Source organism: Lotus japonicus, chromosome 3, assembly GCF_012489685.1.
Source record: "Lotus japonicus ecotype B-129 chromosome 3, LjGifu_v1.2".
Classification (NCBI taxonomy): Eukaryota; Viridiplantae; Streptophyta; class Magnoliopsida; order Fabales; family Fabaceae; genus Lotus; species Lotus japonicus.
Window position 1 is genome coordinate 51,777,069 of NC_080043.1, and position 72,089 is coordinate 51,849,157.

Genomic DNA, 72,089 nt, shown 5'->3' on the forward strand with positions numbered 1-72,089 from the left:
TGGCGCTCAGCCCACCACTGCTGCTGCGCCTAAAGGCAAAAATGTCACTGAAGCCTCCATCGCCGCGGCTATCGAGCCAACCACCGTACCAGCTTCTACTCCTGCCACCGCCGGTGCGACCGCTGCTGTTGCCGCTGAGTCCTCTGCTGGCGCCACAGCCGCCTCCGTCGGTGCCACAACCACCAACATTTCTCAATCCTCAGCTGCCGAGAAACTCGCCGGCGTCAACGCCACAAAAGCTACTGCGTCTTCCGACACTCCTGTTGGAGAGAAGGAAAAAGAAAATGAAACCCCGAAGTCTCCCTCTCGCCAAGATGCGCCTCCTAGCCCGCCCTCAACACATGATGCGGGCTCCATGCCTTCCCCGCCTCATCAAGGGGAAAAATCCTGTCCTGGTGCTGCCACTACCTCTGAAGCGGCTCAAATTGAACAAGCCCCTGCTCCCGAGGTCGGTTCTTCAAGCTATTATAATATGCTCCCCAACGCCATTGAACCCTCAGAATTCTTACTTGCTGGTCTTAACCGTGACGCCATAGAAAAAGAAGTTTTGAGTCGGGGCCTTAATGACACCAAGGAGGAGACTCTTGCTTGCCTCCTACGCGCTGGGTGCATCTTTGCCCACGCGTTTGAGAAGTTCAATGCCGCCACCGTTGAAGCTGAGCGGTTGAAGGCCGAAAGTGCTAAGCATCAAGAAGCCGCCGCTGCTTGGGAAAAACGTTTCGACAAACTGGCGACGCAGGCAGGAAAAGACAAAGTCTATGCCGACAAGATGATTGGCACGGCGGGGATTAAAATCGGCGAGCTGGAGGATCAGCTGGCGCTGATGAAGGAAGAAGCAGATGAGCTTGATGCAAGCCTTCAAGCTTGCAAAAAGGAAAAAGAGCAAGCTGAGAAGGACTTGATCGCCCGAGGCGAGGCGCTGATTGCTAAGGAGTCAGAGCTTGCCATACTGCGCGCTGAGCTGGAGTTAGTGAAGAAGGCGTTGGCGGAGCAAGAGAAAAAGTCTGCGGAGTCCTTGGCCTTGGCGAAGTCTGACATGGAGGCGGTGATGCAGGCTACGTCCGAGGAGATCAAGAAAGCGACCGAAACTCATGCCGAGGCCCTCGCCACGAAAGATGCTGAGATTGCTTCCCAACTGGCAAAGATCAAAAGACTAGAGGACGAGCTTGCGATGGAGAAGGCCAAAGCCACTGAGGCGAGGGAACAAGCCGCTGACATCGCCCTTGACAACCGCGAGCGCGGTTTCTACCTCGCCAAAGATCAGGCCCAACATTTGTACCCGAACTTTGACTTTAGCGCCATGGGAGTAATGAAAGAGATAACCGCCGCAGGACTGGTTGGTCCCGACGATCCTCCCCTGATTGACCAACACCTATGGACAGCGACTGAAGAAGAAGAGGAAGAAGAAGAACAGGAGAAAGAAAACAATGAATAATGTAATTTTAACATTACTTTAGCTTTTACTGTCACCTTGTAGTGTACTTTTCCGCCATTCGTCTATGTTTAAGCAACCCTTCGCCATAGCTTTTTATATCGCCGTTGGATATTTTGTAAATCATGTTGGAATGCTTCCGCCGTACACTTTTTAGTCGCCGCCTTCTTATGGCTTAAAAAATTTAAGAATAAGTTTCATAGTTTAACCCCTCAACACGCCAGAGTAGTAAAATATTCAACATCCTGAGTGACCAAGCACTCGCCTTCCACCTTATTCATTCGCCGACCTTATATCTTGCGCTATTTTTCACGCGTCATATGATTGAATTACGCCTAACGATTTCGTGCCTTAATTTTAACTAGGACTTGTTGCTTGGTATTCCACCACCAAGACTTTAGACGTTTTCCCCAATAGGAAGAAACGGCCTCTATTCTCGAGGACTTCGCCCGGAGCTTTGCCCGCTCGGGGCTTACAATGCTTGGATCCCAATGGCCATTTGGGGGTCCCAAGACTTTTGCCTAGCTAACGGCGCTCGTCGTATTCTGGCGAGACTTACCCAGCACATCGTTTACGGGACCGGCGATCACGTCAGACTTTCCGGAGGGTGATTCCCAGGCGTCAAAGGCCATTTGTGGAATCGCCACAACCTTCAGGGTTCCAGCAAGCCCCTTTGGGGATCAAGCTTGTCCCACTTAGTGATCGCCGTAATTCTTTATGTCGATCGGCAATTCCGATCGTCAGGGAATCCCTGGAATTTTTGGACACGAATTTCGTGAATTTTCGTTTTATTTTATTGATGGAGCGCCTCATTAAAAAACTCCTTTCGGAGAAAAAGAGCACGCCTTGTTATTGCAATACATTGGAGAATTTGAAAACACTTCGGAAAATCTTAAAGATATCTGGCTCCGGCGATTCCGCCTTGTTCACTTTCTCGCCTGCGATCAACTATAAAAGTAGCGCAAGCTCAAACCATTGAACGATCGAGGTAACCGCCTTCCATCAAGCTCTTCTAAGTGATAGGCCCCATTACCAAGAACTTTAATAATGCGGTAGGGCCCTTCCCAGTTGGGAGTAAGCTTATTCCCCGGGGCTCCCGATCGCCACTTGAGGACCAGGTCGCCGACCTGCAAATCTCGGACGCGAACCCTGCTGTTGAACTTTGCCGCCACGCGCTGCTTCATCGCTGTTTCCCGAATGTGCGCCTCGTCGCGCGTTTCCGACAAAAGGTCCAGCTCCATCGCCATGTTGGCCTGATTTTCCCCTTCAAAACCTGGTTGAGTCCGCCATGTAAAGTTGTCAATCTCCACCGGCAACATGGCATCTACCCCATAGGTCATTCTAAAGGGGGTTTCCCTTGTAGTAGATTGCTCGGTGGTGTTGTACGACCACAGAACCGCCGGAAGTTCATCCAACCAAGCTCCCTTAGCCTCCGCAAGCCGTCGTCTTAGTCCTCGCAGGATTACCCTGTTTGCAGATTCCACCTGCCCGTTCGTCTGCGGATGCTCAACAGAGGCGAACCTCATCTGTATGCCCATTTCCCTGCAGAACTCCCTTGTTTGGCTGCTTGAAAACTGGGTCCCGTTGTCAGATACGATCGCCCTTGGGATCCCGAACCTGCAAACAATACGCTTCCAGTAGAAATTGACTATCTTTGCAGAGGTAATCTTGGCCAGGGGTTCAGCCTCAATCCACTTAGTGAAGTAGTCCACCGCCACTAATATAAACTTTATTTGTGCCCTGGCGGTCGGAAAAGGTCCGACTAAGTCCACACCCCACATGGCAAAAGGCCACGGGGCGCTCATCGTTACCAACTCTTTTGGCGGTGCCTTAGACAAATCCGCGAACACTTGACATTTCTTGCACTGCTTCACGAAGTCCATACAATCTTTCCTGAGGGTGGGCCAGTAAAAACCCGCCCTCAACACCTTGCAAGCCAAAGACCTTCCCCCGATGTGGCTCGCGCACACTCCTTCATGTACCTCAGACATTATCGCTTCGTACTTCTCTGGCGGTACGCATTTCAACAATGGCGTTGAGAAACCACGGCGATACAAGTGTCCGTCAATGAGAGTATAGTGACTCGCCTCCCGCCGTTGTTCCTTCGTGCATTGCTCCACTTCTGCCGGGTCCCCCGCCAAGATAGATATTATGGGACCCATCCATGTTCCCCCTCTGTTCACGCAGGCCATGAGCTCGCCTTCGATGCTTGGGTACGCAAGCGTTTCCTGAATCACACTTTTGTTATTGCCGGGCTTCCGCGTGCTCGCCAATTTGGCCAGCGCGTCCGCCCGCTGATTTTCTGCCCGAGGAACGTACTCCACCACGACCTCTTGAAAAAGTGTCATCAAATACCGTACCCGCTCAAGGTACTTGATCAGATTAGGATCTTTGACCTGGAAAGTTCCCTTCACTTGATTCTCCACCAATTGTGAGTCTGTTCTTATCAACAAACTCCCGATCTTCACTTCCCGCGCCAACTTCAATCCGGCGATGAGAGCTTCATATTCTGCTTGGTTGTTCGTTGCTTTGAACTCGAATTTCAGGGATTGCTCCAACACTAGTTCCCCCGGCCCTTCTAACGTTACTCCCGCGCCGCTGCCACTACTATTGGAGGATCCATCCACGAAGAGAGTCCACTGAGTGTCCACTCTTTCAAACCGATCTGGAGTCAACTCGACCACAAAGTCAGCTAGTGACTGCGCACCAACCGCGCCCCGCTTATCATATTGCAAACCATACTCTGACAATTCAACCGACCAGGCGACCAATCTACCTAATAAATCCGGTTTTTGTAATACTTGTCTCAAGGGCAAATCCGTCCGCACCTTCACGGGAAAACTCTGAAAATAAGGTCTCAACCGCCGGGCGGTGACGAGGACCGCCAGCGCCGCCTTCTCAATTTTCTGATATCTGACCTCCGCGCCCTGGAGTGTGTGACTAACAAAATAAACAATTCGATGCTCGCCATCTATCTCCTGCAACATCACAGAACTCAGAGCACTATCGCTCATAGCAAAATACAAATGCAGCGGGTGTCCCTGTATTGGTTTCGACAAGATTGGCGGTGACGATAGGAGTTCCTTGAGGCGAACAAAAGCTTCCTCACACTCCGCCGTCCACTCAAATGCGACATTCTTGCGAAGACACTTGAAAAAAGGGAAAGATCTGTCACCAGACTTGGGAAGAAACCGAGATAATGCTGCTATTCGCCCCGTTAAACGTTGGACCTCTTTCACATTAGAAGGGCTTTTCATCTGCTGAATCGCCTTGCATTTTTCTGGGTTTATCTCGATTCCTCTGGATGTGATCATGAATCCCAAAAACTTGCCACCCTGAACACCAAAAGAGCATTTCTCCGGGTTGAGGCGCATATTATGCTTCCTTATTTCGCCAAATGCTTCCTCCAGATCTTGATGATGGTCTAAACCACGTACTGATTTAACAATCATGTCATCAACGTAAACCTCCATGTTTCTTCCCACCTGCCCAGCAAAAACCCTATCCATCAATCTTTGGTAGGTCGCCCCAGCGTTCTTTAGTCCAAACGGCATGGTGCGATAGCAATAATTGACTCTGGCGGTCATAAAAGCCGTTTTGTCCTCGTTTGCCGGGTGCATGCGGATTTGATGATAGCCAGAATAAGCATCCATCAAGCTAAGCAGTTCGTTGCCCGAGGCACCATCAACAAGGCTATCGATGCTGGGAAGGGGATACGAATCTTTTGGACATGCTTTGTTTAAGTCTGTGTAATCTACACACATTCGCCATTTCCCGTTCGCCTTCTTCACCATTACGACGTTCGCCAACCACGTCGGATACTTCACTTCCCTGATGAACTCCGCCGCCAGCAACTTATCGACTTCCTGTTGCACCGCCTTCCCTTTGTCGCCACCCAAGCGCCTCCTGAGTTGTGAAACTGGCTTGACACTTGGATTCAATGCTAACCGATGGCATATGAAGTTTGGATCAATTCCAGGCATGTCTTTGCAGCTCCAAGCAAACAAGTCTAAGTTCTCCCCAAGCAGTTTTGTCAGGCGCGTCTCCTGCTCTTCCGTCAGTCTGGTCCCAATCTTCAAAGTGCGATCGCCAAACTTTAGCGCCTTCGTTTCCTCAATTGGCGTGGGCCTATTTACTCGCCCCTCGCCCCGGGGATCAAGATTTTCATCCGAAGCTTCGATTTCATAACATCTATGACCAACCAACGCACTCTTCTTGCCATACAAGTTAAGGCAATTATTGTAACACTCCCTCGCCATCTTCTGGTCCACCTTCAGCTTTCCCACCTTTCCACTGCTTAGCGGATACTTGACCGCCAAGTGGGCTGTTGAAATTACAGCACAAAGGCGATTCAATGTATTTCGCCCAATGATGACATTGTAAGATGCCACCACCTGGAGAACCAGATACCTTACCTTCAAAACCCTGGCACACTCATCTTCCCCAAATATTGTGTCTAGATCAATGTATCCCCGCACCATTACTTGCTCCCCCGCGAAACCTAGCAAGGTTCCCGCATATGGAGTCAGATCATTGTCAGTTAGTCCCAACTTGTCAAATGCATCACCATAGATAATATCAGCCGAACTACCCTGATCCAGGAGTACCCTTCTAACGTTGAAACTGTTCATCCTTAATTGCACCACAATCGGGTCGTCCTTATGAGGCTTTATCCCCTCAAAGTCCGCCATCGAGATTGTTATGTCAGGGTGTACGAATCCAAAAGCGACCTCATGAACGGAATTAACGGCATGAACATGGCGCTTACGCGCCGCATGAGTGTCGCCACCGCCGCCAAATCCCCCGGCGATGGTGTTGATGGTCCCGACGGGCGGTCCTGAGTGTTGAGCGAACGTGTCATCAGCCCCTTTTGTGGCGATAGCCGCTGATTCTTGCTTTTTCTTGCCCTTAGTGTCCGCTCGCTCCTCCTCCCGCTTGTGCGCTTTGTTTTGATCGCCACCGTTGCGCCACAGACCTTGACGATTTCCTTGATATCCCGCCCGAATCAACTTATCAATCTCCCGCTGCAAAGTCCAACAGTCATCCGTATCATGCCCGGCGGACCGGTGGAACTCACACCACTTCTTGGGATTGGCGTCCCGTGGCTGATACTTTGGGGCCTCCGGTTCATCCACTAGATTTGCGTCCCTCGCCCCTCGGAGCATATCCGATAAATCTGTGTTCATCACCATATCAGTTTCCTCCCGCTGGCGATGAGACTTAGATTGCCAAGGCCGACGTTGTTCATAATCATCGCGCCGTGGATACAACTGTTCCTTGGTCGGTTTGAATACCGACTTCCCCTTACCTGGTCTCTGCTGCTTGCCATCCCCCTTATCTTCGCCGCTCCTATCTTTTTTCGCGCGCTTGGGCGACGTGTCACCCTTTTCCAACTTCGCGCGCTTTCTTTTGAAAGCGTCGTCCTCCTCGTCGAGAATATAAGTGCTGGCACGAGCACGCATCTCTTCCATCGAGCGCGCCGGCTTACGTGTCAATTTGCTGTTCAACCCTCCCGGCAGCAAACCGTTTTTAAATGCTAAAGCACAAGCTCGAGGCTCCTCGTCCTCTACCTTTACCGACGCCGCGCTGTACCTTGCCATGTACTCTTTCAGTGACTCCCCTTCTTGCTGGCGAATATTGTATAGGTCATTGATCGTCACCGGCTGATTCTTATTTGCCGAGAATTGCACTAGAAACTTGGATGAGAAGTCTCTGAAATTTGAAATCGATCCTCGCGGCAAAGTTGTGAACCACGCCATCGCCGTCGATTTGAACGTCGATGGAAACATCCTGCACTTCACCGCATCTGACGCTGCAATTATCACCATCTTCGTATTAAAATACAGAAGATGATCTTTCGGATCGGAATCTCCGCTGTAAGAATCCAGAACTAACGTTTTCATGTTATCCGGAATCGCCACACTCTCAACATCTTCCGAGAACGGACGGAACTCAGCCACGGAATCTGCTTCTCTGCTTCCATCATCTCGCTGCTCGCGACGGTAGAAATCTAACTGAGCCTGTAGATGCTCATTCCGCTGCTGGATGTTGCTAATGCTGTGCGTCAAATGGCGCCATTGCTCCTGTGTCACCGCCGGTTGTTGTTCCGGAGCAGGTGAATTCTCTGGTGAGCGCTCCAGAGATCCCACCTGTGAAGGCGATGGAGGAGGTGGTGGTGATGGAGGAGGAGAAGGCGACTGTACTCCTGCCGTTCGTACCGGAGAATCCAAGACCACACGATGAGGCCGCCGAGGCGGCGAAATCCGCTGTCGCATTGGTGAATGATGTTGCCTCCTGCGTCGAGTCTCCATCCAAACCAGAAATGATGCAAACTCGATCGGAAAACCAACACTAGTCACAGAATCAAAATCAGAAAACCAGAGAATTGCCTAATCACAATCAGAGGTAACTTCATGCACAATCAATCCACGTGAATGGGAGTAGAAAGTTTACAGTTTCCACAGACGGCGCCAAATGTTCTTGGAATGAACATTGAAGAGAGGTATAGTACCTAGAGGTAGAGGATTGTGCTAAGAGAGAATGAGAATGAGAGAGAGAGTGCTGAATTTCATGCGTCAGTTTCTCAAATGAGCCAAAAAGTCCCCTACACTTGATAACTACCTCCTATTTATAGAGCTTGGGTACTACCTATTGGGCCAATTGGGCCTCCGAGGTCAAGGCCCATCTGAAGGCCAGGGCCCCGCCTCAGGACGGGATACATGCTGGGCGTTGCCCCTCTAGGGGCTCGCCCAGTCCATATCAGATGGTTGCGGGAAATCACGAGGACTCTCGGTCCAGTAGAAAGGGAACAGAGCGGTCCCGTCCCTGCGGGTGAAAGCTTTAGGGTAGGTAGGATGTACGAGTATGGGGAAGAACCGGCGCCTGGGTCCCTTCTTGATGTTGCTCTTGTAAGGTTAGAGGCGTTGCCGGCCCGTACGAGATTTCAGAGAGACCCACCCAGGAGTCGGGGTCTTCAAGGATTTTGGCTCCACGTCGTAGAAGTAGAAAAAATGGGAGGTTTTTGCTTCAAGACCGACGGCGTCGCAGAGAAACTTAAAGCACCGAATGAAGGCCCAAGCGTTCAAATGAAGTTGGCTTGGGGCTACATTGATTTCCCTCATAACCTGGCAGAGGAAAAGGGAGAAGGGTAGTTTGATCCCCAGGTCGAGGAAGAGGTACTCGTAGACATAAAAGAAGTGGGGTTGCTTCACGCCTTGTTCGATTGTGCGGTGCTGCCAGGGGCAGCGGATTTCCAAGCCCCGACCGGTGATGAGGACATCTTCGAGGGACTTCTCGTGGCAAAGTCCGCCGGCCTGGCGGACTGTCTCGGTAATAGACTTGCAAGTGGACTGCTCAAAAGGTTGGCAGATGGCCTCTTGAGTGGGGTCTTGAGTTATGGACTGGGGTAAGGTGGCGAAAATTTGGTGCCAGAAAGCGTTCTTTTCATCTTCAGTAAGGGGAAATCTCCCAGAGGGGGGAGGGTTAACCGGAGAAGGAGATGCGGGAGCGGCGCTGCGGGATCGAGAGGATCCTTTGGTTCGGCGTGGTGGGGGTCATTTTTGCTAGGAAGAGGGTGCTAGTTTGTCAATTTCAACAGATTGTGGGAATTTCAGAAGTGGTGAATGAGTGAGGGAAGGAGATTTTAAAAGTTAAGATAAGCAGCGGTTGGGGAATCGTGCCTCATCATGGCAAAGGTGGAATGATTCACTCAAGGGAGTGTGGCGCGGATTTTGGGACACGAAAGCAGCGCATTGAATGAAAAGTTACAATGATTGAAGCTTATTGGTGTGAATTCAAATTGCCAGGCTTTACTATGATTCGAATGGACGTTTCAAAGGTAGTGGTTGAGATTCCATGGATTTGCTGACCTTTGCGTCACTTTAGGGCGCAACGCGTGGCGAAGGCCCGACACATGTCAGAAAATCACGATTCAGGGCACGTGCGTAACTATGGTGGGGCGAGCAGATCCAGCATCATTTCCACAAGCTTGTTGTGGACTCGAGCCGCCAAGGGAGCATGACAGGGCGTTCAACATTTTAGATTTTTAAGCTTTAAATTACCAAGCTATGTTGGCAATTGCTCTTCATTTCCATACCTTATGTTTGGCATTAGTTAGCTTTTTATGGCCATCGCCTTGTTTTCTTCTGTTTAAAAGACACACTTAGCTCTCATGCTTCGAGCTCGGTGTCTTGTGGACTTGTGGACTGGGCGAGACCCTAGGGTCCCTCGCCCAAGAGCGCTGGCCTGGGGCGATGAGCAGGCTGTGGACTTGGGCCTTCCACCCGGAGGCCCAACTGGCCCATTATGAACATTTTAGAGGCGCTAAGCCCAACTCCCCCAACTATAAATAGGGGAGAGATACCAAGTGTAAGGAACTCATAGCTCATTTGAGAAATAACAAACTTGAAATTCAGTTACACACTCTCTCTCTAAGCGGTTACGCTCATGAAGGAACACTGTGTTATTCACGTTCCTTGCACCTTAGGTAGTATACCTCATCTCGATGTTCATGAAGGAACACTGTGTTATTCATTTTACTCTGATTTAAGCTATAATATTTACGCGGTGTTTAGAGGGTGTTACATCCCATCAAACATTCTCTCAAAATCTCGTCACTAGTATGACATAACTTCCCGTTTTCCCATACTCCGAAATCACATAATATTGTACTATCTCAAATCATTGCAATTCAATAAAGCATATGCAAAACATCATAAACTCAGCAGAAATAATGACATATAGCTCGTTCAATATTCGAACATAACAATAGTCAAATCATAAACACATATATCAACGCATCCTATGATTAACCACTTAGCACGTATAGCATGTGAATCAATCAACAATCATAACAATGATCAAGCATAACACCAATGTCGGCCGAAGCCCCAGAAAGCGGAGACACGCGTCTCAATCAGTTCACTCGGCCGAAGCCTCCATAAAACATTTTATAGATCACATAATCAAGTAGAAGCATAAACAATAATCAAGTAGAATTTATTGACGCCTAAATCATTATCTAGCAAGGTAAGTTGGCCTCACCTCGAGTTCTTCCAGCCTCACAGTTAGTGTCTTCCTCACTCGCTTGCTCAGCTAATCCCAAAGTTTCCACAAACGAACCTTTGAGCAAACAAAGCAAAAATCAATCAAAACAAGTCAATTTGGTCGCAACAATACTAACTAACGATAGACAAAGCTTAAGAAGCTTCAGAGTACAACATTTAGGCACAAATAGACGACAAAACCTTTGTTCGCTAAAATGCGCATAACTCGAGCTACAGAACTCGGAATGACACGAAACCAAAGCCAAAATTTCGATGACTCGAAGGGCTACAGTTATCTTAAGGCCAACCCTGCCCAGATTTGAGTTTCCTCACAATCCTATTTTCAACAAGTTTCGGCCACTACTAGAAACAGAGTTTCTCGAACTTTTCCTTTGATCTAATTTTATTCCTAGGCAATCTTCAGGCATAACTAGGGTAAAAAAAAGCTCGGGAAAATTATCGGGCCGAAAAATGAAATAGGGGTAATTTGGTCAAGGTTTTTAACTCAGAAATTCAAAGTCGGAATTTTGAAAAATAAATTGGATGAGGTTGTTACTAACGACGTTTATGAAGAGTAATCCTACTGACGCTAAGCTCAGTCGAGAGTTTTTGATCCAAAAAGCGAAGGTTCAGTGCAAAAATGGGTATTTCCACAATTTTGAATTCCTACGACAATCCAGTGAGAATCGGCGAATAATGGCAGGATATTCATGATGCATGAATGGTAGGGACAAAGTTTAGAAAGAAGAATCGAGTTATTTGGACAGTTTTACAAAAAGCTCAAAACTTTGAGCACGGACAGAATTGACGATCAGAGGTTAGAAGTAGTATCCATACCTCGATGCCTACGTATAGCAACTGATAGTGCGACGATCGGTCAAGAAACGGCGAAAAAACTCTCCTCCCCTCTCCTTCCTCAAGCTCGCAGCCAACAATGGTGAATAGGTAGCAAATTTTTTATTTTTGGCTATCTATAGGATATGGAAAACGCGGGAAAATGAAAATTTCACGATTCCGATTTTTCCTGTACATTCCTCTGTGAATTATAAGTGAGAATCTGGCGAAAGAATTCCAAAACTCGAAACAGGTTTCTTGGAATTTAAGTAATCGATCCTGTAACGGTATTAGACGATTTATTCCGAAAAGTTACTTTTTGCAGTCGATGTCGGATCAGAAAACTTTCTTCTGAAGAAAGATTGGAAACATCGAAAGAAATTGGTACGCACGTGTGGAATCTTCGTTAGAAGCTTCGAATAGAAAAAGTCTTCATCGATAGTTTATTTTAAGGTTCTTGAGTTATCAAGAACTTAGTTTCGGCAAACTTCCGAGAATTGGAATCGATTGTTCGTACATTCCAGGGTTTCATGTCGAAACACTTATCATGTAAAGGAATAAGAGAAATTCTTATATTCCTCAGAAGATTTTTGAATTTCGCTTCTACAGCGCTTTAAGAGCAGATTAACCCTTAACTAACGCTTTCGCCCTAAGACGAAAGTGAATATGGCTCGTGCTATAACCTATAGCGACTATAGTACTATTCTTAGTCATATCCTGAACTTTCTCCTCCATTAAGTTATTACAATTATTGAACACTCGTTCAGTTTCCTTCGTGATACATCGAAACTTAATCGTAAATAATAATTTATTGATTTAATCCTATAACTAAAATTTTGGGTCTCACAATTGCAATAATATATATAACCTATTTAAATAGAAATCTAAAGCATAAGTAACTAAGCTATTTTAGCTCACTAAAAATACAGTTAATTCCAAATTATAGTTAGATACATTAAAAGTTGTCAATAAACTGATTGTAGATAACAAGAAGCAATATAAGCAAACCCTGACTCTATATCAATAGATTTTTATTGCTTCAATTGATACAATGTGTGTTCCTCTATAATAAAAAAAAACTGAAAAGTGTGTTCCTCTATACACTCCTCCCTAAACGACATCCAAGAGACATTATAATGTAAAGTAGAAGAAATTACAAGATTGAGAGAGGATGAAGGATGAGTTCACTGTGACAGATATTGGTGAGGTTAAATAGGATCTAAGGTGGGTGATGGTGTCAAGGTTTGTCGTTACATTAGCAGAGGGTTAGAGCTAAGATTGAGTATTGATGATCTAGGTAAGAATTGTTAGTGTAGAAAGATAGTTGTAATTTATGTATTTGGTGAAGCTGGTTGAATGGGAAACAGTTAATGGTCAAATTAGTACCTGAGTTTGTAAGCGAGTTTGATTTTAGTCCCTCTGAGGAAAAATGACGTTTAGTGACGGTCAAAAAATGCTAGAAATTGTAAAAATGACCGCCACTAAACGTCATTTTTCCTTAGAGGGACTAAAATCAAACTCACTTACAAACTCAGAGACTAATTTGACCATTAACCCAATGTAAAATTAGAGTAGACATGTGGATGCATAATTCATATGAGGATAAACAAGATAAATCTGCAATATCCATGATTTCACCTACTTGAATAACGTCTAGGTTAAGTGATAATTAGATGTTTATAATCAAAATAAAGTGAATATTTAGGTTTTAGAATAAATAAGAAAGTTTAATATAATAATTAATTAGAAATTGAAATAAAAGAAAATAATAAAATAAGATAAAAGATTAAAATTATACCCAGTTCCTTAATCATTTAAGCTTGTTCAAAATTAATCCCAAGTTATATTCTATAATTCCATAAAGCTTCCCATAATTCCTCTTATAGCTCTATGTAGTAAAATCCTACACTACCTAAGTCAATTGTTACCCATTTTATGCTATGTGGCAAAATCATAGCATTCCAAGTGATGAATAATCACTTCCTTCCTTCTCTCTCACGTATTCTCCTTCTTCCTTCTGAATAATAACTTGCAATCACATGTTTTCCTTCCTCAGGTGACCTGCAATCACCTTCTCCCACTCCATTCATCTATAAATAGATGAGCAAGGGTCATGAACTCTTCACACCTTCACTTCTCTCAATTATTCCTCTTGTAACTCTGCCCTTTTCCTTTCTTTCTCTGAAGAAGCTATTCCTCTTTCTCTCTTGCCTTCTCCCTGTTCCAGAAGCCATGAAGCTTCCTCCCATGGCAGCCACCATCATGCTCAAACATCATCAAATCTGTCCCTCTTCGATTATATCACAAAACATGTCCAAATCCCTCTAAAAAAAATTGATATTCGTGTTTCTGGAGATCCAAATATGGGATCTGGAAACTTTGGCGAAATCCTGAGCTCGTTTGGAAAGTTTCAGGGCTCATGTTCATAGTCTGGTTCATGACGAGCTATGAGTTTTCCGGCGAGTTGGCCGGAAAATCCAAGCAATCAAACATGTTTTTCTCCCTGCTCCGACATCTGTTTGTCACGATTCCACCACCGTTATGACTGTAATGAAGAGAGGAACACGACCCATTGCCCAGATCTGACAGCCGCCCCTCTCCGGACATTTTATTCGTATACTTGCTGGTTGGTTATCTATGATTACACGTGTTGTGTGTTTCATTATACATATGTGTATGTCTTGTCGATTGATGATATGGTTATGCCTAGTGATTGCCTGATGTGATATTATGACCATGAAAGAATATATGAGTTCTCTGGCAGGGTGACTGTTCCTGATCATATTTAATAGCTTCTTGACAAATGAATGTTGTTCGATTGAGTTGTGAAATTGTAATATATATTGATTAATTTTGCATTAATTAATATTAAATTGATAATTTCGAATATGAATTTGAACAAAATCATAATTTTATTATATTTTAAAATAAGGAAAAGGAATAAATAAATTTAGTTAATTTTGAATTTTACATTTAATAGTAATAATGAATAATGAGTAATTTGATTAATTTTTATGAAATCATGAGTATATTTTATTTTATATTTAACCTAACCAATTTTATTAACAATGCAGGGTTCTAAAAAAATAAACGATAAATATGTTTATTTGGTTGCTATAAATAGTGAATTATTAGTTTTGGTTTTACAAAAAAATTCTTTGAAAAATTGAATAACATGTTTCAAATAACCTTTTCAAAAAATTGAAGAATAGGTTTCAAATAAACCTTTTTAGGACAGAACCAATAATATTAACCGAAAACATATCTAACCCAATTTTTTTTAACTAAATACGAAATTAAATCATTACAATAGGATAATATCTTTATATAAGTTTTTTTTTATATACATTAAATTCGTATTTTTAAATTTTTGATACATGTTAAATTATTAATATTTGATTCATTATTTTTCATATCAATGTTTGTATTTATAATAAAAATAATTATATATATTCTCATTCAAAAAATATTAGGCTTATATACTCTAGAGGTCCTTAAAATTGTCTGCCGTATGAAAATACGTCCCTGAATTTTTTTTTCCCGATTCCGAATCCCTGAATTTTTTTTTAATCAGAATAAGTCCCTACTCGTGTTTTCAGCCTATGTAGCACAATTTTTGCGGAATCATTTATTCCATGTGGCTTTTCTATTTTTTAAAATACACATGGATTAAAAAAATAAAATTAAACATTTAAATTTAAAATTAAAATCTTTTTAGGGATTTAGGGTTAATTAGATTTAGGGATTTAGGGGATTAGATTTAGGGTTAATTAGGTTAATAAGATTTTAAATTTAAATTAAATTAAAAATTAAAATATTTTTAGGGATTTAGGGTTAATTAGATTTAGTGTTAATTAGGTTAATAAGATTTTAATTTTAATTTAAATGTTTAATTTTATTTTTTTAATCCATGTGTACTTATAAAAAATAGAAAAGCCACATGGAATAAATGACTCAGCAAAAATTGAGCCACATAGGGTGGAAACACGAGTAGAGACTTATTCTGATTAAAAAAAAATTCTAGGGATTCGAAATCGGAAAAAAAAATTTCAGGGACTTATTTTCGTACGACAAACAATTTAAGGGACCTCCAGAGTATTTAAACCAAAATATTATATGATGTCACATAAGACTAAATAGTTACACAAGGGTTAAGGTGGGACGAAGAGTGAAGGGTCCAAGGTTCAAACCTGAGGAATACTAATTTACTAACATTACTAACAACTAACATTTTCCTATCAAAGAAAAAATCATAAGACTGAATAGTTACATTTACTTTTATTAAAATAACAAATTGTATATGATTTGACGGAAAATAATTGAATGTATGTGTAAAAAATTTAAACTAAACTATAAGGAACTACTAATTAATCTAACCACAAATTAATTCAACCTTCACATTTTCTACTTGAGATGCGTCGTGTGGTTGGAGACCCTATATAAAATGTGTTCTTGTTTCCTTTCCTACTTGAGAAATATGTTGTCAAGGTTGTTTTATTTTGATGATTTTCTTGATCAGTTTTTCAAATTTATTTCAAATAAATAATGGGTCTAGTCTTTTTGAATTGACCAAGAATTTAAAAATCTTAAAAACCATAAAAATATTTTTAAAACATACAAAACTAATAAAAATAAAGCACAATGGAAAAAATGAGGATGATTAACACCAAAATTGTAAATAAATAAATAAAATGCACATGAAAAAATAAACAAATTGTTAATTTCAAAGAGAAATCAACATGTAACAACAAAATGAAAACCCCAACTCAAATAAAACTCAAATCAAATCATAGGAAAAATCATGAAAATAAATAAACCAAAATAATAGAGAATTTACAAAATTATTTATATCCAAAGGCTTCTCTTATTTTTGAATTAAGTGTCACGTGACTATTACTTTTAAATCTTTCCCCTTTTATTGTCCTCAGTTCTTCGCACATACCTTTGGTAACCATCATCTACCAGGAACGATAGGAAAAAATCTACTTTATCAATCCAAGCTGAGAAATTGAATGATTTCGGTCTTTCCCTTCATGATTTTTAAAAAGGGGAGGGGTGAAACAATATATAATGGTGAATCAAAAATTGAAGAATGAGTAAATAAGGGGAGCATGAAACATGAAATAAACCATTGGACACAACAAATAAAAAGGAGTGTATAAGAGGATAACATAACCAATAATAAACTTACAATATTGCAATCATACAATGGTGGTGGGGAATTATAAAATAAAAATGGAAATAAAACCCTGAAAATAATAAATCAAAATAAAATAAACACGATGCCATAAAAAACAAGTGAAAGAAAATATTATAGATTAAAGAAATGATGTGAGAAGTGTCTCAAAAAATGCAAATGAATTCTAACCAATGTGTTGGTGTCAGGTATAGTAAAATTAATAATTTATGGATTAAGATAAAAATCATTACCTTGTACATAATTGAAAAATTATTTTTCTATAGAGTTGTTTCAGATTAAAGAAAAATTGAAGGTGAAAGTTCCTTAACATAAAATCAAATAATGAAACGAGAAATAGAAAAATGAAAGGGAGGAAAGAGGAGTATGTAAAATATGGAAGAAGGTTAAAAATACTTACCATGGAGTAGGCGCACAGAGAAAAAAAAGATGAGTTTTTCAGAAGAAATTCCAAAGATAGGAGGAAGAAGTATATGATGAATAGAAAATGGAGGAAAATGAAAGTACTTGCCTTGTTGTGGAGGAGGTACGCAGGAAATGGTGCTGAAAGTGTTGCCAGCGAAAATAAGAATATATGTTTATTATTGATTGTTGTTATAAATTTAACATGAAATTTTATTTCCTAAAATAATAATTTTGAATTATTAATGCTTTATTTTTTCCTAAAATGATGTATTCATTATTGGCCAATGAAAAATTAATCAGAAATTAAAGATATCACCCAAATTTATTATATTAAATGCTCCAATGATTCATTAATTATATTATATCAATTTAATTTCGAAAATGTGGAATATTCCCTTTTGAAAATTCAAATCTTTAATTGACCTTCTCTAATCTAATTAATTTTTTTTCGTATTTATTACAAATTATTTAATTGTTCAAAAAAATTATCAATTCTTCTTGACATCAATGTTTTTAAAATTTGAATTCAAAATATATAATTAATTATATTCAATAATTTCTTTAATATTTGATATAGATTAAAAAAAATTTAAGGGAAAATAAAAACTAAAATTGCAATTTTTTTTTTGTTTTAACCAGATTGATTATTTTCAAAAATTTGAAGGAGTTGAAAATAATATGATTTTGAACTAATATTTCTCATAAAAAAACTAATATCCTTGCTTTGATAGTTTTCATAAGTAATACTTATGTTTTATTCTTAAAAAAATAATTTACTTGTAAATGTAACAAAAAAAACTGAAGTTATGGGTTTCAAAATAATATTTTTTATGTTGATATAATAGGATTTTTATAAACTCTTTTTCCAAATTATGAATTTATTGTGTATGTGGTTTCATATATATTATTGAACTTAGAAATTAATGTTAAAAAAAAAGTGGAAATGAGTTTTTTTGTTTTGGAGGGAAAATGAATTACTTAGGAAGGGACATGTGATATAGGTCTTCTAGAAGAAAACCTTCTTTTCATATATATATAGATTTGGAGGGAAAATGAATTACTTAGAAGGGGATATGTGGCATAGGTCTTCTAGAAAAAAATCTATATAGATTCACATAAACAAATAGCATGAATTATCCTCTCTGCATAAAACAAAGCACTCTCCGTCCTCCATCCCAGAAAATATTGCAAAACACATAAAACAAGGGAATCTAATATCATGCCAAAGCCATGCCCAATAAAAAATTGTTGACAGCTCAATTCAGGTTCCAGCATGAACATTCTCCTATTCTCCATTTTCACATTAACAGATGGCTTAATTTCCATAGTAATTGACTGACCATATATTAGATAAACAACTATCTCCTTAACAGTCAGTCCACCGCCCAAAAGCTGGTGGAGTTAGTGTTCAGCAATCAATGATAAGGAACCGATGAAGTCTCCATATTCAAGGTGTGTCTGGATATGCAGCATGAACAGACTTTCAACTCAATCCATAAAAGAGTTCAGTTTTCCTTCCATCTTGAAGTGTGTGAGCATCTCGGATAACCAAATACACTGAAGGTTGATCGCTCCCAATGCCAACATCAGTTGACAGAACGCAAAATTTTGATGCAGAGCAGCAGTGAATTTACAACACAGAGAGATTCCCACGCGAAATTTTTTAGTATGGAGTCTTCTCAACTGAGAGGCCTGAAAAATAGCACAAAGTCAAGTCTTATCCTCTCGTCTTCCACTGAAATGGATCGCGAGGAGCGGACCAGGGACTTGGGCCTTCATCCCGGAGGCCCAACCGGCCCATTAGAATGATTTAGAGGCGCTAAGCCCAACTCCCCTAACTATAAATAAGGGAGGGATACCAAATGTAAAGGGCTCTCTTAGCTCATTTGTGAAATAACAAACTTGAAATTCAGTTACACTCTCTCTCTAAGCGGTTACGCTCTCATTCTTTCTAGGAATCTCACATCACGTTCCTTGCACCTTAGGTACTAGACCTCATCTCGATGTTCATGAAGGAACATTTGGCGCCGTCTGTGGGGAACGGTAGATTTCGATTCCCATACTACGTGGATTGTGGTTTAGCTGAGTGAAGTTCGATTTTTCATGCAATTCTCTTTGGTTTTTGATTTCTTAGTCAAATTCTTGATTTGTTGGTGGCACTTGATGGAAGCACAACGTCGACAAAGCAAACGAAGGATGGAACACGCACGTGGTTCGCGTCACGCGTATAGAAGGCGACGCGAGGAGGAGGCGGAGTCTTCAGTCTCCTTGTTGAAACCTTCAGAAGAAAGACCGTTGTCACCTCAATCGTTGGACACTCTCGGAGATTGGAGGAGGCTGATTCGCGACATAAGTAATGGTTTGGAGCAGCAGGACATAGAAACTCGGGGAGCAAATACAGCGGCGGAGCCTCGGACACCGCAAAGGGAAAGCTATTGGAAATCCTTGAGGAAATGGAGAAACTCGTCTCCAAAAGGAAAGCTGGCGTGCTTGGACAAATCGTCTAGATCGGAAATCTTCCGAAAACCGTTAGTAACGCGAGTAAGCGGCGCGAGCCGGGAGGCGAGTGGTGCGTTTATCACCAGGCCATGGGTCACGTCACAGAGGAATGCCGCACGTTGCAGCGTGAGGTGGGAAAACTGATAGCGGCAGGAAAACCTACTAGAATACGAGGAGGTAATGCTCCGGTATCTAAAGGTGTGCACACGATCGTCGGAGGATTTGGAGGAGGAGGAATCACCAGTGCAGCTAGAAAGCGGTACGCTAGGGCGGTGAACACGGTAACAGAGGTTCCTTTCGGTTTTTCACATCCAGACATTACCTTTTCGTCTTATGACTTTGTTGGAATAAAGCCACATCTAGACGATCCGATTGTAATCCTCCTCCGCGTCAACCAGCTTAATGTGCAACGAGTACTTTTGGATCAAGGGAGTTCAGTGGACATCATTTACGGCGGGGCATTTGATCGGCTCTGTTTGAATGAAGCAGATCTCACTCGCTTTGTAGGGACTCTGGTGGGGTTTGCGGGCGAGCAAGTATGGGAGGCAGGACACTACACTTTACTCGACGGGATACTCTTTCGACGAGGATTTAGTTCGCCACTCCTGAGATGTCTTCCGCCCGGGAAATACGAGGCTTTCATGGCAGAGGTTCACGGGGGGGTTTGTGCTAGTCACATCGGAGGAAGGTCTCTGGCTAGCAAAGTCCTCAGAGCAGGTTTTTACTGGCCTACAATAAGAAAAGACTGTGCAGAATTCGTGAAAAAATGCGAAAAGTGTCAAATGTTTGCAGACTTGCCCAGGACCCCAGCGGAACAGTTGGCCAGGATTAGCTCCCCATGGCCCTTCGCCATGTGGAGGGTTGACCTCGTCGGGCCCTTCCCACCGTCGGGTCACAAATGAAGTTTATCTTCGTAGCAGTGGATTACTTCACCAAATGGGTAGAAGCCGAGCCCCTCGCGAGCATTACTGCAGCCAAGATCGTAAGTTTTTACTGGAAAATAATCGTATGCCGATTTGGGGTACCAAGGGCGATCGTTTCAGACAATGGGACGCAGTTTGCAAGTAACCAAACGAGAGAATTCTGCGAAGAGATGGGTATTCAAAGAAGGTTCTCTTCAGTGGAACATCCTCAAACTAACGGGCAAGCAGAGTCGGCGAATAAGGTGATCTTGCGAGGTTTGAAGCGCCGGCTCTCGGAGGCGAAGGGAGCCTGTTTGGATGAACTCCCGGTTGTAATCTGGTCTTACAATACAACGCAGCACTCAACCACTGGGGAAACACCATTCAGGATGGCCTATGGGGCGGACGCTATGTTGCCCGTAGAAATAGACAACAGTTCTTGGCGAACAGCGTCGCGGTTTGAGGGCGAGAATTCTGCCAATATGGCGGTAGAGTTAGATTTGTTGTCAGAAACACACGATGAGGCTCGCATCAGAGAGGCTGCGATGAAGCAGCGAGCTGCGGCGAAGTATGACTCAAAAGTGCGACCGAGGGCGATGCAGGAGGGGGACCTGGTGCTGAAAAAATGAACCGGGAGCATTGGGAATAAGTTGAGTCCAATCTGGGAAGGCCCCTACAGAATTTTGAAGGCCTTAGGAAAGGGGGCTTATCACCTAGAGAGCTTGGACGGAAGGCGAGTGCCACGTTCTTGGAACGCGGCGAGCCTGAAATACTATTACAACTAAAGGATTGACAAGGAGTTGGTCTCGGCGCGAGGATGATCAGTTAGGCGCGTCTCGCGAAGATTGAAGGTGTCAAAAAAAAGACATGTTCTTGTTCTCCATTTCGAGAGTTTGTTGGCCAAAGCGCCTAAATGGTAAAAACAAAGACATGTTCTTGTTCTCCATCTCGGGAGTTTGTTGACTATCACGTCTGATTGAAAATACAAAAATTGTATCCAGCAATTTCAATCACACTGAATTGCGGCGAGAGCTAGGTGGGAAAAATTCCCTGAAGGTGGTGATCCCAACACGACCTTGAAGTCTGGGGATCGCTCCGGAAAAGCCGACGCAGCTCGTCGTCACTCATCGGCGATATGTGCGGATAAGCTTCTTATCCCAAAAATCCCCCCGAAATATGGGCGCGCGAACATAACTAGGCATAAGTCTGGGTAAACCTATATGGTCATTGGGTCCCTAGCAACAATAAGTCATCGCCGGGGCAAAACCGGCGAGGCCACACCTGCTCTTACGGGAAATATTGGTGTGACGAAAGCCTCAGTTCAAAAATTGAGCAGAAGTCCTAGTTAAACAAAGCACACCATCAATGTCGTCAGACGTAATTCAGGAACAAGGGAACAATGGGGGGTGTTGAGAGAAAAGAAAACTCCGGAAAAGCGCTAAAACAAACACAAAACGTAAAAATTAAAGTTGAATTGATCAAACTTGAAAGCGAAATACAAACAAAGATTTTTAAACGAAATTAAAAGGTGCAAAACGTCACAATAACTTCAAACAAATTAATATTACACTTTTCTCTCTTATTCCACAGCGTCTCCAAGGTCAACGTGAGCGACTTCCGGCGGATCTTCCCGACCCACCAGTCCGGCAGGGGTAATCCTTTTGAAAACCCCCAGGGGTTCAAGGTTGACACTTGGATGGAGGTGCTTGACCTGGGCTTTCCAAATTAGGAAGCCGCGGATACGCTCGTTGGCCGTCTCGAAAGCTCCTTCTCTCCTTATCTGCTCTTCCAGGGCGACAGCCTGGGCATTGTAACACCCCGATTTCCGGGTGTCACTTTAGTAAGACAAAAATAAACTTTACGCGAAAAACAGGTATTTTTTTTTTCGTTTTAATAAAGCGATAGAAAAATAAAGACATAACCCAGCAAACTAAACTAACCGATGTACAACATATATAAACATGAACAGCCTCAGCTGCACTCCCACGTCGCGCGCACTCGCAGTGACTCCAAAGTAGTGTGCCCGTAGGATTTATATACAGATCCAGAAGTGTGAGTGAGAAAGTTATAATTACAATCCACTAGGAGAAAGTCGACCTCAAAATGGCCTAAGCAAAGACCCCTACAGTCCGACTGACTCACTGTGATCCCTCAGTAAGAGAACCACACAAAAAGCCATGCGTCGGGAACCTACCCTGTCCCAAAAGCAAAACGAATCAGAGCTCTACGCAAAATATGACGCCTGCCTAAACTTACCCTTCCAGTACCGAGTCCACAGCGAACTGAAGTGGGCAAGTTGAAGCTCAGCTCCATGCGTCGTAGAACTCCCTTCGTCAGACGTCCACGCTCGTCAGTCCGGTCCTCTATGACCCTTCCCCGGTACGTCGCCCGATGACCCACAGGATAGATCACCCAAGCGGTGGGGGCATGTCGATCAACCAGCTCAAACCTGATCCCCCCCGAGGGAGAGACCATCGAAACCCAATCCACCGTCGACATCTGGCAGCAGGCCGACCGCCCAAACACAAACATGAAACCAAAGCCAAGGCGCTTGGGTCAACTCACGGAATAGAGTAGATATACAAACAACATGTGATTGGGGAATATATATATATATATGTTATTATATATATATATATATATAAATATATTCCTAGCATGTTATCGGCTCTAACAATAATTCAGTAATGCAAACAGCACACAATTCCAGTCAGGGTGAATGTATGCGTGAAATGCAATTTAATATGATCTGAATACTTGTTTGGGATGGGCACCATCGAGTCAGTCCTAACACCGGCCTAGTGTTTAACCATTTCCGCTCGGGTGTCGCTTACAAACCCATGCATAGTCGGATCAGCCCGCTATGCCGAAGATACACCTAGGTGTTCTTCGATGAAGGCAATTCCCCAACCTTCGTGAAGCATTCCCGTTCTTCACTTGTGAAGCATTCCCGTTCTTCACTATTCGTGAAGCATTCCCGTTCTTCACCGGAGCCCAATCTTTCGATCGTACAACCCCGAATGATGCATGATGCAATATGGTTAGCCAAACATCGAATCGTCCTCACAACACAAGTGTTTAGCTTAAACCCAAATTCAAAACCCAAGAGTTTAGTGTCGGTCAATACAACACAACTCCAACAACAAGAGTACTAGAGTACTCGGTGACTTTCAATCGTCACCGTGGCTCACCCCCCCTGGTGTCCAGCAATTCTTCAGAACCCGCAACAAAAGTCGACTTTTCCCCGTCTTTCACAATCTTTTTCCCATTGAGATTCCCAATGGTTTATTCGTTAATGAAAACATTTCGAATTGGATTAGTCAAGTTATGAGTTTATTTCTCGAAGTCTAAGTTTCCTAAAGTCTTTAGTTTCCAAGATTCTATTCATTCTAAGTTTGCCAAAATCCCACCAAATGTAACCCCCGGGGAAAGTCTAAGTATATAAACGATAGCTAAGTCTCAAACCTTGAGTTTGGACTTGACTAGGGTTGTTCGTTCAACCAGAAATAACAAAGGAATCAATTCAGTGATTCTTCGCTCTGAAGTCGCATCAATACGCACAGTTCAATACCACATCAAGATCATAAGTTATGAAAAAGACATAACAATAAATCATCATCATAACTAATATCAAAATCATACATAAGTCGAATTTATCGATGCCTATCATGCAATCTTATCTAGTAGGTAAGTTGCCCTAACCTCGAGTTGCTCCAGCCTCGTGGTCTAAGTTTCCTTCACACACTTGCTCTGAGAAACCCAAAGTTCCTTCAACTGAACCTTGGAGAAAACAAAGCAGAATCCAAACAAAATCGATTAGCTCAATCACAATACAACTCATTAACGATAGACAAAGCATTAAAGCTTCAGAATACAACAATCGGATACGAAAAGACAAGTTTTCGAAAACGAAAAACTCCCCCCCACACAACCATGCTCTCGGCCAAAAGAGGAAAAGAGCTCCGACTCTTTTTCTTCGATCTAATCTAATTACAAGGTAGTTTTAGGGTAAAACTAAGGCAAAGAAACTGTCGGGAAAATTTTCGGACGATCGGATCGAAATACGGCTATTCAGGGGCGTTTTGGTCCAAAATAAAAGCTCAAAACCTCAAAGTTAACACTTCGGAAAACAAATTTGACAGCGATGTTCCTAACGACATTTGTAGCAACTAATCCTAAAGGCACGAAGTCGGATTGCGACTTTTCGACATTAAAGTTTCGAAATGTGCGCAAAAAGGGTTTTTACACAGTTTTTCAGATCTTGGACAACTCGATCAAAATCGGCGAATACCGGCGAGTTTTCTAGCTTGTTGGGCAAGTACAGATGATAACCCAATAGAAAAATTAGGAAAAACGGATAGTTTTACGAAAAGTTCGAAACTTTGAGCACAGAAACAGCTAAAGAAACGCGACGAAAAGAATGATCAGAGGTAAGAATCAAGCTAGTTACCTCGATACCTTGAAGTAGGGACGAACTGCGTGAAGATCGGTCAAGTTTCGGCGAAAATATTTCTCTCCTCTTCTCCCCTTAAACGCGCGGCCTCCTTGGTTCAAATGTGAGATATTTTGATTTTTTTACTATTTATAGGAAGGTGAAATCGCGGGAAAATGAAAATTTCGCGATTCCAATTTTTGCAGTACATTCATCGGTGAATTCTAAGAGAGATTCTGGCGACAGAATTCCGGAACTCAAAACAAATCTCTAGAATTAGGGAAAAACAATCTCCAAAATCCCAAAAGCGGTGTAAGTTAATCTGTCCCGAAAAACTACTTTTTGCTGTGAAGGTCAGACGACAAAACTTCGTTCTGAAGAAAGATTGGAAACATCGAAACAAATCTGGCTGCGCGGACGGAAACTTCGTTAAAAGCTCCGAATAGAAAAAGTCTTCATTCAGTGATTGAATTTAGGGTTTCGAAGCAAAGAAATTAGCGTCGTCAGACTTCCGAGAAGTGAATACTATCGTGCGTACAGTCCAGGGTTCCGAAATAAAACACTGGTCGAAGGAAAAATAAAGAGAACTTTTTATTTTCCCAAGGATTTGAAATCTCACTTAACGTTGCTTTAAAAGCGAAATTAGCCTATTCTGGACACTCTCGCCGTAAGGCAGGTGTGCAGACGACTCGCACTAACCCTAAAACAACTATGAAACATTCCTTAAGCAATTCCTGAACTTTCTTCTTCATTAATCTTTCTCGAACAGCGAACTCCTGTCACGCTTACACTGATTCTACGCGTGAGTCAGAAATTAAACTTGTTCTGTAAATCCAGGTCTTACAGGCATCCTTCTCGGCCAAGAATTTGCATTTCGATTCCAAATCTGACCGGGCCTCAGCAAGTAACTCACCTTTGGTCGCCATCCCTTCGCGCAGATCGACAATCTCCTTATCTTTAGCAGCAAGGTTTCCCTATTGAGAAGCAATAATGGCCTCCTTGGCGCTAAGGTCCTTACGGAGTCCCTCAACCTGGTTCTCAAGTTCCTTGTCCTTCTCGTCCGCCGATACCTGTGCAAGCTTCGCTTCCGCAAGTTTTTTCTGCATCTTCTTGGTCTTATCCACCTCAGTGGCTAACTGGGTGGACAGCTTGGAGCAGGTCTCGTTGGCTTGAAGGTTCATGGAATGTAGCCTTTCCACCTCTTGGCGGAGCCCCGCAATCCCGGTGAGGGGCCAAGCCTGCCAAGCCACCTGGGCGAACAGACAGCCGGTGCGAAGAAGACTTGACACAGCTTCTTGGGCAACCTCCTGCGGGTTTTGGCTGGGAACTTCCCTCAATTTCTCAAGGTAAGGGTGAGAGAGTAGGAAGGAGAAGGGATCGGCGGAAGAGCTGCTGGAGGGGTCCTTTGGGCGGCCTGAGGGAAGTTCCTTTTCCTTGCCGCCAAACTTGGGGGGTGGTGAATCACGAGCAGTCTGGACGGGCGGAGGAGACGGCTGGAGGTCAGAGGTCGGAGGCTGCTGGCCCACCATCGAGGTCAAGGGGCAAGAGGTATCCACATCAGGGGGAGTGTTCGCCTCGCCATGATGATCGGGCACCAAGGAGTCACGTGTGCAATCCGAGACAGTCGGGGCAGGTGCAATGGGTCCCTCACCCGCATCAATCAGAGGTGCGACTTGGGAGCCTGTTTCACCCAGTTTCTTTTTCTGGGGTGAGCCCTCGCCCATCGGCGAGCTTCACCTTTTGTCTCCAACTTAGGCCGGAGAAGGTGCCATAACGCTCCCGGAGAGGAAGGCCTCCAGCAGTTCGGAAGTAGAAAACTTCATGTTCCCTGAAAAACAAAGGAAAGAATCGTCAGAAGCGAAGAAGATTAAGAGGAAGGAGTGAAAAGGCGGTAAAAGGAAAAACCTAATTGAGAAAACAGTTTGGATCCTAGGGAAGTGCCAAGCAGGTCAGCGCAACTGAATAGAGGAAGTTGGGATAAGACACCAATGGCGGAATTCTCTCGAGAGGAGGAACGCGTTTCGAGGGAATTAGACGTGGTTTTGGGACATTGTGTCCAATAAAAAGGGAAAAGGGCCTTCCCATCCTTCTGTGTAAACGACGTGGGGTAGGCAGGGTGGACGATGACCCAGAAGTACCAGCGGGCCAGGCAAGATTCGGGGCCAACCTGGTAAGGGGCAAATCGTTCGCGGCCCGGCCGGGGCACCAGAATGACCCAACCATGGGTCTCCAGAGATCGGGGATCTGCTTCGAAGAAAAAAGAAAAGAGGGCAAGGGAAGGCACCACATCAACGCTGCGATAGAGAATTTCAAAGCACTTCAGGTAGGCCCAGGAGCAAGGGTGAAGTTAGCAAGGAGAAACGTTAATGTCACACAGCACTTGGGTGAGAAAGGGTGAAAAGGGAAGTTTAACACCAAGATCAAGAAACAAGTATTCGTATACAAAGAAGAAGTGGGAATACTTGAGGTCATTAAACACACGGTGTTGCCAAGGGCGATCTTGCTCTTGGCAGCCGGCGGTGCGAAGGAGGCCCTCTAATAGCGGAGAACAGCAAAGCCCACCAGCCCCATGAGCAAGGTCAGAAAGGGATTCGCAGGTAGAAAGTTCCGATGTTTGGTCAAGAACCCCCTGGTCAGGAGCCTCGGAGATGGGGGAAGGGAGAGTGGCAAAGGTTTCCAAGCGATGGGCTTTGATTTCCTCTACGGAGGAAAGGGCCCCTGCGGAAGGCATCGTAAAAGTAGAAGGAGAAAGAAAGGACAAGAAACTAACCAGGAAAGGACTATGAGAAGAGGAGCAAGAGGGGCCGGAGCTTTGAGTTCGCAAGATCGGCAAAGGGAACCAATGTGAGAGTCAGGAATGAATGTGGGAACAGTTGATGGAAAGAGGTAAATGATGGAAGGGGAAAGGATTTAAAGGCCGGGGAGAGTAGCGGTTGGGAAACCGTGCCTTGATGTGGCAGGGTAAAATGATTACTCAAGGGAGTGTGGCGCGAGTTTCGAGAAAAGGGAAAATAATGCATTGAACAAAATGTTACAACAGTTGAAGCTTATTGGTTTAAATTCAAATTGTCAGGCTCTATTGTGATTCGAAAGGACGTTTCAAAGATAGCTGTTGAGATTCCTTGGATTCGCTGACTTTTGTGTCGCTTCAAGGCGCAACGTGTGGTGAAGGCTCGACACATGTCAAGGGGTCACAATTCAGGGCACGTGCGTAACTACGACGGGGCGAGCAGATCCAGTATCGCCGCCACAAGCTTGCTTGTGGACTCAAGTCGCCAAGGAAGCGTGACGAGGTGTTCAAAACTTTAAATTTTTAAACTTTAAATTACCAAGCCATGTTGGCAATTGCTCTTTATTTCTGTACCTTATTTTTTAGCACTAGTTAGCTTCTTATGGCCATCGCCTTGTTTCTTCTTGTTTAAATACACACACTTAGCTCTCATGCTTTAAGCTCGGTGTCTTGTGGACTTGTGGACACTCCAGGGTCCCTCGCCCAGGAGCGCTGGCCTAAGACGAGGAGCGGATCAGGGACTTGGGCCTTCATCCCGGAGGCCAAACCGGCCCATTAGAATGATTTAGAGGCGCTAAGCCCAACTCCCCCAACTATAAATAGGGGAGGGATATCAAATGTAAAGGGCTCTCTTAGCTCATTTGTGAAATAACAAACTTGAAATTCAGTTACACTCTCTCTCTAAGCGGTTACGCTCTCATTCTCTCTAGGAATCTCACATCACGTTCCTTGCACCTTAGGTACTATACCTCATCTCGATGTTCATAAAGGAACACTTATATCCAATCCTTTCGAATTTAAAACTTAAAAATAATGTTCATGAGCTGGTTTAATGAATTTGTTTTGCTTTGTTTATCCCAAGTTTCTAGTTCATAGTTTTATTCATTGTTCAATCAAACCTCTGATGCTGTGTTACTGGTTCAACCTTTTTTCTCATTCGTGCAGCTTTCAATGCCAAGGTATTTCTTTTTCACCCTCCTATAGTTGTATTTCAGATTTAAAATGCGTAAAGATGTCCCAGGAGCACAAAGTGACAAAGTACTGATCAAAGAAAAACGCATGTATTTCCACATATGAGAATGTAGCAAGAACGAAAACTCAAAATTACCTCCTTTACTGATATCCAACCTGTGAATCATCATTAAACATTACATTAAAGAAACCCCATAATGCTATGGCGATAATATCCAATATACTATACTGATTATTGACCCAAATTAAGCTCAAGATATGTTGTAAAGTAGATTGAAGAACACATCAGTAAAAGTACTCTCAATAATTTCAACCAGTTTCCAATTTAAATCTAGCATATGTGTGTAACCCTCGCCTCTCTCATGTCTCTAAACAGTAAAAAGGCTTACTGAAGTAAATAGCTTTCTAAATAGCTTTTTTGTTTAAGAAACCAAATCCACCTATCAAAACTTCTAACTCATTTAAGTTCTGTTATAACCCTCAGAGTCATACAAATAGCCAAGAAATACAAAACGTTAAACATCAAACAGAACCTAGAGTCACCACATCACATGAACGCTAGAAGAAGATCAAAGATGCTAGAAAAATTTAGGACAATAAGGAAGGAATAGCATAAAATCAACAAAATAATCAAACATTGATGATATATAACCTAAGATACAAGGATTTTAAATTAACAATCAAAAGTCAGAATCAAAGAATAGAATCAACAATAGGGACGAATCCTTAGAACAGAGATCAACATCAATGATAGAGAAGCAGAGAGACAAACCTGGTAAAAGGAACCTTTGGAGGCAGAGATAAACCTGGCATGCAGAACAAGGCTTTTTTTTTTTTTTTTTTTGAAAAGGAAGAACATGGCTTTGTCCCTCCTCCCTTCTAGATAATGTTCCAAAACACATAAAATCAGGAAATCCCATAAAATGACAAAGCCATACAAATAATTATATCTTCACACCTCATTTTTGAGGTGTGGAGAGGTGGAAGAAGAGAGATAGGAAGAAAGGAGAGAGAAAATAACGATGTGATAGGTGATTTGATTGATAAAGAATAGAGAAATAGATAGAAAATGAAGGTGGAAAAGAGGTGGAGGTGTGTATGAATCATTAACTCTTACCAATAAAAAACTGTTGAAAGCTCAAGTTTGGTTCATGCATGAACATTGTCCCAATCTCTTTGCAAGTCTTGTCAAGAAATTTTTATCTGGTTTTTGTGATGGCTCAATTTTCATGTTAAGTGATGATTTCAATTTCACATTAGGTGATGGCTGCATGTTCACTTCAGTTGATGGATCCATTTTCTTGTTAGGCGATGGCAGCATGTTCAGTCCAGGTGATGGCTGCATGTTCACTTCAGGTGATGGTTCCATTTTCACATCAGGTGACGGAAGAACGTTCACTTCAGGTGATGGCTCCATTTTCACATTAACCGACAGCTCAAATTCAAGTTGCATAGTAATTGACTGACCATATATTAGATAGACAGCTGTCTCCTTAACAGTCAATCCACGCCCATAAGCAACAGCAATCTCTATATTGTCACCAGGATCTAGATTTGATATTACACCCTCCCAATCTTCATCATTTAAGGACATTGTTGTATCTTGCTTGTAGATTTGAATGGTCAATTTTGTGTAATTATTGATCATGACACTATTAAAACATTCAGTTGCCACATTTTCAGGTGTTGATGAGTAAACAGCACAAAAAACTATTCCCTTCAAGTAACCATCATGAACTCAGGCACTTGAAAATGTACTGAAAGTCCTTCACCTTTACAGGCTAACCAAGAAGGATAATTACCACACGGAAGGGATAAATTACTAGAATCATTGGTTGTCAATCCCTGTATGAAGAACATATATACTCGGTTATTTATTGAATCATTCAAATGGAGTTTTTGTGCCACTATTGTGTCATTCTGAATTCCAAAAGGTGAATGTTAAATATAATCATAGTATGTCGCATGAATAAACAGAGACAAGGAAACTAATAGTTTTGTAACGCAACCATAACCTATGGGGACCGGGATGGGTAAAAATTCACCCCGCCTTGGGGATTGGGGATGGGAACAGCCTGCCCCACGTGGGACAAGTTATGGTATGAGGTTATCCATGAGAAGGGCATAGATATATCTTTTTAAAACTACATTAGATGAGAAGTAAATCACGAAAAATGTGACATCTTTCACTAAAAAACTCTAAGGTATCGGGTGTATGGAGCTATTCACTTATATAACATTCAATACTTTTTTTATCCAACGTGTGACTTATTATTATTATTATTATTAGTGGTAGTATTCACACTTGAAGCCTCAACAATCTTCCCTCAAGTGTCAGTCATCATCTTATTGTCCGTCTCAGGGCCAAAACCACCGGCTCTAATACCGGTTGTTATAATGTAAGGGGCGTCTCTCACTATTATAGCATGAGAGGAGGGATGATATATCTTGTATGGGTTCTCTAAGGTACACCACCTATTTGGGTGGTATACCGGTACAGTACTACCAAATAGTTGTGAATTAGCTACGAACAAAGCAAATTCATTGCTATTTGCTAGCTAATTTATTGTTCACAATTTTGCTTTAATTTTTTCTGGTCACAGCTTTTATTTCACTTGATTACAAGTTGTATGTTTACAAGTTACAAGCCGTGTACTGACACACCACCCGAACATGTAGTGTACCTTAGACAACCCCATCTTTTATAATCACAATGGATGAAGAGTAAATTATATTACTGAAGGATGTCACATCTTTCACCAAAAACCCAATGCATTGTGTATGAGTTTTGAACATGAACAATGAGGGACCATGTTCAAATATGATTTATCCATGAATAATGTGTATACTTGTTATGTGATATTCAGTAACTGCCATAAATTGTACTATAACAAAGCTTACATTTTAAACTAAAATATGCATTATTTTACTATAAAAAAACTTGCGCAAAGCGCAGGTAGCATCTAGAAAATAAATAATAAAGAACAAATGACAAAAGATAGAGAAGTCACCTGTGATATGTTGTTGGCAAGAGTATCAATGACTGTGTGGCAACTTCCCAATCTAATAAAAAATGATCTCAAGGAAAAATCTGAGATTTGTGATGCATATGATGATGATGATGATGCCAATTCACTAGAATTTACATCATATTGATCATCAAGAATTCTTCTTGACTCTTGAGTTAGTTGAATCTCTGAGTGGCATTGTATCATAACACTTCGAAGTTTTGATACGCTGCTTAGCCATGATGATAAATTGTCTGAACTATTATTCTGTATATCAATAGAAACTAGAGACAATGACATGCTCCCAAGTAGTGGAATACGAGGTAGGGGATTCATTGTTGGTGCCATCCAAGAGCGAATAAGAGAAGGAAAAAATCACGTGTTAATCCTTCAAATCCACATAGGGATATATATCCTATGCTTTTCAATTTTACAATTGAATAGGGAACTTCTTTAATAGCTCTATCTTTTGCAAGAAGTGTTGTCAAGGATTCCATCTGCACTATATCTTCTTCCAACTTGTCAATTTTTGAACAACCCGAAACGATTAGTGTTTTCACAGATTTTAACTGATAGATCTTCCTTGGGAGAGCGCTAAGGCGTGTACAGTCCTTCAAATTTATGAGAAGAAATTACTGAGATCTCCAATTGAATGGTGAAGCTTGGACAAACATGGACAATCTTTTAGAATGAGCTTTTCTAGATTCGGTAGTTTTGAAAAATCAGGGGTGTTTACCAAGTACTTTGAATGACTGAGATTGAGAATTTTAAGCTTCTCCAGCAACTGCAAGAAGAGAATGTTTAAAGAAAATTAGAGGAAGAGGATAAAATGGAACAATGCTGGTAACAATGGTTATTGACTTATTGTCATCAACTTGAGTTTTTTTAATAAAGTGTTAGTTATTATACCTTGGTTTCCTTCCAAACTTGTTTAATACTGCTGTACTTCAAGTTCATAGCAACTAGATTTCCCTGATATAAGTCATCGGGTATATATTTGGAAGTGAATCCTTGCCAACAGACCCATCTCAGTTCTAGGGAAAGATGCCCATAGTCTCCAGAGAGGTCAACACAATCAAGTTGTAAAAGTCTCAGTTTTCTCATTTTCTTGAAAGCATTGGCCCTGAAGCAAACTCTGCTGGTTTTTTGCAACTTCAAAACCAATCCCTCAACAGTTTATGTTCCCTGGATGTGAAGAAAAATTAAACAGACAAAAGTTAGGGTAAAAAGTTTTTGTTTGCTATACATAAAGCTGCAGCAGTGCAGCCTAACCAAACTTGCAATGAACATGACAAGGCAAAACAATTCAGAATCAAACAAAGAGTTTTATGATCCTGAAACAATTATGGAGAATAATCAAAAGTTTCAAACTGTATTCTTACAGTTTTTTTGGTCAAAACATCATGGACATCCTTATGAAACCACAATCGACTACGCTTCCCAGGATGTTTTGCTGAACTTCCACGAACTATTTCTCTACCCATGTCTCGTAGCAAATCATGCATTTGAAGCTTATTATTCTTTCCAACTTTGACGAGGCTCCGCTCTATGAGAACAGTTATTCCAATATCAGCATAAAGTCCACAGTCATTTAGTTTATCTGTAACATCGACTCTGTTTTTTCCAATGAAGAAACAACATATGTCAAGAAATATATCCTTTTCCATATCATCCTTTAAACTATCATAGCTTATTCTCAGTTTCTCTTGCACTTGATCATTGGGAATTCTCTTCAATTTTGACAATACACTTCTCCATTCTTGTTCTGTTCTTTCATTCAAGTAAGATCCAAGGACTTCAAGAGCTAGTGGTAACCACATTTCTTGAGAGTTCAATCAAGTCTTCTCTGGGACTTGCTTCTCTAAAAGCATGCCAACTGAAAAGCTCAAGGGACTCCTTTTGGTCCATTTCCTCCATTTTGTAAAGATAGTCGACTTTAATTAAATCAAGTAGCCTTACATCTCTAGTTGTAACAATTATAACACTTCCTTGTCCAAACCATTTCCTATTTCCACACAGTGCTTTTAATTGCTTAGATATGGTCACATCATCAAGTATAACCAGTGCCCTTCTTCCAGAAAGTCTTTGCTTAATCATAGTCGTCCCCGTGGCAATGCTATGTATCTTCTTCACCTTTGTCTTGATGATGTCAGAAAGAAGTTGTTCTTACAAATGCATAAGCCACCTGGTTACTCTTTCTGCGGCATTCCATGATTTCGCAAAGTTCGATGAGACACCAGCTGGATTCAGTGTAGTTTTCGGAGAAAACAACGATAGATATCCGAGACTGAGTAATTGCTCCCAATAGTTCTGGTTCCAGCTCCATTCCCTTGGTTAACTTCTTGTCGGTGAAAGTGCTGACTCCCGCATTGGAGGTGAGAAACCAAACTCTTGCGTGTGTCCTCCCCCCTGAAATTGATGAACACGTCGTAGCGATAATCCATGGATTCCAAGAATGCAAAATTGCAAGTCAACGGTTAGAATAGAAAGCAAATTACAGTGTGAATCTGCGATTAAGTAGGTTGGGTTGGCTTTCTTAACCCACATTCACACACAAGGTGAGTTGAAAGGATTTGGGTTTGCCACAGCCCACATGGGGCTTGGCACCCTACCATTTTTTTTTTAAAACTCTGAACTACCATGCAGAACTTAAAATTTTGTATTAAATAAAGTTGAAAATGGCTTTATCTTTACATACTAAAACAGATTGAATACAGAACTTTAAATCCTGTATCGAATAAGTAGGGTGTCGAGCCCCATACCTAGAATGGCAAACCTCAATTTAAAATCACACTTCATATTAAGGTATTTACATACGTCATATATCTATCTCTAAATAGACTTATAACATTAAATCATTATATAAGTATATAATATTAATATATTATGATTAATTTTTAATATATAGACATCATCAATGGTAAAATATATTTATACTAAATCATATTTACAATTTACTAAAAAAATACTAATCATATTTACTTAAATAAGCTAGCCTATAAGGCTTACTATGCTTGTTAAATGGCCTGAGTCTGACCTTTTTAACTAAATAAGCTTTTCAAAAAGCCTAAGCCTTGCCTATTTACCTATTTGGCCTGGCCTGGGCCTGTGGTAGGCTAGGCCACAGGCCCCTATTCTCACCCCTACTTGGAAGGACTGCCCCTACAACAGAGACCAATTCTCAAGAAATTTCTACAGCATTAAAGTCAGAATAGAAAACCCATGCTCTAGACTAGCAACTTGGTCTCCTCCTTCAATCGGTGTTCTAAAATTCAACGTTGACGGAGCGTCCCAAGGCAACCCCGAGCCTAGTGGTATTGGGGGTGTTGTTCGCGACTCAAGGAACCATATTCTGGGTTTCTTCTCAATGAATATTGGGTTCGGTTGGGCCTTGGAGGCAGAAATCAAAGCTATCCTAAAAGCTTTGATTTTCTGTCAAAATTTTCTGCTAAAGAATATCATCCTGGAAAGTGACTCTGCATTATCAGTCGGGTGGATAAACTCAAACAGGAACTGTCCCTGGAAGCTCAATGAGTTGAACCAAATTGATCACCTAATGCTTGAAGTCAATTGCATATGTGTGGTTGTTGGTAAATCCTCAAGTGTACGAATCCACCCGGTTTTAAATATCGAACCACAAGGATTGTGAGTGACTAAATTCAGCTTAAGCCTTGAGTTTGAAGCATGGTTCTTAAAACCGGACCGAACCGGCTGGTTGAACCGGTAAGACCGGGAACCGGACCATTGATCGGTCCGAAATCACCCAAAAACCGGACTTACAAAGAACCGGTCAACAACCCTGAAAACCGGTAAAAAACCGTGAAAACCGGTGTGAACCGGCGGTTTTACGATTTGGACCGGTTCACAATTTTGCTTCAGAAAACATCTGGTTCTGCAGAGAAGAATGTAGGTTAAGAAAAAAATGAGGTTCAGCAACGTGAATCATCACACAATTGGGAGATCTCATTGACGTTGCTCTCAAATATTTGAAGATTAATCACGTTCTTCCTTCAGATAGATTGCTATTTTTTCTTCCTCATTCCTCAATGTCTTCATACCTGTTGGAGCTCCCTTCAAAAAGCTATCTTTGTGCGGCTGCTCCCTGCAAAGAGAAAGGAAATTAAAGGGAAGGTTGGGTGTTAGGGTTTCTTGTGGGCTTTAGTGTTTAACTTTGGGCTTTGGTTTCTATTATTATACTTTCAAGCCACTTTTGTACCTTTTGTTTATATATTTTTTTATCATGGTACTTTATTGATTGGGCCACGTTCGTTATGCTAAATTTTTTTCAAAGTTGTTATATAAATTACAATAGTAATATGTTATTATTATTTACTATTTTAGATGTACCTAAGTTAATTATATATATATATATATGTCTAATATTTTATGTATATATCTAGAATTTTAATATACATGAAGTCAAGCAGTATGACTAGTGACACACTTGTCCGAGTAGTGACTTGTTGATTTAGTACCCCGATTAATTGATGGTGAAGAGTTTTACAACATTGATTGCTATACTGTGTAATTCTCATTTATAGTTATGAACATTGTCTTTTTTACTCAATATTATTACCTTATATATTATATATTTAATTTAAAATGATATTATTTAATTTATAGCGGTAAAACCGGTTGGACCAGGGTTCAACTACGGTTGAATCAATGAACCTTGAACCAGTGCCCTCACCGGTTTGATCACCGGTTCGGTTTTAATAACCTTGGTTTGAAGGTTTATTTTATTGAAATAGAGATATGTCGAAGTAGTAATAAGGAAAAAGGGAAATTAAAAGACAATTCAGAAATTAACATTCTTTGGGTTCTTGTTCAACTAGTCAATTCAAGCACATCATTCTAAGCACATGAACTCATGAATCTCTCCTTGATTTTATAGCCTAAGCAACTTACCTATCGATGCCTCGCATAGATAACTCTTTCAAACCAAAAGATAAGTTCAATTCCTTGTGTACTTAAACATATGTTTGAAGCATAAAAATTACAAAGTTCAGGCCAACAAACCCCAACCCTTCCTCTATTCCTAGTAGCCAAGATAGAAGAGATAATCCCAAATCGGTTCCCTAATCTATAACAAACTTCCGCTCTGATTATAGAAAAACATAAAGCAAGCATGCATACAAGCTTAGATTGATATTCAGAAAATGGAATTCAAGGAAAGAAGAAGATCATGTGGGAAAGAACTTAAGATTATAACTCAAATATGAAAAGTCTTACATGAAAACCAAAGCATAAGAAGAGAGATTAGCCAAGCATGCTTGGCTAAGAACCTGAATTACAAGCTTGGAAGCCTTCTCTCACTCTCCTAGATGTTCCTCTCCTTCTAGACTGATGTAAAAATGGAAGAGATACAAAAGAAAATGACTAGAATCTTATTTATAGGCAAAAGACACGAGTCTGGGTGCTCAGGCACCAATAAAGCATGCCTGAGCATGCCTATGCGCCAATTAAGCATGCCTGGGCGCCAATTCCAATTCTCTGGATCATAACAATTGGCGTCGAGGCGCCAATGGAGCACGCCTATGCGCTCTATGCACGCTGGAAAACCTTTAAAACTTCTTCTTTTCTCCTCTTTAAGCCTCCCTTCAATTCTCCAAGCCTCTTGACCTTTCCTCTTCAGCTGATTCAACCTGAAACCTTGATGAACAAGCTTGGAAAATATCTAAAAACTTAAAGGTCAGTTTTGCACAAAGACCCTCAAAACAAGTGGAACTTTCAATAACCTCTTAAACTAACCTAAAATTCAACAAAAGTCCTCATAAAACTATGAAATTACCTAAATGAAGCAAAAACACAAATAAAGATAAAAATGCATGAGAATGCATGAAACATTACATGAGACTCAGCAAAAAGACTCAAAAGAAGCAAAGAAATGACCCTAAAAACAAGACTAAATCCCGGTCATCACCCTACTATACTCAACGACAGCTCGCCCTCGAGCGTCACTAAGATTAACTTGCCCTCAAGCACAAAGAATTGCTCCCAACACACATGCCAAAAGAGGGATACATTTTCAGAAAACTGGGGGATCAAGTGAATGCAGTTAGTTCAAAGAGAAAGATACAACAATCAACTTCATGCTACTCTTAGATAAAGAAGAATTAGAGTCCACTATGAGAAGCATTTAGAGCTAACATCCTAGCATGAGACAATTGTTTAGTGCACTGAGCACACAAGCAAGTTCATAGGTTATGAAAATCATTCACTTAAGAGCAACTAAAGTTGACAATGCATTATTCAATGAGACTTCAAAAGGGTTATAATGTTGGCTAGGTAAAGCACTAGGTAGGTGGTCCTTAAGGAAGACTAAGGCTGCACAAAATTGAGTGCGGTCCTATTTGAAATTCCGGAGCTTTCAAGCTATTGATACTTAGCACACAAGTCTCTCAACCGCCTTTTGTTTTAGAATTTTTTTTCTTTTTTTTGGAACTCCACCCATTCCATGGAGTTCGTTTTTTTTCTTTTGAATTTTTTTTTTGAATTTTTTTCTTTGGGGCAAGAGACAACTTCAAAACAACTAGCTCCATTGAGATACAAGGACCACAACTCCCCATTTTTCCAACCAAACAACCAACCCAAATAATAAAGGTAACAAAGAATTCTCCATAAGGCTCAAAAGGGTCAACTAGGGACAAATATATATAGTACAAGATCTGAAGTCCAAGAAAACCTATCAGTCTAAAAATGCAAGTCTCATAGAGCTACTCTCAAGGGTGCACAAAATGAAACACAGAACCAAGAAGTGCAAGTGAGTCAGGATCCTCCAGGGAAATTATATAGTGAAGGGTCAAAGATGGACCCTTGTGGACTCACATCAATTCTATCCTCAAGTCAACACTTAGAAGATCGAAGTCTCCCCCTCTCTTTCCCAAACATACAATCACTCCCCAAAAGAAAAGCACAAAGTATCCACTTAAAAACATTTTCAAAACCAGCATCATGTGAGTGAGCAAGACTTGGGAACATATCATTTGAGTATAAGAAAGTAATGACCAAGGTTTAAAAGACTCTATGCATGATCAAAAAGGATAAACAAAAACTATAAAAGAAAAATATGCAAAAATGCATGGACTAAACTCAGAGTAAGAAAAGAACCTCCTTTCAAGTGATTGAGTGCCTCCAAGTGTTCTCCACTGGTCTTTCAGATGCTGGAAAACAAGGTGCTCAAGTGCTAATTGCCACCGCTCGAGCGCCATTGTATCCTTTTTATTTTCTGAAAAAAAAAAAACAGAAGAAACAAAACATAAAACAGAAAAAAGAATCATGAGTTGTCTCCCATTCATCCCTAAGTTATAGTCTTAGGTAGACTATACTTCAAACTGGTAACTCAAACCAAAAACCACAAACAATCCCCGGCAACGGCGCCAAAAACCTGTTGGTAAATCAGCAAGTGTACGAATTCACCCGGTTTTAAATATCGAACCACAAGGATTGTGAGTGACTAAATTCAGCTTAAGCCTTGAGTTTGAAAGTTTATTTTATTGAAATAGAGATATGTCGAAGTAGTAATAAGGAAAAAGGGAAATTAAAAGACAATTCGGAAATTAACATGCTTTGGGTTCTTGTTCAACTAGTCAATTCAAGCACATCATTCTAAGCACATGAACTCATGAATCTCTCATTGATGTTATAGCCTAAGCAACTTACCTATCAAACCAAAAGATAAACCCAATTCCTTGAGTACTTAAACATTTGTTTGAAGCATAAAGATTACAAAGTTTAGGCCAACAAACCCCAACCCTTCCACTATTCCTAGTAGCCAAGATAGAAGGGGTAATCCCAAATCGGTTCCCTAATCTATAACAAACTCCCGTTCTAATTATAGAAAAGCATAAAGCAAGCATGCATACAAGCTTAGATTGATATTCACAAAATGGGATTCAAGGAAAGAAGAAGATCATGTGGGAAAGAACTTAAGATTATAACTCAAATATGAAAAGTCTTACATGAAAACCAAAGCACAAGAAGAGAGATGCTAAGAACCTGAATTACAAGCTTAGAAGCCTTCTCTCACTCTCCTAGATGTTCCTCTCCTTCTAAACTTATGTAAAAATGGAAGAGATACAAAAGAAAATGACTAGAATCCTATTTATAGGCAAAAGACACGAGTCTGGGCGCTCAGGCGCAAATAAAGCATGCTTGAGCGCCAATTCAAAGTGAAAAAATGGCTTCTGGAAGGTAATTGGCTAGGCGCCAATTAAGCATGCATGGGCGCCAATTCCAATTCTCTGAAACAGAACAATTGGCGCCTAGGCGCCAATGGAGCACGCCTAGGCGCTCTATGCACGCTGGAAAACCTTTAAAACTTCTTCTTTACTCCTCTTTAAGCCTCCCTTCAATTCTCCAAGCCTCTTGACCTTCCCTCTTCAGCTGATTCAACCTGAAACCTTGATGAACAAGCTTGGAAATAAAGTCAGTTTTGCACAAAGGCCCTCAAAACAAGTGGAACTTTCAATAACCTCTTAAACTAACCTAAAATGTAACTAAAGTCCTCATAAAACTATGAAATTACCTAAGTGAAGCAAAAACACAAATAAAGATAAAAATGCATGAGAATGCATGAAACACTTCATGAGACTCAACAAAAAGACTCAAAAGAAGCAAAGAAATGACCCTAAAAACAAGACTATATCCCGGTCATCAGTGGTCCATATCTATAGGGAAGCAACCACTTCAGCTGACAATCTGGCAAAAACATGTTGTAGTAGATCCAAACCTCTCTAGTGGTGCTCGGAAAATATCGCAAGATAATAATGTCCTTCCCGGGTGGTTGTTTGGATATTGGCAATTGTGGAGGCACATGGTATATAAAGCTCTAAAAGCTGAGGATGAGTTTAAATTATTTTCCTTGCTATTGCAACTGTCGTGATGCTACTGATGTTTTTTGGTTGTTGCTGCTTTCTCCTTGGCGTGAGGGACCTCTTGTGTCTGTCTTACATCCTCTTCTTTTAGGCCACGGGTGGAAGAGCATAAGCTTGCTCCTGGTGGAATATTTTATATTGAGATAATGTCGTTTTGTTTTTCTTGTGCTTTGCTCTGTTACCTTTTCTCGCAATTTGTTGTTCTAGGCCATGCTGGTTCTTTATCTTACTTTTGGTACTCTATATGTTTGTAGTTTGCTGGCCTCTTTGGCCCTTCTTTCCCTACATGAGAAGGTTGTTCTCATGCTTTCTATCTTTCAATATAATTATTCACTTCTCGAAAAAAAAAATGTATGTTTTGTTTGTTTTTGGAGTAGATATTGTTATTATTGAGAATTGTAAAATTCTCATTCCTTTACTTTATATTATTTTTAGGAGAAAGAAAGCAGCTCGCTTGAGACATTCTTGATAGTAACGAAAGTATGTGTCATTTATGTAGGAACTCAAGTAGTCCGTCAAAAACATGTCAGGTAGTCGGATAATGGTCACAATATGGGTCACACATGTATTTGAAATATTTAAATAATTTTCATGACTCTCATATTGTGCTTTCGAAAGAATTAATTTCTTTGTTCGCTCTTTTTTTATGAAATGAAATATGGAATTTAAGTTTTTCTATACAATTGTGATTCTTTATTAAATTCTTTTTACCCGACATTTTGAATATAGGTTACTTTGTAGTGTATAAAATTAGGGGTGTCACCATTTGGATCTCGCCATCCAAGTTGCCTCCTGCCCTCTGCACCAAGCTTTTCAACCATTAGATATGTTAAAGCTGGATCCAACGGTACATAAGATTTAATAATAAAAAATTATAAAAATCTTATCTTTTTAACCAGCCCCTAATTAAACCTGCGCCCAATTTTTTTTCTTACCGCATTCACATTTTAGAGAGGGTTACGTTCCAGTTGGTGCTTCATTTTTCAACCGGATATTTGCCTCTTGTACTGGTCATCATAGAGTGGTGAGTAATTGATCAGAGAGCGACCAAACTACCCAAGATGGCGGGGTAGGAAGAAGAAGAGAGGAATCAGTGACGTTGAGCGGTTGAAGAAGGTTGGGGAAAGTGATTCCCTTGCTCGGTTCCCCGCTCGTCGCGCTTTGGACCTGTGGTGGACGACCGGTGTTGACAGGCGCCCCGCCACCCTGTCCTCCGGTTTAGGCCAAGTAACTTGAAGAGCGACGATGGGAAGAAGGGAGGGACAGTTTCATTCCGGGACGATCTCGCTCGAGGGAGGCTTTACCTTGGGACGGTCTTTGCACATAGACGACCTTGTCCTGGGCGGTTGCATCTAGGGCCAGTCTTCGTCGGGTTTTGAAATTTGAAAAGGCGCGGTAAGGCGAAAAGGCGTGGTTCATTGGAGATGTTCCGGCTTCGTGAACACGTCTTCGTTTCCATGGGGTACATGTCGTTCCATGGAAAGCGAAACGTTTCGTAGATCCCAGAGGGTTTCGCTGACGTGCATGACGCTTGGACGTCGTCGCGTCCTTTCTTGACGTGGCAGAAGCGGATTGGTTGTGCCTTTCTCGCATCCCCAACCGTCATGATTAGTATCAACAGGGTTATCGAGGTGACGCTTCGCTTCTGCCTCTACTTCCTTTATAAGGAGTTGAAGTGGGTTCATTTGCATCTTTATGCCCTTGAACTCACTTTCTCTCCATTCTTGAGCTCTGCCTTTCTGTGGTGGTCGTTCCCTTCTCAGCGGTGGTCGTCGTCTATCCTCGGTGGTCGTCCACTTCCTTCAACTACTTCATTTCATTGTAAGTTTGTTCTTTCACCGCTTTATTTCTTTGTTTTTAGTTTGTTGTTGTCTGCTTGTTTTTTCTTCCTTGGGGTTGTCGGTCTAGGGGAACGGAGAGGCCTGTTCCGGCCCCTTCCCCCCCTTTTCCTAGGGTGGTTTGGGCCTCGTGGGGCTTTTCCAAACCTTCTTGTTGCCGGTTTCACCTGTCGGGGGGAAAAGGAGGGCCTTGACGGGTTCCCCCTTTGAATCAGTTTTTAGCAAAAAGCGGTCAGTCGTTTACGCGGTGTGTTCCCCTATGCAGGTGTCCCGATGGTCGGTTCTCGCCTTGGTAAGCAACCCGCTCAGTCTAGCGGGGTCGCGATGCCCAAGTCTCGACCGGATCAGCCTAAGCGAAAAAGGAAAGATAACGTGATCTACCCCGATCTGACGGGTGATGATGCCCTCTATAATACCTGGTGTCGGCAGATCCTGGCCCTCTGGTCCCATTATGCGAACGAGGATGAGGGGCACTTCCGGAGGCATTATTACTTATCTCAGACCCAGATCGGGCCTGATCATGACGTCTACGCCCCCGGGCTCCATGAAAGACTTCCACACACCCCTCCCTTTGGTATATATACGCACATTTTCACTATGAAGAAGGTGAAGGTGCGAATGCCCTAACCGACTTCCAGGTGGGCGTCCTGCACCGATTGATGGTGGCCCCATCACAGCTTCATCCGGGTGCGTGGGCATTCGTCTAGGGGTACGAGGTCGCGTGTGTCCTGTTCGGGAGGCAACCTTCCATCCCCTTATTTTTTCATATATTCACGGTGTCCCATACCCAAGGTCATGGGGGATACGGGATGGCAAGCCTGAAGACGGTCTTCCCCATCTTTCACACATTTGCGGATTCCTACAAGGATTTCAAGGACCAGTATTTTCGGGTGGCCCTGACCACGCTCCCTCCCCCCCTTTTGGAGGTTCGAGGAAGCACCCAATGGCGGGACACGTGCTCGGTTTCCCCTAGCCTGGAACGACGCTCATTATAAAGACTTTGTGGCATCGTTTAGTTTTAAGAGCGAGGACGCTCTGTCCAAGGATGACAAAGCGTTCAAGCGGATTTTGACGGGTGCAATTCGTTACATTCAGAAGGACGACAAGAAGGTCCCGGTTAAGCCTTTGAGGTGTTACGATCTTTGCATGTTTAGTGTGCGGCGGAACGCGCGGATGTTGAGTGAGTGTCTTATGTGTTGCATATATCACTAGACGCTTTTTGGTTCCTAACTTGTGCTTTCTTGTTTCTCTTTTCAGGAGCTAAGATGGACGTCGACCAAGATTTGCTGAACGCTCTGCAGATCAACGACATGACCGAGACCGACGACGAAGGGGAGGAAACAAAGCAGCAAGAGCAACAGGATCGATCAGCCAGATCCGCAAGAGCGACAAGGGCAGCCGGGGCAGCAAGAGCAACCGAGTGGTTCCGGCGGAAGCGATCAGACTGAGCAGGTTGGGAAGAGTGGCCAAGGGTCGGGGAAGTCGGTCGAGTGAGTGGAGGGTGGTGGTTTGGGAGCTGGTTCCCAATCTGAACAGGAGCCACCTCGGGACGACGAGCATCAGTCGTCCCAGGAGACTGGTTCTAAGGGGACCAACTCGACGAACCCCGGGTCGGGTCCGATATTGGTTGAAGAGGGGTCGGAGGATGAGAAGGAAGTGATTCGGAAGCCAGCTAGGAAAAAGCCCCGCCTCATTTCCGATCGTGCTAGTCAGGAGGGGGTCGGCTCATCGGCGGCAAAGGTGGTTCCACTCTCTACAGTCGCTCCTGACACTCCTGGTCGTGTCATATCGATGTGGGGGCGGGAAGATGTGAATTGCGAAGAGCATTTCGACATGATCGACCACCTTGTTTTCAACGAGGCCGACCAGCGGCACCTAGCTACGCAGGATCCGACTGGCCTCTACAACCATGCCCTTCGTGGGGCCCTCAGAATTGCTTCCATCAACCGGTATGCTCAGGAGGGTATGCTTCCCCAGTTCACTAAAATGAAAGAGTGGGAGAAGGAGGCCGAGGACTTGGTCCTCTGTAACCCCCCGATTTCGGTGGCGTCACTTTAGTAACCAAAAAGAAAATAAAGGCGGAAAAACGTGAATATTTTTTTTTCGATATTTGTTTCAAGTAAATAAAGGACTTGTCGAATTTAAAGACGTATCGACGAAAGATAAACAAGACTAATATACAATATATACACTCCCCACAGTAAACAGCATGCCACGTCACGAGTAACCTCCAGTGACGGGAAAGTAGTGCCTACCGGCAAATATGTACAACACAAAATATAAGGTCAGTATTCTGATATACAGTCCTCCAAAAAGAAAGTAGGTCAGCTCAAAACAGCCCGAAGACCTCCTAATCCGACCAACTCCCTGTGACTCCCGTAAAGAGAACCACACAAAAAGCTAAAGGTCGGGGACCTACCCTGCCCCAAAATGAGAAAAACTGAAGATCAGAGCCACGACGCTACTCCTACCCTAATCCCGACTAGAGGAGTACTACACACCACTCCCGGCTACGCATCACCATGATCGTCGTCTGAATCTGAATCCAAGACGATCAGGTCAATGACTGCGTCGGTCCTCACAGCGGGTCCTACGAGTACTGTACCCGATCCCAAAACAGCAGCAGCTGCGACGGTGGGTGAGCTAGACTCCGATGAACCCCCTCCTACAGGCAACTCCTCCGAAGGGTGCTCCTCGTCCTCAGGTGATGGTGGTGGTACCACAACTCCAAGGCCACAGTGCACGCCCGGTGGTAGGTTGAAGCTAACCGTGTGGCTTCTCAAGACTCCTTGCGTCAGGTTTCCCATTCGGTCGACGTGGTCCTCCATTATTCGCCCCATGTAAATGGCTCGGTGACCGACGGGGTCGACCACCCAAGACACCGGGGTGTCCGTGTCTAACAACTCAAACCTGGTCCCCCCCGAAGGGACGACCATCTCGAACCAATCGGCCATCGACATCTGACAAAAAGGGTATACATAGCCCCCCATACACAGGTAGCATGCGCAAGGGTCAACTCAAAGAATTACATAATAGTACATCCAATAGGCAAAGTATAAGCAGTAGCCACATAGGCTTAGTTATGAATGACAACATTATAAATGGTACATCCTGTCAACGAAAATAAATAATATTTACTGGCAATTAACATATCTCAAGCAATGATAACAAGTAACAAATACATTCCGCAACTAAATCCGCATGAATGGTGCATGAAGTGCAAATGCAAAGGAACAAGATGCATTCCGGAGGGATTGGCACCAACAAGTCAGCCCTAACACCAGCCACGGTGGGACCATTTCTGCTCGGGTGTCTCTTATACCAAACAAAGTGTAGTCAGATCAGCAGTAAACCCGCAGGCCTGCCATTTCCGTCTGCTACTAAGAATCACCGCAGTGTTCTTATGTGGAAATCCGGGTCTTATGACCATTTTAGAATCCACCGAGGTCCGGCATCCCACCGTGTATTAACCTCAAAATGAGTGCATGAATGCAACGTGATTAGCCAAACAACGTCTCCGACCTCACTCGTCACGTCGTCACGTGTTCTAGCTAACTTATTGTCTCTAAAAAGATTACTCTAAGGTAAATGTCGATTCTGCGACAAAAGACAATAAATTATAAGAAGTAACTCATGATGATTTCTCGAATCATCCGACTCATCTCCATCCGATGGTCAAAAACTGCTCAGCGAGCAAAAAGTACCAATGTACTTGGAAACTACCCGTTTCCCGGCTTATCTTTCGGATAGTCCAACAACAAATCAGCTCATCGAGCGAAAGAGTATTAACATACTCGGAAACTTATTAATTTTCCCGACTTATCTTTTAGATAGTCAAACAAAACTGCTCATCGAGCAAAGAGTATCAACATACTCGGAAACTCATTAGTTTCCCCAAAACTTGGACTCGGCGACACTTCTCGTTTTTCCAAAACTAATGTTCAAGTCCTAAGCTCTTATTTGCGATTGTGATCATTATTTAAAGATTCAGAGGTTGTTTAATGTCTTATGAATTTTTCTTGTGAAATAGCTCCCATTTAGTTTTTTTTCCTCAAATCTTATAAGTTTCAAAAGATCCCATAATCCCAAGTAATTCCCAGAGAAGGTCTCGATCCATCAAAACAACGACAAGGCCCAAATCTCTGTTCGTCCCGTCAAACTTTCTCAAAGTCTCACGATAAAGAGCATACACTACACCAAAAAATGGTTTTTACAGCGGTTTTTTTTTGCCTTTTACAGCGGTTTTCAGCGGTCCAGAACCGCTGTAGATCTCGCCACTGTAAAAGCCTTAACAGCGGTTCTAACCGCTGTAAAAGACTCATTATTTACAGCGGTTGATTTAATAAAACCGCTGTAAATACATACCTACAACAGCTGTTCTCTAAAATAACCGCTGTACTTGAGTCTTCTTTTACAGCGGTTTCAAGCGGTAACCGCTGTATTTGGGGTTTAGGGTTTAGGGTTTAGGGTCTGTAATTTGTTTTTTATTTTTTGGTTGAATTAATTACCACACCTGTCCAGCCAAAAGATCAACATTTCTTTTTTTTTCTGAAAAGAAGATATATTGATCATAATTTAACCGAAAGGGTACACATTTCAAAAGCTATGAAAGCTGACTGCAAAATCAATACATATCACCAAACTAAAACAAGGTATAACGCAGTAACATAAGCTAAAACAAGGTATAGCATATAAGCACAGTAAAAATTGTTAGCATAACTTGCTATTAGAACAAGAAATCCACAAAATGAAACTCGTTGAAAGAAATAAGCCATACTTGTTGTCTAAGCTGATTTTGTCATTCTGCGATTTCTTAGCCAAGTTGGATAAGAAGGACAAAGGGAAAACAAAAGCTGCTCTTCCAAGAAGTATTAGACCCAACAATACTGAACTCACTGCTACAGATGTTCCAGGGCTGCACAAGAAACCAAGCGTGGCACATGAATTGTTTTTCTATTATATAACAAAAGGGAGTTTTCTGACGAACAATTCAAGAATGAAGGATAAAATTTCCAAAAAGAAAAGCAGAAAACAACAATTTGTTGACATGAAAGAATGTCATTCAACAATTGTTATAAAAACGTTAGTCTCTCAATGATTGCAATGTGCACTAGTCTCTGAGAGGACATGGGACATACCTATCACTAACAAACTTCCATTTTTCAATGTCCAGGGCATCCATCCCAACATAAAGGAAGATGAAGGTCTCAGCAACAAACGACAAGGTAGCAAAGGCGTTCCTGTGAGAGTTGAACAAAAATTATATGTTTAGGTATAATAAACTCGGACGGCGTATTAGCGTATATAGCTAGAGGAAAACTGTTCAGGAGACATACTTGGTAGTGATTCTTGAACTCTCAGTCACATTATGCCAAGTATAATGAGACATAACAATCCCACAAAAGAATACGGTGAGAATTCCACTCAAATAAGCTAACTGCAGAAGATGTAGATACATCAGCATAATGCTAATGACAAATGTTAACAACATCTCAAGAGCATCACTGTAGTTTTTTAATACTCACTTCGGCCAGCATGTAGGAAAGGTATGCCATTAGCATCATAAGAGCAACCTCACGATCTGTAGAGTGCCTGGAATAAAGGAGAAAATTGTTGAACCTCAGTAAAGAACTGTTTCAAATCATCCTGTGGAAGCTCTAAAAAACCTTGCACTCATTATAGAAGCACAAAAACTGACATACACACAGTTACCCACGGAGAGATGCCAAGCCATTAACAATTCCATTGAACTAATGTAACTCTATTTTTCTTAAACAACAAGAAAAATTAAGACAATTGAGAATGATACCATTCATACACAACAAGAATTCAGGAGCGAAGTATACTTCTATAATCTATAGTCTATACTAGAAATCTAGAAACAAGCCTCATGCAATCTTGTCATTATCGTGATCTTTTCATTGGGTTATTCACTTATTTGATAAAACACGTTCACTTAGACATTGTAAGAAATCATTTATAATGGATTAATAACATTTAGCACCAGTTAACTGGTGAACTCTCCATAAACTGTAGACTTTATGTCTACCTAACAAAACATACAAAATCTGAGATTGCGAGAATCCGGGACTCAATTTATTATCATGAAACTGTCGACAACTACATTTTTACTATGAATAAACTGCATATATACAATATAAAACAGTGGAATACCATCATGGTTAATGTTGAAAAGACGATAGAAATGACAAAAGTGTCAATACTATACCTGCCAATGTATAGCTTTTTAATGAAGTAAGCACTGAGAAGACTTGTCTACAAGGTGATGGAGAAACATTAGACCAGAGCCACGAGCCTTACAAATTTTTATGTGCATGCTCATCCTTGTTATAGATCTTGTTTGTGTATATGTGATGTATGCTTGAGAGAATTAGAGGGAGAAAGAAACTTACCAAAACCCCAAGCAATGTGCTTGCGATAAACAGATACAAGAAGTTGCCCAAAAAGTGCAAAGCAATTGAAGAATTAATTTGATTGAGGTCAAAGCTTTGGATTGCATTGAAAAGCACCACTGATGTAGCATCATTCACAACACCCTCCCCAAATACAAGACTGTACAGCAAAGGTGTCTCATCTTGATTTAACACCTGCATCACCATTTATAATTCCAGTAATTAGCTGCAATATCTTAGTTGCTGGGAGTATGAAAAATTTATATCGTTACAGATCTGCAATGTGCAAACAGAATCTGTAGCAGCAAATTGTTAGCACTTAGCATTATTACCACTGTATATAAACGTACTAAACGGTAATAATGAGTTAATATTATACCTCAATGATATCCCACGAAATATAATTTTGTTCAACTGTAGAGAATGAGTCAAAAGTTTTATAAGTTCAAAGTTGAAGTACATGTCATAACAAGCAGTATTAGACATTAGTGCATGTTAGGAAACTAGTTCAAAAATCACAGTGAAGCCAAGATTATGGTGGACAGAAGCAAAAGCTAAGGGAAGTTGCTTCTATCAACCATGATTTCGATTTCACCATGGTATTCAGATGAGTTTCCGAACATGAGCACCTGAGCACTATCGCCTGGCTCTGCACAAATTTAGCAACCTGAGCACTATCGCCTGTCAGCATGGCTGATCGCACACCTAATGAGTTTAGCTCTTCTATTGCTTCCAAAGAACCTGATCTGCAAGCATCAACTAGGCTGAAGACTCCAACTAGAGTTGGCTCACAGCGTTGTTTTTGGGTTGAAGTCTCGTGACTTTGAACTTGCATGTGGCTATTGACTATAAACATGATAAAATGACTCAACATAGTGCATATACTAACAAATTAAATGATAAACATGTGACTATGAGCAATGAAGCAGATAGAATATTGAAATCAACCTGAATTGCACCCAAAGGGGACTATAGATCCACTCTTGAATTATTGATCTTGTCATAAATTACACATGCTAAAATTAGAAATCCTACAAGAATTAGACTAAAGGCACTGTTTTGTAATCACCTCTTTCACAGCCAGCTCTGACAGCAATTCTCCTATTGCCTATATAGACATCTATCTCATCAATTGTACCAGAAATTCCTTCCCCTGGAAAATTTTGAAAGTTCTCCACATTTTCAGGGACTGGTTTTATAGAGTGCAACAATCCATATTCCACTAGTGCAGCTGCCATTGGATGACTTGATTTACTCTCAATACTTGAAACCCTTCAATGTTTTCATGAACAAAATCCAGTTAGTCTTCAAAGTTATAAATTAATCTCTAAACACAATGGATTGACATTTTTATGTTTAATTAATAAAAGTTACCACTATAATAAGGTCTCAATGCTAATGTCATCTACAGCACAAAAATCTGTCACTGAGAACTCTCCTCTTGTTATTGTGCCCGTTTTATCAAAAGCCACTGTCTTAATTCTAGAAAGTGTTTCGAGATAATCTCCACCTTTCAGCAGTAATCCACTTATTGCAGCTTTTGTGAGAGCACAAAAGACTGCAACAGGTGTGGAGAGGATGAGAGCACAAGGACATCCACTCAATAAAACTACAATTGCTTGATGAAACCAAGGCTCAATATCAGGAACTCCTAATGCAACCGGAACCACAGCAATGCTAGCTGAAATCAAGGCAACCACTGCCATAGAACAAAAATCGATGCAAACATATTTAGCAATCTAAGTATAACACTAAAAGTGAATTTAACAATTAGTGAAGATTTTTTTCCCATTTCCTCAAACAGAAAAGTTTGTCTATGTACTTGATACTTACCAGGAATATAGTAATTTGAAAAATTATCTATGAATCTTTGTGCTCGAGATTTTCTGATAGAAGCCTCTTCAACCAGTTTTGACATTCTTGCCACCACTGTGTCATTTGCAACTTTCCCCCATGCCCCCCACATAGAAGATTTCAGTGAATGATTTGAAGCTACCTAATTGATATTTGAACTGATACTCTTAGCTGTAAAGCCAAAATTGAAGCTACCTAATTGATATTCATAACCAAACACAGTGTGAATAGAACAAACAAAAGATTAATAGCATAGAGTATGGAGAAAATTTCAGGAAATTTCAACAGCAGCAAAACCAACTCAGACCCTAGGCTGTGCAGTTACAAAAATGAAGAACATCATAGCATCAAATCAAAGTATTACCTTATGAGGAAGAGGAAAATTGCTTGTGGAGAGGATTGAGGAACAATGGAAGGTTGATAATGAGAACAGGGCAACAACCGTGCAGGAAGCGACCCAAAACAAGAGAGGCAGCGGCGCAGCAGGGACGGAGGCAGAGGCGGCGGCGGCAGAAGGGATGGAAGCGGCGACGGCAAGGACGGCGGAGGCAGGAGGTGGCGAGGGCTTTGAGAGAAGTAGTAGGTCAAGATTACGTCGTGAGGTAGCAGAGTGGTGAAAGATGTAACTGGTAAAAAATAAGGGTTTGCAGTTACAGATGTAATTTTACAAAATCAATAAATAAAATAATACTTATATATACAAAACGAATAAACTGACAAAAAGCGTGTAACAGCCCAGTGGAAAGGACTCATTATATTTTCTGTGGTGCCTCGGGTTCGAATCCCACACAGAACATTTTTTGACCCAATTATTAAAGAAATCAACTAAATCTTATATTGATACTATAAATTGTACAAATCTATCATAAAGTGAATCTAGCCTAGTGCAAAGACTATTGCGTTTTATTAAGGGAACCTGGGTTCGATCCACGGAACCTGAATTCTTGATTTTTATTATTTACGTTACTTTTACAGCGGTTAGTTTAATAAACGCTGTAAATAGTGGAACCTATTTTTTACAGCGGTCATTATATAAACCGCTATAAAAGCCTATTACCGCTCTGTGTTTTCGTGTTTACAGCGCCTTCTAAGAGAACCGCTGTTAAAAGGTAATGCTTTTACAGCGGTTAGTTTAATCAAACGCTGTAATAGCCCATCAACCGCTCCGTGTTTGTGTTGTTACAGCGGCTGCCACCTAAACCGCTGTAAAAGGGGAACTGTAAAAGCCCTTTTCTGGTGTAGTGATAACTGCCTGTTATCCTCACTCTGACAACAACAAATATATGTGTGTTTGCATATTCAAAACGGTACAATCCAACAATCATGGCACATATATCAACACATTGAGGAATAACCATTTAGCACTTATCATATAGGGCAAATATCACACATCCTAGATTAACCAGGTAGCACATAGCATGTGAATCAACCTCAACAACAATCAAGCAATAAAAGATTATCAATTGTCAACCGTAGCCTTAGAAAACGTTTTTCCCAGTCAAACACAATCAAGTGCATAAACAGTAAGTCAAGTCGAAATCGTCGACACCTAATTCATTATCTAGTATTCAGTGAGTAGCCCTCACCTGTAGGTTTTCCAGCTTGTTCCTCAACTCTTCCTTCACAATCTTCCTCGTCGAATCCACAAAGTTCCTCAAACGAACCTTAGAGCAAACTCACAGAAATCAATCACAATGAGTCAGAAACTCAGCAAACAATAAGTACTAGGGTTTCACGAAACATTATAAACTCCGAAGTACGACAATCTAACGCGTTAAGACAAGTTTTCGAAAAACGAAATCCCCCCCCTTGATGAGGAGCTCTCGGCCACTTTTCATAATTAGGTGGGCCGATTTTTCTTCGATCAAACTTGGTTCCTAGGTTATCATTAGCAGTAACTAAGACGAATCTAAGCTCAGAAAAATTTTCGGATCAAAAACTGTCGCAGGGGTATTTTGGTCATTATTTTCAGCTCAGAACTTCAAAACTGGATTTTCGAAAAACAAATTGGATGGGGACGTCACCAACGACGTTTATGACGACTAATCCTACTAGCACTAAGCTAAGTCGTGAATTTTTAGCGTAAAGAACGAAACTTTACCCAGAAATGGGTTTTTCCAACAGAAATGAATCCCGGCGGCATTTCGGCGACATTCGGCAAAATGTAATCCGCTAAACACGCTCATGGGCATGCGGAGAATAAGTTTAGACAGAGAAATCGAGTTATTTGGATAGTTTTACAAAAAGCTCAAAACTTTGAGCACAGAAAGACATAGAGAAAAGCGATATAATTGACGATCAGAAGTGAGATATGGTATCCCTACCTCGAGGTCTTCAATTAGCAACGAACTGTGCAGCAATCGGGCAAGAAACGGAGAAAATCAAATCCTCCTCCTCTCCTTGGGGTTGCTCGCGGGTTTGGGAAAGAAAATGGGGAAGTTTTGAAAAAAATTTCATTTTCTCGTTATTTATAGGTTTTGGAAATTTGGAAAAATGAAAATTTCGCGATTCCGATTTTTCTTGCATAATCCTCGGAGAATTCTAAGATAGGTTCTAGCGACAGAATTCCAGAACTCAAAACAGGTTTCTTGAAATTAAATCAAACGATCAAAAGTCGGTGTAAATCGATTTTACCCGAAAAACTACTTTTTGCAGTTGATGTCGGATGAGAAAACTTTGTTCTGAAGAAAGATTAGAATCATCGAGAGAAATAGGCGTATGCGTGTGGAATCTTCATTTGAAGCTCTGAATAGAAAAAGTCTTCATCGTCCGTTGATTTTAGGGTTTCTGAATTATCAGGGTTTCGGTTTCGGAAAACTTCCGAGTATTGGAATTTGACGTTCGTACATTCCAGGGTTTCGTATCGAAACGCTTGTTTATAGGCGAATAAGAGAAGTTCTAACATTTCTCTGAAGATTTTTGAAATTAGTTTCCATCGTGTCTTAAAACGTAAATTAGTTATTTTCTAGCGTTTTTGACCTAGGTTTAAGCGAATACTAATCGTGCTATAACCTCTATCGACTTTGATATATTCCTTAGCTTTTTCCTGAACTTTCTCCTTCACAAATTTATTCTGTTCAATAAACGCTTGTTCAGGTTTTCCTTCACGTTACATCAAATTAATCGTGAAAAAGAATTTTATTCGGTTTATTCTAAACTTAAAAACTTGGGTCTCACATCCTCAAATTAAAAAAAAGGAGTTGGATGGTAATGTGGATAGTATCAAGGTCCTGACGGAGGGTTTGGACGGCGCGCTGGCCACGAAAGCTAAACTGAAGGAGGAATTGCGGGCGGTTAGGCCCTTGGCGGGGAAGCTGGAGGTTGAGGAAGCCGACTTGGTGAAGGCCAATAAGCAAATCAGCGAACGGGACAACCGGTTGAAGGCGCTGGAGAAGGAGCTAGAGGACTTGAAGTCCTCGCACCAGAAAGAGCTCGACGAGGCCGCTGCCCTGAAGGGAGAGAATGCCCAGCTGTCGGAAGAGGTCAAGCTGATGTCGTCCGCCAAGGGTGATCTTGAGGGGAAGCTAGCTGACCTGGAAGCCGACAAGAAGAAGCTCGGGGCCAGCTTGTCGAAGATTAACAAGGCTGCCTTCAACAATGCGGTGAGTCAGGTCAAGGTAGTGCACCCGGGGTTGGACCTGGGTATGGTGCATTACAGGAAGGTCGTCTCGGGAGGCAAGATCGGAAGTATGGAAGGCGGTTTTTTCACTCCGTTGTACCCCGTGGAGCAAGCCCCCTGAGTCAAGCTGTTATTCCCGCCTTCCGTTTTTTATTTGTGAAATTTTAGTTAAGTTTTGGCTTTGCATGGATGACTGTAATGGACAATGAATTCTAGTGTTGCTTTTGGTTATCGTTGTAACTTGTTTTCCTGGAATTTTCCTAAGTGTTGAAACTTTGTTAAATGGAAGGTTGTATTCCCGGCTCGATCTTGATGTTATTTTGTTTTAATGGTGTATGACCTTACGAAGTTGTATGCCGTCTTTAATATTGCTTATCCGTACTTAGCGATCGTCGTATCACTCGTCTTTATATAACTCGTTTGTAAAAATTGGATAATGAATTCTCTAAGTTAAGTTGGTCAATCGGCTTTGGGGGCCGATGATCGTATTCGTGCCCGGTGGGACTTTTATGAGTTGTGCTCGGGCCTTGGAGGCCTAGGGTCTCTTATTAGTGCCTCGTGGGTCTTTTATAAGTTTTGCCCGGTGGGTCACCCGTCTTTGGGTGTATTTGAGGTCTTTCGTCGTGTACGGTGGGTCTTTTTGGTGGTCTACCCGCGTTGGGCGATCTTGGAAAACAAAAAACAAGTATTTTGCACAAAAAATATTCTCCTTTCATTCTTGGCACACAACCAGTCACTTGGTTCTGAGATTCTCACAAGAGAGAAATGGGTGAAAACCCTTGATTCTCAAAGCAAATGGTTCATGAAAAAGGAAAAAGCATAAATGATTAAGAGGGGCAGCTGGCTCGTCCCCTTAGTTAGTTGTTGTAACGGTGCAGGTTACCGGCGTTCCAAGTGCGCGGGACCTCTACCTCGTTGAGCGTTTCCAGCTTGTAGGCTCATGTTCCGGTCGTCTCTGTGACCTTGTAAGGCCCTTCCCAGTTAGCTGCTAGCTTTCCGCGTTCCGTAGTTCGAGCACCGATGCTGGCCTTTCGGAGGACTAAATCCCCCACGCTGAAGGAGCGGGGGACGACCTTCTTGTTGTAGCGTACGGCGGCGCTGCTTTACTATCAGCTCCCTGCAGTTAGCTACCGCTCTCCTTTCTTTCAGTAGGTCGAGGTCTTCCCCGATTAGCTGGTTGGTGATTTCGGGATCAAATCCAATCGTGCGAACACTTGGTTCCCGTATCTCTGCCAGAATGACTGCCTCCGTACCGAACATTAGTCGGTAAGGACTCTCACCGGTGGTGGAGTGAGGTGTAGTGCGGTATGCCCACAGGACATGGTGGGGCTGTTCGACCCAGTTCCCTTTGGCCTTGTCAAGTCTTTTTCGGAGGCCTCTTAGCATCACTCGGTTTGCCGACTCAGCATTTCAGCAAAGGAGTCGAGAAGCCCCTCTTGAAGAGGGTTCCGTTGATGATGGTGTACAACGAGGAGCTCCTAGAGACTTCCTGGCATGGGATTTATCGGCTGGCAACCAACCAGTCATGATGTTTTTGATGATCGGAGCCATCCAATCGTCGGCTTGGTCTAACTGCAGAGTTATCTGCCCAATTGCGCGGTCAGGGACGGTTACATATGGCAGGGTTAGAGTACCCTGGATGATCGTCCCGTTCAGACCTGGATTTCCAGTGTTGGCTAGTTTGGCCAGAGTGTCTGCTCTCTCATTCTGCGCCCTTGGTACGTGATGAAATTCCACCTTGTGAAAAGACGTAGACAATTGCTTCAAGTGTGTGAGATACTGCTCGAGGATGGGGTCCTTCGCTTGAGCCTCGTCGTTGGCCTGGGTGACGACTAGAAGGGAGTTGCAGCAAACGAGTATCTCCTTGGCTCCCAGGTCGCGAGCAGTTACAAGTCTGACAATGCACGCTTTGTACTCGGCCTGATTGTTGGTGGCCGGGAAGTCGAAACAGGATGATTGTTCTACGACCATCCCTGTGCTGCTTTGAAGGACGATTCCAGCTCCTCCTCCTTCCTTGTTGCTTGAGCCGTCTACGTGGATCACTCACGAAATTTCTGGAGTGGGGTTCTACATCGTCCGACATTTCCACAAGAAAGTCGGCCAGGACTTGCGCCTTAATCGCGCGCCTGGGCTCATAGTGGATGTCGTGCTCAGAGAGCTCGATGCACCAACTAACCATTCGCCCTGCTAGGTCTGGCTTGTGTAGGACTTGCTTGATCGGTTGGTCGTTCGGACGACTATGCGATGGGCTTGGAAATATCTCCTCAGTCGTCTAGCCGTGGACAAGAGTGTTAGGGCCTCCTTCTCCAACATTTGGTACCTGAGTTCTGCTCCTTTGAGGGAACAGTTGACGAAGTAGACCGGTAGTTGGGTGCCTGACTCCTCTCGTACTAGGACCGAGCTGACTGCTTTCTCCCTCACCAAGGAACAAGGGTTCTCCTGGTTTTGGGCTGGAGAGGATCGAGGGAGACGAGAGGATCTCCTTCAGTTGCGAGGAAGCCTTCTATGAGTCCTTGGTCCACTCAAAATTCGCACCCCTTTTCAGTAGAGTGTAGAGGGGTAGTGCTCCTAGGGCGGCCTTAGGTAGAAACCTGCCGATCGCTACCATTCGACCCGCCAGCTGTTGCACCTCTTTCACTGTGTGCGGGCTCTTCATGCTCATGATGGCCTGATATTTGTCTAGGTTCAATTCGATTCCGCGACCGGTGAGCATATAGCCTTGGAATTTCCCGCTTCTGACTCTGAAGATGCATTTGTCTGGATTGAGGCGCATGTTGTACTTCTTCAACTGCTCGAAGACGACTGCAAGGTCTGCTGAGTGATCTCCACCTTGGGGGGTATTTACAATGATCTCGTCTATGTAGACTTCTACCGACTTTCCCATGAGGTTCCCAAAGATCTTCGTCATCATCCTCTGGTAGGTGGCCACTGCGTTCTTCAAGCCGAAGGGTAACATGGTGTAGCAGAACGTCCCTCGATCGGTTATGAAAGCGGTCTTCTCCTCGTCCTCTCGGTACATGGGTATCTGGTTGTAACCGGAGTACGCATCCATGAGGGAGAGGAACTCATACCCCGCGGAGTTGTCCACCAGGGCATCGATGTTGAGTAGTGGGAAAGGGTCCTTAGGGCAAGCCTTGTTCAGGTCGGTGTAGTTTACGCACATACGTCATTTCTCGTTCGATTTCTTGATTAGGACCATGTTCGAGAGCCAAGTGGTGTACTTGACTTCTCGAATGATCCCTGCATGCAAGAGCTCTGTTGTTTGCTGCTTGATCACCTCCTGATGGGTCCTCCTGCTGCGAAGCCTCCGGCGATGGAGCCTACGCTTAGCTGGTTCATCCCATGGTGCCTTCTGACCTTCTCTCAGCCATGGCGGTCGGGGCTCCTCCTCTGGTCGGGGCTTCTTCTCCGGTCGGGGCTCCTCCTCCGGTTAGGGCTCCTCCCGCTTTGAGGTGCCCGACGGTATCGGTCGTCGGTATGGCGTCTTGGCGGGGTCCGAGCACAGTGCCTTGGTAGAGTGGGTGACCTCCGCGACGTCGGTGGTCGCGGACGAGGGAGGTCTCCAGAGGACAGTGCAACATATTTGGAAAGTCATCCTGCCCTGATCAGCTCTTCCACCTTGTCCTTCAGGTTCAGACACTCGTCGGTGTTGTGGTCGGGGCTATCGTGGAACTCGCAGAACGTCTTGGAGTCTAGCTTGTCTCCCTTAGTGAGCACTGGCAGGGGACTGTCTCTCAGGTTAGTGGACGCTCTCTCCCGCAGTATCCGGGATAATGATGAGTTCAGTGGGGCATAATTATCGTACCTCTTTCTCTTAGGCTTCTTTTCGTCCTGATTCTTCTGACGACTCTCCCGACTTCGGGTCGTGTCGCTGGGCTCCTTCGCTCTCTCCGGGGATTTTTGCTGGTCAGACTGGTTTGAGGCCCTTAAGGCTGCAGCGTCTTCTATGTTGATATACTTCTCTGAGCGGGCATGGAATTCCTCGATGGTCTTTGCTTTCTTACCATCAAGGGATGTGAGGAACAGGCCCGGTTGGAGAGCCTGTCGGACTAGGACTAGTCGGACCTGGGGAAGCTGGTCGGGAATGTCTCTCGCCTCTTTGTTGACCCGGTTGAGGAAAGTCTTCAAGGATTCTTTTGGGCCTTGCTTAATTAAAGCCAATGTTCCCTCCGATTTCGGTATGCTCTTCACCGACGAGTACTGGGAGAGGAAGTTGACCATCACCTCGTCCCAGGTGTGTAGGGAGTCGCGACGGAGGTTCTGGAACCAGTTCATCGGCCCTTTTCCCAAGCTCATCGGGAAACATTGGCAATAGATCGGGTCGCTGGCTCCTGCGTACTGCATGGCTCCCACGAAAAAGTTGATGTGCTCTGTTGGGTCGGAGTCTCCCTCATAGAGCTTCATCTTTGGCCTTGACCAACCCGGTGGAAACGGGAAGGCCATAACGTCTGGCAAGAGAGGCCCCCTATTGGCAGGGGGAGGGCGGTTAGGGTGGCGTTTGTCCTAGTCTGGTCTCGCGTGTGTTCGCGGGTCGGGGAGGTGCTCCTCCGAGGGGAGTGATGCCTCTGATGATGATCCTCCTGGTGATGTGAGGGCGGCGCGGCGGTTCCGGTCCGTCTCCCCCTCGTGGGAGTACTCGGTAGGTTGCCTTGATCGTTCCTCTTGCTCTTCTAGTTGAAGGATGCGGGCCCGGAGCTGGCGGATCTCGGCCTGAGCGCCTTGGTTTTGGCCATTCTGGCCAGGCTCTCGTCCTGCGGCATGGTCCATCTCCATGGCCCTTATGCGCGCCTCCAGTCGGCTTAGCGCTTCATGTGCGGCTCGTGGGTCAAGGGCTCCATGTTCAGGGGACCTGCGACGAACGGGAGTAGGAGGGGTCGTCCTCAGTGGCTGGGAAGCAGCTTGTTGTTCCTCACACTCGTCCACAGACTCCACGTGACCGTCGGAAGTGGGAACGCGACGCGAAGTGTGGCGTGTCTCTACCATAAAGCAAGCTTGGAGTTGGGAAAACGTGGTGTTGGGAGGAGTTTCACCGAATCCCTCCAGACGACGCCAATTGATCGGGGAGCGACCAAACTACCCAAGAAGGCGGGGTAGGAAGAAGGAGAGAGGAATCGGTGACGTTGAGCGGTTGAAGAAGGTCCCGGGAGGGGCTCCAATGCCAAAGTAAGTAGAGGAATGTGAGGGAATGAGTGAGTGAAGAGATGAGAGTTACCTTTCAAAGGGGGGAAGAACTCCCCTTATATACCTGATTTGGAGCTAGGGTTGGTCATGCAACGTCATGCATGGCTAGGGCACGGGCTACTCCCAACCGTTGGATCTCCTGCTGCTCCTGTGGTGGCAGGGGGATCCTGTGGTCCAGAGCCCCCCATAGTGTAGGTCTGGTTCCTAGTTTTCTAGGGTGGTTGGGGAAAGTCAACCCCTAGGCCGTGGGGCCCACGGATCCCCCTAGTGGGAATGTGGGACCTGTAGGGACCACTTCTTAGGTTCCTAGAACAATAATTTATTTTTCTATGTTGTTTTCCTAAGCTCATGATAAAGGGGAAAACTTTGAAAAGGTATAAAACTTTGAAAGCAATACTTTTTTCTGCTTTGGTGGTTGGTTTATAGGTATACAAGGTTTCCATTTGAGCCTATTGTGAGCTTTCATGGCCTTTTGATCTCTTTCATGGCCCTCTGTGTTTCTGTTTTAATTTTTTTGTACTCTATATTTTACAATAATTTTTTTAAATAAGTATACATTCTACATAATTTTTCATGGCCTTTGGAACTTTGAAATCATTACTCTATATACTCTCCTTAATTTCTCTCCTTTTTAATTTTTTGTGATTCTTCAATCCTAGTTGTAAGACTACCCTTTACTTCAAAATGAGTTATCTCTCTGTTGGATCCATCTCTATTTCAGTAGTGGTATAGCATGCTTACGTGAACCTAATTAAAATGGTGGTGGAACAAGAAAGAAACTTTCTATAGAAATTTCTCATTCTAGTGAAAACTGATTTACATTTATAGCTAAGCTTTATCTTCGTTTTTTTTAAGCCTAAAGAGCTTTACATTCTAGTTTTTTTAAGCCTAAAGAGGTTATAATCATTTTGAATTTTTTATGTGTAGATTACATATTGAGATTAATTTCTATGCAACGACGGTGTAAATAAGTTTTACACCATTATTTAATCACATCCCTTCATTTTGTTAGTTCACAATTAATTTTAAATTTAATAATATCTAAAATAGAAAATGGAAGATTGTGATTGAATGATGATGTAAAACTTTTTACACCGTTGATGCATAGAAATTAATCTCTTACATATTTACCTTCTTTGTTTTCCTTACCTATATCTTAGCTATAGAAAACTTCATTTATAGAAAATTAATTTATTTTAAATTTTAGGCATAAATAACATTTTGATCATTGAAATTGTAAAGAGAACCAAATCTGATCCCTGTAAAATTTTCGCATCAAATTGGGTCCCTCAAACTGTTTCTTTAATCTAATTAAGTCATTTTGCTCAATTTTGACTGGTCAACAGTCCAGTGGCAAGCCTAGTTAGCTAAGGACGGCCACGTGGATTTTTTCACATCAATTTTAGTCCCTTGAAAAATATTTTAATTAATTTTAGTCCTTGTTCTTCCCCCTTCATCTTCTTCCTCTTCCGCCTTCTTCCTGTTCCTCCATAACTCAAATCCCATGAATTCAAAAGGAAGAACAAGATGAATATGATGAACACATAGTTTTTTTAGGGTTTTGAATTTCTAGGTTAAAGGATTTGAGTTATGGAGGAAGAGGAAGAAGGTGGAAGAGGATTGTGGAAGAACATGGACTAAAATTGATTAAAATATTTTTCAAGAGACTAAAATTGATGTGAAAAAGTTCACATGGCCATCATTAGCTGACTAGACTTGCCACTGGACCATTGACTGGTCAAAATTGAGCAAAATGACTTAATTAGATTAAAATAACAATTTTAGGGACCTAATTTGATGTGAAAATTTTACAGGGACCAGATTTGATTCCCTTTACAATTTCAAGGACCAAAAGAGTATTTAAGCCAAAATTTTAAAAAGTGCAGGATTGTTGATTTAAGATGGAAGAGGACTGAAAGCCAAAGGTGGATATGATTTTTGATAACATTGAGGATGCTTGGAATTTTTGGGTTGAATATGGTGGGAGACTTGGATTTGGAGTGAGAAAGCAATATACTCATAAAAATAAAAGTGGCTCAGTTACGACTTGAAGATTTGTTTGTTGCAAAGAAGGGTTGCGTAAGCCTGACAAACGTGATCGTAAAATAGTCAATGCAAGACCGGAGACTAGAACCAATTGTAAAGCAAGGTTAGGACTTAAAAATCTGTGTGGAAGATTTATAGTGCATGACTTTATGGAGGAACATAATCATATTTTACATCTGCAAGAAACAGCTCATATGTTGTCATGTCAAAGAAAAGTTTCTGAAGTTCAATGTCATCAAATTGATGTAGCGGAAGATGCTGGCCTAGAACAAAGGAAGAGGTTTGATTTGATGAGTAAACAAGTGGGAGGTAGAACTAACTTGGGATATACTCGTTTGGATCAAAAGATTTATCAAACAAAAAAAGGCAAAGAAGTATGGTCCATGGGGAAGCCAGTTATCTATTCCAATACTTTCAAAGAAAGCTAGTTGAAGATCCAACTTTCTACCACGCATATCAATTGGATAGTTAAGATCAGATCACCAATGTGTTTTGGACAGATGCAAGAATGCTTGTTGACTACAACTGTAACACCCCGATTTCCAGGTGTCACTTTAGTAACCAAAAATAAACTTTACGCGGAAAACAGGTAATTTTTTTTTTTTTGTGTTTCTTTCCTTTAAATCAAAGCGATAAAGAAGTAAAGACAACACCCAACAACTAAACTAACCGATATACAAATATATACATCTGTACAGCCTCGGCTGCACTCCATGTCACGCGAAGCCGCAGTGACTCCAAAGCAGTACGCCCGCAGGCAAATATACAAACCAGAACTGTGAGTAAAAGTATCAAAATACAGTTATCCAAGAGAAAGTCGGCGCTCAAAAATGGCCTGAAAGGAAGACCCCTATACTCCGACAGATTCTCTGTGATCCTCCTCAAAAGAACCACACAAAAAGCCACACATCGGAACCTACCCTGTCCCAAAAAGAAACTGACGATCAGAGCTCTACACAAAAAAATGTTGCTAATCCTAACCTACCCTCCCAGCTCAGCTCACCAATCATCCTCCTCCTCATCGCTGCTCGGCGAGTAGCTCTCCCCACTGCTCTCGGAGTCAGAGTCGGAATCCACCGTAATCATCTCGGTGTCCAAATCCATAACCTCCCTCCTCATTGTCCTGCGCACCGCCCTGGTCGAGCCGGTCTCCACATCCACCTCTCCTGTGAGAACATCCTCCTCCTCCACCCTCATCAAGGGGTCCACACGGTAGCCGTGCGGTGAAGAGAAAGATAAGAGACGTGAGACAGATGGGACAACAGACTCCCTCCTCGGCTGTACGAGCCTAGAGGACGACGCCACGTCGGTAGAAGCGATGGCAGTAGCCGGAGGTGGCACAACAGATATAGCAGCAGCAGGCTCGATCTCCTCTGGGTCCTCCTCAACAGAAGGTGAAGTCGGAGGTGGTGCAGGTGGTGCATGTCCAGTGCCTGGTCCACAATGAACTGAGGGCGGCAAGTCAAAACTCAGCTCCATACGCCGTAGCACTCCGCTCGTCAGGCGTCCTCGCTCATCCGTCCGGTCCTCCATGACCCTTCCCCTATACGTCGCCCGGTGACCAGCCACATCGATCACCCAAGCGGTGGGGGCATCCCTATCCAGCAACTCATATCTGATCCCCCCGAGGGAGAGACCGTCGAGAACCAGTCGGCCATCGACATCTGGCAGCAGGCCGACCGCCCAAAGACAAACATACAAACAAAGCCAAGGCGCTAGGGTCAACTCACAGCAATAAGTACATATACACACAACATGTGACAGGGTATATATATAAGTTGTTATATAAGCATATAAGTAATCCTAGCATGTTATGGCTCTAACATTGCTTCAATAAACAAACAGCACACAGTCTCAGTCAGCATGAATGTATGCGTGAAATGCACAATATGAATCCGGATTTGTGACGCGTTCCCGTTCGCCACAAGTGAAGCATTTTCACTATGGATGGACCATTCCCGTTATCCATCCTAGATGAAATCCATCCTGGATGAACCATTCCCGTTATTCATCCTTGGTGAACCATTCCCGTTATTCACCGAATGATGAACCATTCCCGTTATTCATCATTTATGCAAGGTGAACCATTCCCGTTATTCACCATGATATGCACAGGTGAACCATTCCCGTTATTCACCCGATTGAATGCAACGTGGTTAGCCAAACAACGAATCGCCCTTACCACGAAAGTGTCTAGCGCACAACCCAATCTCAAACAACCCAATGAGTTAGTGTCGGTCAATACAACACAACTCGGAGTAAGTGTCGGTCAATACAACACAACTCCAACAAGAAAACACAAGGGTCTAGTGTCGGTCAATACAACACAGCCCAAACAACAAGAGCACTAGGTGTCGGTCAATACAACACGGCTCCACAACACTCCCCAAGAGTACTAAAGTACTCGGTGACTTCAATCATCACCATAGCTCACCTTAGTGGCTTTCCCCAATTCCGATAACTCTCCAAACCCACAACAACGGTCGACTTTTCCCCGTCTTTCGTAAATGTTTTCCCCTTTAGTTCTCCTATAACTATTCATTTAGTAAAAACGTTTCGAATTGAATTAGTCAGGTTATGAGTTTATTTCTCAAAGTCTAAGTCTCCCAAAGTCTCTAGTTTATAAAATTCTATTCATTCTAGGTTTTCCGAAAACCAACCACCCAAAGGAGTTTCCCGGGGAAAGTCTAAGTAAACCAACGAATCCCAACAAATGGCTAAGTCCCAAACCCCTCGTTTGAACTTGCCTAGGGTTGCTCATCCAACCCGAAACATCAAAGATCACCAGATCAATGAATCTCCACTCCGAAGTCGCGTCAAAACGCACAATCCAACAAAGCACAACATCACAACATCAGTTCATCAACACAATCAACATCAAAGTAAAGCATAAGTCGAATTGATCGACGCCTATCATGCATTCATAGCTAATATATAGTGAGTTGCCCTAACCTCGAGCTGTTCCAGCTTCGAAATCAAGGTTGTCCTCAAACAGTTGCTCTGAATATTCCAAAGTTCCTTCAACTGAACCTCGGAGAAAAACAAAGCAGAATTCAAACAAAATCGATTAGTTCGATCGCAAAACAATACATAAACGATAGACAAAGCATCAAAGCTTCAGAGTACGACAAACGGGTACGAAAGGACAAGCTTTCGAAAACGAAAAACTCCCCCCCCCCCTTAGGAAATAACCCACGGCCATAAGGAGAAAAGGGCTTCGGCTCTTTTTCTTCGATCAAATCAGTTTACAAGGTAGTTTTAGGGTAAAACTAAGGCAAAGAAACTGTCAGAACAATTTTCGGACAATCGGGTCGAAATACGACTACGCAGGGGCATTTTGGTCCAAAATAAAGGCTCAAAACTTCAAAGTTATCAGTTCTGAAAACAAATTTGACAGCAACGATCCTCATGACATCCGTGACAACAAATCCTAAAGGCACGAAGTCAGATTATAGCTTTACGACAATAAAGTTTCGAAATGTGAGACAAAAAGAGTTTTGAGTCAATTTTTCAGATCCTGGACAACTGAATCGCAATCAGAGTTTACTGACAGAGGTTTTAGACTCAGGGGAACATAAGGAACATAACCCAAGCGAGAAATCAGAGAAATCGGACAATTTTAGAAAAAGCTCAAAACTTAGAGCACAGAAACGACTTCAGAAACTCAGCAGAAACAGAAATCAGAGGCAGGATTCATGATAGTTACCTCGATACCTAGAAGTAGGGACGAACTGCACGAAGATTGGTCAAGATTTCACGAAAATCTCTTCTCCCCCCAAGCTCTCCACAATTCTCGGCCAAAATGGGTGAAATGGAGAAGATATTTGCTTTTTCGCCTATTTATAGGCGGGTGAAATCGCGGGAAAATGAAAATTTCGCGATTCCGATTTTTGCCGCACGATCACCGTGGAATTCTAAGAGAGATTCTAGCGTCAGAATTCCAGAACTCAAAACAAATATCTAGGATTTGGAAAAAAACGATATCGAAAAACTCAAAAGCGGTGTCGGTTAATCTGCCCCGAAAAACTACTTTTTGCTGTGATGCTCAGATGACAAAACTTCCTACTGAAGAAAGATTGGAAATGTCGAAACAAGTCTGGCAGCGCGCACGGAATCTTCGTTAGAAGTCCCGAATAGAAAAAGTCTTCATCCATTGCTCGAAAATAGGGTTTCGAAGCAAAGAAATTAGCGTCGGCGGACATCCGAAAAGTGAAACCTATCGTGCGTACAGTCCAGAGTTCCGAAATGAAACGCTGGTCGATGGAAAAATAAAGAGAATCTTTAAATTTTCCGAGAGTTCGAAATCTCACTCAAAACGTTGCTTTAAGAGCGAAATAGCCTAATCTGGACACGCTCGCCCTAAGGCAAGTGTGCAGACGACTCGCACTAACTCCGAAAACGACTACGCAACATTCCTCAAGCAATTCCTGAACTTTATTCTTCATTAATCTTCCTCAAATATCCAACTCCTGTCACGCTTACACTGATCCTACGCGTGAGTCGGAAACTAGCTTGTTCTGAAAATTCAGGTCTTACAATACTCCCCTCCAAAAAGAAAGTTTCGTCCTCGAAACTCAGAGTTCAGCAAAAAGTCCGGGGTACAATTCCTTAATCTTATCTTCCAATTCCCATGTAGCATCCCCCGTATCCTTGTTCCATATCACCTTTACCAACGGAATCTGCTTTCCCCTCAGCTGTTTCACTCTCCTATCCCCAATACTCACTGGCGGTGCCTCAAAGGTCAAATCATCCTTCAATTCAACGTTGTCTGGCACGATCACATGAGTCGGGTCTGGAATGTACTTCCTCAACTGCGACACATGAAATACATCATGAATGTTGGAAAGAAATGGTGGTAGTGCAATCTGATACGCAACTGGTCCAACACGCCGAGTGATTTGATAAGGCCCAATAAACTTTGGCGCAAGCTTCCTTGACTTAATAGCTCGTCCAACCCCCGTAGTCTGAGTAACTCGTAGAAACACATGGTCACCTTCCTCAAACTCTAGGGTTCTACGTCTCTGATCAGCATAACTCTTCTGTCTGCTCTGTGAAGCTCTCATCTGTTCTCTGATCTGCTTAACCTTCTCCGTCGTCTGTTGCAACATTTCTGGCCCAATCAACAAACTCTCCCCATCTTGATACCAACACAATGGTGTCCTACACTTGCGGCCATACAAAGCTTCATACGGTGCCATCCCAATGCTCGCATGGAAACTATTGTTGTAGGTGAATTCAACCAATGGCAGAAGATCATCCCAGCTTCCTCTGTTATCTAACACACAAGCCCGTAGTAGATCCTCTAGCGACTGAATAGTTCTCTCTGTTTGCCCATCCGTTTGTGGATGATACGCCGAACTCAATCTCAGCTTGGTTCCTAACGCATCATGAAGAGCTCCCCAAAAGTGCGAAGTAAACTTTGGATCCCGATCAGACACAATACTTGTCGGAACCCCATGTAGTCTCACAATCTCCGCCACATAGATCTCAGCCAACTTCTCCACATTGTTGGTAGTTCTCACTGGTAGAAAATGCGCTGACTTGGTCAAACGATCCACAATCACCCAAATCGAATCGTGTCTCTTCTGTGTTCTTGGCAAAGCCACCACAAAATCCATGGATATACTATCCCATTTCCATTCTGGCACGTCTAAACTCTGTAGCATACCAGCAGGTCTTTGGTGCTCTACCTTGGCCTTCTGACAAGTCAAACATGCAGCTACATACTCGGCCACTTGTTTCTTCATTCCTGGCCACCAGAAATTCAGCTTCAAATCTTGATACATCTTGGTCATTCCCGGATGAATACTCCATTTGCTCTTGTGCCCTTCATCCATGATCAGCCTTCTCAATTCTGGATTGTTGGGTACACAAACTCTGTCTTTGCATCTTAAAATATCATCCGTTCCGATCTTGAATTCCGGGTCTTTCCCTTGATTTACCAAGTTCCTCTTCTCCAGCAGAAACTCATCTTGCAGTTGTTGCTCTCTAATCTCTTCCATCAGTCCACTGGCAATTCTGATCATACCGAACTTCAACTTCCCCTCAGACGGTGTCACCCCTAAACTCATATCTCGAAATTGCTCCAGTAACTCCAGCTCTTTAACCATCATTGACGAGACATGCATCTTTCTGCTCAAAGCATCAGCAACTACATTCGCCTTCCCAGGGTGATATCGCAACGTAAACTCATAGTCTTTGATGAACTCCATCCATCTTCGTTGCCTCATGTTCAGCTCCTTCTGATCAAACAAGTATTTAAGGCTCTTGTGATCGCTAAATATCGTGAAAGTACAACCATAGAGGTAATGTCTCCATATTTTCAGCGAAAACACAATGGCAGCTAACTCCAAATCATGAGTCGGATAGTTCTTCTCATGAGTCTTCAACTGTCTCAAAGCATAAGCCACCACTTTTCGATGTTGCATCAACACACATCCCAAGCCTTGATACGAAGCATCACAATAAACCTCATAAGGTTCCTCCGGTTGCGGCAAAATAAGCACAGGTGACGTCGTCAAACGTTCCTTCAGAGTCTGAAAACTTGATTCACACGCCTCAGTCCATGCAAAAGGTTGATCCTTCCTCGTCAGTTGAGTCAAAGGTCCAACAATCTTAGCAAATCCCTCAATGAAGCGTCTATAGTATCCAGCCAAACCCACAAAACTTCTGATTTCTGTCACTGTCTTCGGTTGCTCCCAAGCCAAAACAGTCTCCACTTTCGCCGGATCCACAGCTATGCCTTCCTTTGAGATAACATGGCCTAAGAAATTGACTTTCTCCAGCCAAAATTCACACTTGGAAGGGTTCGCATACAGCTTCTTCTCTCTCAACACTTGTAAAACTTGTCGCAAATGTCCTTCATGTTCCGTTGCATCCTTCGAGTATATCAGTATATCATCAATAAACACCACCACAAACCGATCTAAGAATTCATGAAAGATGCGGTTCATGTAATCCATGAAAACAGCAGGTGCATTTGTCACTCCAAACGGCATCACTAGGTACTCGTAGTGTCCGTAGCGTGTTCTGAATGCAGTCTTCGGTATATCCTCAGTCTTCACTCTGATCTGATGATAGCCTGATTTCAAATCTATCTTCGAAAATACAGCAGCCCCTCGTAATTGATCCATCAAATCATCTATCCTCGGCAACGGGTATCTGTTCTTGATCGTCGCCCTGTTCAGTTGTCGATAATCCACACATAATCTCGACCTTCCGTCTTTCTTCTTAACTAACAACACTGGCGCTCCCCACGGTGAAACACTTGGTCGAATGAATCCTTTTGCCGAAAGATCCTCCAACTGAGATTTCAACTCCGCTAACTCCGCAGGTGCCATACGGTAAGGTGCAATCGAAATCGGTCCAGTTCCGGGTACAATGTCGATCACAAACTCCACATCGCGTACAGGCGGCAGTCCAGGTACATCTCTAGGGAAAACATCCGCAAAATCTCGAACCACCGGAATACCTTGAATATCCGATTCCTTCTTCCCCTCCAGACTTAGCAATGAAAAGTACTTCTGAGTGCCCTCGCTCAACGATGCACTAATGTGGTTAATAGAAAGATACTCGAAAAGATCCGAGTCTGGGAACACCACTTTCTTTCGACTACAGTCCAAAAGACAATGGTAGTGGGATAGCCAATCCATCCCGAGGATTACATCTAGGTTTTTAAGGGGTAGACATACTAGGTTGGCATGAAAAGTTCTATCTTTATATACTACTGAACAGTGCATGCATGCAGCATTAGCAATTAGAGTCCTAGCAGGTGTAGTTACCATAAGATCAAAACTCAAAGTAGTAATAGGCAGATGCAGTCTTGATACGCAATCCTTAGAGACAAATGAATGAGTTGCACCAGAATCAAAGAGTACAGTTAGAAGATTACCGTCAATTTCACATTCTCCTCTGATCAAACCATCAGCTCCTTCAGCCTCTTCTCCATCCATGGTATACACTCTTCCCTTCGCCACTGGGCGCTTCCCACTAACAGCATTCACAGACGGTTCAACCTTCGGTGCCTTGCATTCCGTAGCCAGATGCCCAGATTTATTGCAGTTGTAACATCTTGGTGGCCTCGTGCAATTGTTGGCATAGTGTCCCGTTCCTCCACAACGGAAACAAGTCACTTCACGATTTGGGGTACGGCTTCCCGACCTTCCTGAAGTAGCAGCAGCCATAGGCTTGTAAGATCCCGGGGTAAATCCTCTCCCCGCAGGTCGTTGATATGGCTTCCTCGCCTGAAACCTCCCTTTTCCCTGAAAACTCTGTGGTGTCGACCTCACCGGTCCTCCTGTTCCAGCCCTGTTGTATCTCCGATTCTTCATCAATTCCACCTCAGTTGCCTTCTCAACCAATGCCTGGAATCTCATGATCCCCAACGGTCTCACCGAATCTTCAATATCAGGCCTCAATCCCCTCACAAATCTCTTGCACATGTAGGGTTCATCAACTTGATCACGGAAAAACCGAAAGTACTTTGCCAGAGACTCTAACTTGGCAGCATACTCCGGAATGGTCATGCTTCCTTGTTTCAGAGTCAGAAACTGTGATTCACGCTCGTCACGAGCATTGTCCGGGAAATACTTCTCGAGAAAAGCAGTTCGAAAAGAATTCCAGTTCACCTCCACATGATTTGCCTCCATCATTCCTCTGGCGCCTCTCCACCAGTATTCAGCATCTCCCAACAACAGATAGGTTGCCAGCCCCACTTTGGCTCCCTCAGCAGTCTGCAACACTCCGAAGATCTTCTCAATCTCCTCTATCCAGAGTTCCGCTTTGTCCGGGTCAGTACCTCCCGAAAACTTAGGCGGATCCTGTCTCCTGAAGTCATTCAAACCTTTGTTCTGATCCAGAGTCGCCTCCCTCTGACGCTGGTGTTGATCACGCGCTTCCTCCGCAGCACGTCTCAAAGCATTGTCATTTGCTTGGTTAGTCATTGCCTGGGCCATAGTGGCCATCATCTCTGCTAGCTGATTTGTGTTCACCATCGTCTGTTACCCCCAAGAAAACTGTTAGTCCTACTCGTAGAATAGCACCAAACTATTACATATGGTTAAACAACCATGCAATCAATTAGAACGAAAAATCGTCCTGCAGACAATCAATTTTCACTCTTTGCAGAGTCACACAACCTAGCACAGAAGACCTATTCCCCAAAGACTCCCAAAAGACTCGACTAAGCTCTGATACCACAATGTAACACCCCGATTTCCAGGTGTCACTTTAGTAACCAAAAATAAACTTTACGCGGAAAACAGGTAATTTTTTTTTTTTTTTTTTTGTGTTTCTTTCCTTTAAATCAAAGCGATAAAGAAGTAAAGACAACACCCAACAACTAAACTAACCGATATACAAATATATACATCTGTACAGCCTCGGCTGCACTCCATGTCACGCGAAGCCGCAGTGACTCCAAAGCAGTACGCCCGCAGGCAAATATACAAACCAGAACTGTGAGTAAAAGTATCAAAATACAGTTATCCAAGAGAAAGTCGGCGCTCAAAAATGGCCTGAAAGGAAGACCCCTATACTCCGACAGACTCTCTGTGATCCTCCTCAAAAGAACCACACAAAAAGCCACACATCGGAACCTACCCTGTCCCAAAAAGAAACTGACGATCAGAGCTCTACACAAAAAATGTCGCTAATCCTAACCTACCCTCCCAGCTCAGCTCACCAATCATCCTCCTCCTCATCGCTGCTCGGCGAGTAGCTCTCCCCACTGCTCTCGGAGTCAGAGTCGGAATCCACCGTAATCATCTCGGTGTCCAAATCCATAACCTCCCTCCTCACTGTCCTGCGCACCGCCCTGGTCGAGCCGGTCTCCACATCCACCTCTCCTGTGAGAACATCCTCCTCCTCCACCCTCATCAAGGGGTCCACACGGTAGCCGTGCGGTGAAGAGAAAGATAAGAGACGTGAGACAGATGGGACAACAGACTCCCTCCTCGGCTGTACGAGCCTAGAGGACGACGCCACGTCGGTAGAAGCGATGGCAGTAGCCGGAGGTGGCACAACAGATATAGCAGCAGCAGGCTCGATCTCCTCTGGGTCCTCCTCAACAGAAGGTGAAGTCGGAGGTGGTGCAGGTGGTGCATGTCCAGTGCCTGGTCCACAATGAACTGAGGGCGGCAAGTCAAAACTCAGCTCCATACGCCGTAGCACTCCGCTCGTCAGGCGTCCTCGCTCATCCGTCCGGTCCTCCATGACCCTTCCCCTATACGTCGCCCGGTGACCAGCCACATCGATCACCCAAGCGGTGGGGGCATCCCTATCCAGCAACTCATATCTGATCCCCCCCGAGGGAGAGACCGTCGAGAACCAGTCGGCCATCGACATCTGGCAGCAGGCCGACCGCCCAAAGACAAACATACAAACAAAGCCAAGGCGCTAGGGTCAACTCACAGCAATAAGTACATATACACACAACATGTGACAGGGTATATATATAAGTTGTTATATAAGCATATAAGTAATCCTAGCATGTTATGGCTCTAACATTGCTTCAATAAACAAACAGCA

At 42.8% G+C, this 72,089-nt stretch overlaps 1 protein-coding gene and 2 pseudogenes across 1 annotated transcript; all 3 read right to left on the bottom strand.

The window, feature by feature from the left end:
• Nucleotides 1–29,206: 29,206 nt before the first annotated feature.
• LOC130744288 (disease resistance protein RUN1-like) lies at nt 29,207–38,946 on the bottom strand (annotated as a pseudogene).
• Nucleotides 38,947–47,062: 8,116 nt separating this feature from the next.
• LOC130744289 (probable cadmium/zinc-transporting ATPase HMA1, chloroplastic) lies at nt 47,063–51,469 on the bottom strand (annotated as a pseudogene).
• A 6,457-nt stretch (nt 51,470–57,926) lies between these two features.
• LOC130744290 (uncharacterized) lies at nt 57,927–58,778 on the bottom strand. The gene has a single exon (XM_057596477.1). It carries the CDS (start codon nt 58,776–58,778, stop codon nt 57,927–57,929), a length of 852 nt encoding a protein of 283 aa, XP_057452460.1.
• Between the last annotated feature and the right edge of the window lie 13,311 nt (nt 58,779–72,089).

Coding starts and splice junctions, on each gene's coding strand:
- LOC130744290 (XM_057596477.1), bottom strand. CDS start 58,778: ATGGCCTTCCCGTTTCCACCGGGTTGGTCAAGGCCAAAGATGAAGCTC.